The sequence below is a fragment of the Mus caroli genome, unplaced genomic scaffold (assembly GCF_978045245.1).
Source record: "Mus caroli unplaced genomic scaffold, Mus_caroli_1 scaffold_17, whole genome shotgun sequence".
NCBI lineage: Eukaryota > Metazoa > Chordata > Mammalia > Rodentia > Muridae > Mus > Mus caroli.
Window position 1 is genome coordinate 88,368,089 of NW_028227272.1, and position 60,948 is coordinate 88,429,036.

The following is a 60,948-nucleotide window of genomic DNA, read 5'->3' on the forward strand; positions in this document are numbered from 1 at the left end:
GCAGAGCAACCTAACATTCCCCACACGTCCAACTCACGATGCAGGGTACATAACAACTGTGCTAACTGGGCAATATCCGTAGGTCCTTTTTTCTGATTGATGACGAGCATATTTCACTTAGCATAATGTCTTGAATGCTCTTGCATGTTGTAGAATGTGTAATTAGTGTGTGTGTACACACATGTGCATGTGATGTGTGCATGTGTGACAGTGTGCCCAATGCCACTGTGTGTGTATAGGGGGAGGGACAATGTTCAGGAGTTAGTCCTCTAGCATGGAGTCGGGATTCACTCAGGTGACTAATCATGTATGTGGGAAGCGTCATTCCTGGATGAGCCATTGCGGCTTCTATTAAAAAAACAAACAAACAAACAAACAAAAACAAAAAAAACAGAATAATATTCTACTGAAGTGTCTGCACATTTGTGTGTCCATCCCTGGATGGCACTTGCCGTTTGTTCTGCTGTCTGCCCTCTGTTAGCTCTGGTAGATGCCACTTGTGAGCCTCTTCTGCAAACCTGCTTTCGTTTCCCTTGAGAATGTACCTACTACCTGTGAACATAGTCTCGCCAGGACTGGCTAGGTCATGTGATAACTGTTTTCAAGGAGCTGCCATAATGTTACTGTTGCGTTTCACAGTTGCATCTTTCTATCCCTTAAGTAACTTAAGTAACCATCTTTTCGTTTTCCTGCAGTTTCTGGGCCACCCCCATCACAGCACGTTTCTGCTGTTCTCCTTCCCTCCCCCTGAGGAGGCCGAGGTGTTCGACAGACTAAGCATCATCAGCGAAGAGTCTAAAGGCAGCAAGCAGAGTCCTGAAGACAGCTGTGCCTCAGAGCCCCCGTCTGATCCAGGGCCTCGGGAGCTGGGGTCCAAGGATGAAGCTCCCTCACCTCCACACGATGACCCCGCACTGCTCACATCGACCTCAGAAGCATGACCAGAGAGCCACCTGAAAAAACTCCAAATCTAGAACTTCCTGATGCTACACTGGTACACACAACCAAAGAGCCAGGTTTTAAACACTCTACTTGGGAATTTGCTGCCATATAAAGACTAATAATTTAGGGACTGAGGGTGTAGCTCAGTGACTAGAGCTCTTACTTAGCACACATGAAGTCCTAGCTTCGATCCCCAACACCATATAAACCAGGGATGGGGGTGCCTACCTATAAGCCCAGCACTTTGGAGGTAGAGGCAGGAGGATCAAGGTCATCTTGAACTATACAGGGAGTTCAAGGCCAAGCTGGACTAGAGACCCTGTCTAAGAGAGACTTTAATAATTATTTTTTATGGCCACTGAATGTAATTTGAGCCCTTTGTGCTCACTAAAACAAGGATCACATTTAACTTGTGACAAACAAAAATATTTTAAGTAGTGGGGGGGGGGACGTGGAAACACTATAAAATTATAAGAATGCCCATAGACCACCCGCATCTCAAAAGTGGTTGGCCCCGTGCTGGACAGACATGAACATTTTGGATTCCCAAGGAGCAAAGAGATTTCCTTCCTTACCTGTGTGTTTTGTATTAATATTAGTGTTCTGTAAATATTCTATATTTGTATGTTTGTGTTAGCCAACTTCCTGCTGTTGTAACGAAATTCCTGGCATAAACAATTTAAAAGGAAGAAAGGAAATTTAGGCGTTTGTTTTGTTTTTTATTTTTTAATGTAACATCACAGCTTTGGAGGTTTCTGTTCATGGTTTCTTCGCCCCTTTGTTGGGCTCTGCGCTGGCACGTCACACCATGATGGTGGCACATTACATCACAATGGGATGTGTACAGGATGCTGTTCACCTCATGACAGCCAGAAAAAGAAAGGTGGGGAGGGCCGTGGTCCCCGGAATCCTCTTTAAGGGCACTCTCCCAGTGACCTAGACCTGCCTTACCCCTGCTAGGCTCTACTTCTTAGGCTGCACTGCCTTCCAACAGCACACAGCTACAGCAAGCCACCATTGTCCATTTAGCATATGGGATTTGGGGACACTGAAGATCTAAGCCATACAAGAACTAACAATGCCACATTAGTATAACTGTTAAAATATGCACGAATGAGTCTCCACCTTGTCCCTGTTAGCACTCTCTGAAGCCAAGTTCCTAATCTTTCATGGTAGCTGTATCTGGGATACTTCCAATAGCAGAGAAGCCCTGGGCTTTGCCCAGCTCAGACATTTGCTAGCTGTGGCTTCTCAGTTTGACCTGTCTGTGGGCTTGAAAAGACATAAGGATTAAAGACACAAATGTAAAAAAGTGACTGCTCCAGAGGCAGCACAGACTAGTCACTCAATGGATGGCAGCAGTTAATAGCCAACTATATCATCCAATAGGTGTGACGACCTCCATGAATATACACCAACCAGAAATGTCTCCAAATCTGTGACAGATAGACCAATACAAGTAGACCCATCAAAGACCCCCTAAACAGGAAAAAACACTTTGAATTTGTTTAAGCCTGGGCTGGGGCTGGAGCACTTGCCTGGGATGAGCAAAGCCCTGACCACACTGCCACCCTACCATTAATCAGATGTCTACTTTTGGGCCTTGATCAAAAGCAGCTTGGGTAGGAAGAGTGTATTTAGTTACAGCTTAACAGCCCGTTGTTGGGGAAAGCCAGGGCAGGAACTCAGGGCAGGAACTGAAGCAGAGACCATGAAAGAGTGCTGTGTGTTGGCTTGCTCCTTCTGGCTCGCTCAGTTTGCTTTTTCACAGACACCAGCACCGTGCTTCCTGGGAAAGCTGAGCCGTTTTACATCAGTCATCAATGGAGAAAGTGTCCCATAGGCTTGTCCACAGGCCAATCGGATGGGGACATCTTCTCAATTCCTCAATTCTCTCAGATGACTCTAGCTTGCATCACGTTGACAGAAATCTAACCAACACACACACTACATTTTAAAAACCAAAAACAGAAAAGAAGAGCATGTTTTAAGAGCCAAACACTCTCTCAGGCCAACACACAGGGTTCCACTTGACTCTGCTAATCCGCCAGCGATTAGTCTGCCTCTTGCTCTCTCTTCTAAGAAGCCAAAGCTGTTCATCTAAAAACAACTACAAACAAAAAAACAAAACAAAACCAAAAAAACCCACAATATTCCTCTCAAAGTGAAGAAAAGATAATTTATTCTGGAGTTAAAAATATTAGTGACCAGGACTCAGGGCATAGAGTTCCCCTCAGAGATTATGTTCCAATGTTGGAGTGGTTTCATAAAGATTTTGATGGAGCAGAACAAAGGAAGTTATAAATCAAGGCATTTGGAAACAGACATGGGAACCTCAACTCCAGGCCTCAGATGCTGTCTGACAGCATTCATAGCCCTTCCACTGGTGGAGAATAAGGTTTGGTGAAGACAATGCCATCCAAAGATTTTTATCTGTCCATCAGGATGCTAGGTCTGACACATCTATGGACAAAGAATGGCTGCTGGGGGCTAAAATAGCCGAGAGAGATTGTAATTAAACTCGACCTGGAACTTTCCACAGTCAGTTGAAGTTTTACTCGGCCTTTGTAGGGAGCCTCCCTTCGGGAATTCCCATCCACTAGAGTTGGGATGGGGTTCACAGCCCTAAAGGCTGTGAAGATAACACTAGTTCCTGACACTTTCATCTTCAGAAAGGTCCACTGAGGAGCCAGGAGCAGCATCATTCCTGTAACTCCAGCACTCAGAGCCGGGGAAACGTGGCAACTTCAAGACCAGCCTGAGCTACTTAACAAGACTTTGTCTCATATAAATATATAAAATGAAATCCCCAGAAATGCGCAGTGAGCACAGTAGCCTGTGTCTGTAATCTCAGCGTTCAGAAGGAAAAACCGAAAGGAGCTGAGGTTCCAGGCTGGCCCGAGCTTCAGAGCAGGTATTCAAGGCCAGCCTTGAATTGTTAAGAAAGACATTGTTAAGAAAGAGGAAGAAAGGAGGGAGAAAAAAGGGCAGGAAGAAAAGAAGGAAATAAAGAAGGGAGGGAGGTGTTAGGATCAAAGTAAATCGCTAAAATGGCAGTGCTGGTGACACTGTCCTAAACAGAAACACATGACCTGATAAGGATTGCTATGGAGCAAACAGAAGCCTAAAGTCAGTGTTCCTCAGGAACCTTGCAAAATAAACTTGTGTTTGCCAGGAAAACCACTAATCTTTTAATCCTTCCCCGAAGGTCAACTACCTCCAGCAAGGACATCTAGACTCCACAGACCATCAAATAAAATCTCCCTGCTTTTTTCCACCACTTTGCTCCCCCTCCAGAGAGAAAGCCTTGGTAATTTGATCCCCATTAAACCTTTCTAAGTGGTTTCACTATGCCCTCCCTTACATTTGGTCTGAAACCCAGTAAGGACACTGCCCTCACCCAAAAAGCCCTGTCCCTCCCAAAACTGAACCAAACTGCCAATTTGACTCTACTGGGAATGGATCATTTGCCTACCCTGCTTTCTGATACCCGCCATGTTTTATTCCAAATTTGGAGTCTGCCTCCTCGGCTGCTCTTCTCCTCTACCTGCTGGTACATATGTCTGAACCGATCATGTTTCTGTGTCTATTTGGGTAAGTGTCCTCTTGGAGCTGCCCATTCTGTCCTTCTAGCTCACTAAAGTCTGCTCAATGCAAGTCACACCCGTGTACCAGGAAATTCCCTATGCCCTATACGCAGAAAAGGACACCTCTTCACTGTGATTCAGGCTCTCTCTTTGACAGGTATTACTTCCTTTGGGGGACACCCTTGGATGGGGATGGGGTCCTTGGCATTTACCCCTTAGAGTGTCACCTTCCCTGTGTCTCTTGGAATTCTCCTGGCAGGATTTCTATTTATGTCCCCTTCCCTAAGTCTCTCCCACCACGCCCTTGCTCTGGGCTCTTCCATTCAATATTCTCTGTGGAATTTCAATATTCCTTCAGTGGAGCTTGTTCTGCTGCTCGACCCCTTCCTCAGGCCTTCACTAATCTCTTTCCCTCTAGCACATAAGCCCCAAATTAACTTTTTTTTTTTTTTTTATGAGAGTTGCTTTGGTCATGGTGTCTCCTCACAGCAACAAAACATTGACTAAGACAGGCAAGAAGTCATGGCAGCGAGTAGCAGACAGGGTAACAGGAGCAGGAAGCTGAGGCCACCCATCCCGTCCTCAAGCACAGAGCAAAGAAAGTCAACTGGTAGTGCTACACGGTGTTTAATATCAGAGTCCAATCCCTTGCTACTTCTAACAACAATACCACCGAAAACTCCCAAAAGTGTGCCACACCTGGGGATCAAGTTTTCAAACACCCAAGACTATGAGGGACATTTCTCATTCAAACTACCACAGTAGATTATAGCATTTTGAGGGTTCAGGAAATCACTACACAAACCATACAAACACCGATTGTATGATTAAGCAAGAGTAGTTTATTGAATGCACACCCCAAGACTGATTGATCAGGACCACAAAAGGGGACTCTAGAGCCTAACTGTAGTACTAGTGTGTTCTTAGGGCAGGCTTTCAGAAGAAAAGGCAATATTCCATTTTGGCTAATGGAAACGAAGTATCATCAACTGATTGGTTCTAAGTGAGGTGAGAGGGGTGGTGGGCCGGAGGTGAACAGGAGAGCTTCGGAGCATTGAGATGACAGAGCATGAGCAACACAACCTTAGCATTATGACATTTTAGGAGACTTTTTTGGTGTCGGGAATAGACAATTACTTCTGGGAACTGGAGTCTGAGAATCTGAACTTAATCTCACCTTGTGAGCAAACCAGAGACGGAATGCAAACATGGCTACAGTTAGGTTAAGAGGAGCCGGCCTCAACAAAGTATGGCTACCAAAAGCTTAAACAGGTAGCAAAGCTCTAGCAAGGCATGCTGAGGGCAGAGGCAGAGACCTGACACAGATATGGTGGGAATAGCTGCAGGTGTGTAGATAGGACATTGAGAAACCCAGTCAGAAGGTCAGGAGCTGGGAAAGTTGCTTGTCACCTAACCTGACTTTGACCCCCCCCCCCCATACCCACGTGGTGGGAGGAGAGAACTGACTCCTGCAAGTGTTAAAGTATCTCATTCACCTGGCTTAACTGCCATCTCCAAGGCTCACTGCCTCCGTCTGCTAACCTAGGCCTCGTCCTGGAAGCTTCTAGCCTCTGTGCAGTCTCATATAATCTAGAATGTTTCCAGCCTCTGAAACTTACTGCTGAATAAGCTATAATTCAAGTGACTTAGGTCAAGTAGTAGAAGCCATGAAAGCAGACCCTTTGGTTGGTCCCTTAACCATCACAGTGTTAGAGCCCTTCTTCCTATGGGGTCCAGGTGAAGGTATTGTGCCCTTCATTGGTCCGGTGTGTTCAGTGACCTTGACTTCATTGGTCTGGTGTGTTCAGTGACCTTGACTTCTCCATATGGTTCAACTTGGAGCATGCCCATATGTCCCAAGTGACTAACCATTTATTAATCCAGTTGTGGTATGAATCTGGGAGAGCGGAACCTAAAAATGATACAGACTCAAGTCTCATTCGACAGCCAACTTTACTCAGGGTATCAGACAATTTATAGTCTGAGAGTTCATAAGAGCACCTGATCCAGGTGGTGGTGTCACAGGCCTTTAATCCCAGCACTTAAGAGGCTGAGGCAAGCAAATCTCTGTGAGTTCATGGCCATCCTGGACTGCAGAGCAAGTTCCAGGACAGCCAAGAGCCAAGGCTATACAGAGAAACCCTGTCTCGGTGAAGGGAAAGTCAGGGAAGGGAAAGAATGTTTTAAGTTGGTGTAAAGCTGGTGTCTTAGTTAGGGTTTTACTGCTGTGAACAGACACCATGACCAAGGCAAGTCTTATAAAAAACAACATTTAACTGGGGCTGGCTTACAGGCTCAGAAGTTCAGTCCATTATCATCAAGGTGAGAGCATGGCAGTATCCAGGCAGGCATGGTGCAGGCAGAGCTGAGAGTTCTACGTCTTCATTCAAAGGCTGCTAGTGGAAGACTGACTTCCAGGCAACTAGGGTGAGGATCTTATACCCACACCCACAGTGACACACCCATTCCAACCAGGCCACACCTTCAGATGGTGCCACTCCCTGGTCCAAGGATATACAAACCATCACAGCTGGGGACAGGGGGATCTGTTGAGCATTCCAAAGGATTTACCTAATGGTCACAAGGATGCTATACCACACACAGAGGAGAGCAAAGATAACTAAGGAGGGAGCAAAGATAACCCAAGGTAATTTGTCTCTGGACTTGCAACATCCCAACCTTCCCACATCATTTGAAGTTCTAATAAATCAGTCTTCATAGTCACAGCTTCTCTTCAGGTTCATAATTCCCCACATTGGCCAAACATCACATTTTGTGTATACGGAGGACAAATATTATTTCATTAAACATGTAATGTTCCATGTGGCCGGGAAGGCTCATTCCAAGGATCTCACATGCATGAGCTAGAGTAAGCGAACAACAGTTTTCAGGATCGAGGAATAGCTCGTCAATCTGACGGAGAAGAAACCATTGAGCCATTACCAAACTTCTTAACCATTATAAACCCAGGCTGACTGTTTTGTCCTCTGTGTACCCATTGACATTTACATGTGACATGTATTAGGAGGGTTGTATTTAGAATACAGAGAACCAAGAACAAGCCTGGCCTAATGAACTAAAGGTACCAAATAAAGGAAGCCGGCATCCCAGACAACCCACAATCCTCCAGCACACATCAGCTGATACTTGGAAAAGGTCCAGCAGGACCTACAATTTCTCACAGCCTTCCATGGGTCAGGCAGTACCATATTTCTGTTTAGTGTGAGCATCTGGAAGTGGTCTCTGCGTCCCGGAATCATTCAGGGGAGTTTAGTTATGTATACCTAGAAGAACAGAAACTGTGGGAACCAACGGCTTGGTAGGTAGATATTCTTCAGGTAACAATGACAATGTGCAAACTAATAAAGGTGTTCAGGCATTTGCAAGTAGCGTAAGCTTCTGGCAGGTACAAGGAGTCTTCCGTAGCAAACAGAAACAAGTTTTGCGGCATGACCTTGTCTAGACAGCTCTGAAAACCTTTCCTTTGGGCAGCTTCTGGAGAGAGTCTGAGCTCCCAGACAAGGGGCGGAGTCTTTAACAAGCAAGCAAACTCCGCTTACTAAGAAAGGCTTTGGCTCCCTCTGCTCCTGCATAGCTGTAAAGTTAGGCACAGGTTTTTTTTTTTTTTTTTTTTTTTTTTTTTTTTTTATCAAGCTAGCATAACACACTGTGCTGCACAGAGACATGAGAATAAAATACTCCTGTGTATTAGCTACCTATCACTATAGCTTGTTAATTAGGTCTGCTCATCCAATCAAAGGCCTCGGCTGAGCTGTGCAGGTGGGGTCTTTCTGTCCAATTGTCTGATGTGAAGTTCAGAAGTTAGGCCCCCTGGAGCTTTAAGCCTCTATGCATGCGGTGATGAATCAAGCCATACAATTCAGGATCGAGGATCCCAATAACAGACGGAGGAATAATTTGAGGAGATGCCCTGCCAAGGACACACACCAAGTGGTACAGTTTTAGTAATTGCTGTGGTAAGTGCACAGATTTCCCCATTTGGGGCCCAATGGGGAGTCACCTGGGTTTTTTATGAAGCAGGTATGTATCTTCTGCAGGGATCAGCTAGGTAACAAAAGTAGCAATTAGATTATGATTCTGCTATATAAAGACGTGCATATGTCCTGCAGAGTTTAGGACTCTGGCCAACACAAGAGGATTGGCAGTCTGTTTGGTTGGAGGTGTAAGACTGACAGTTACAAGGGGGGATTAGAAGACCCAATATCTAGATGTATAACAAGCAAGGTATAAGCAACAAGGGTAAGCAGATGACCCCTCCTGCAAACCAGCGTGTGCCCAAGAGAATTATCTGTGCCAAGCTTCTAATTCTGGAAGAGTGGTGGGTAGACCTACAAATAGCAACAAGGCCAATATTAGCAAAATTCTCAGTGGATCCAGGGGACATGGTGACCCCCATTTTCAAGATTCCCCCCATTGAATTAATTCCTCAGGCTAGCCCTTGGGTGTGGGGCTGAAGAACTCTTCAAGCTTATGCTTGCATGACCAGGTGCTTTGGGTGTGGCTAGGGCAAGGACTGTGAGCCATTCCATGCTGTCCCTGGAGCGTGACCCGGAGAGATTGTTTTGGGGGGACTCTAGCAGTCCTGGTCTTACTTCTCTGGCTGTGTTGCCTACTAGGTCCTGTGAAGTAAATCTACAGCCTTCAACAGCAGTGAAAGCTGTTAGGTCTTTAAGCAACTCAGGACAAAAGGCTAACTGTGATGCCTATTAGCATACCAAAGCATATGCTGGCCTCCAGACTTCCTCCAGGACGGGGACCAGTGGCTCCCCTCAGCTCTTCTCACCCTGCCCCTCTCTTAAAAGGAGAATGGAGTGGGAGGGGTTGTAGAAGGGAAAGAAAGTGTTAAAAAGTGATGTGATTCTATTTTAATTAAAACAAAACAAACGTTATTTTAAGGGGCTGGAGAGGTGGCTCAGTGGTTGAACCCTGGCTGCTCTAACAAAGGACTAACAAAGGACGGGGATTCAGTTCCCAGCATCCACATGTAGACTTACAACCATCTATAACTGCAAGTCCAGGGGATCTGTGGGCCTCTTCTGACCTCAGAGGGCACTAGGCACACACATAGTACACATACATACATGCAGGAAAAACATTCATATACATAAAACAAAACAGCTCAGCCCTGCAGGCTTCAGAGATAACAGAGAGACTCCAGCGAGAGTGTCATCCTGAGAGTCTGCCTGGATCTCCCCAGGAAGCACTTTCCCTAAGTGCTGAGAGCAGGCAACCTTCAGCTGCAACAGTCAGCATTCATCTTAAGTGCCCCAGCACTTACATACACAAAGACACAAAGGAAGGGGGGTTTCCTGTGAGGAAGAGAACAATCAGAGGCTCTTCTGTAGCCCCATGGAGAAGCATTGGCCGCGCTGACTCATGGCAGGATCCAAACTGTGACTTGAAACCGACTTCTAATCTGGTCCTGCCCTCAAACTGTGAATGTTCAGGATGGGACACGTCCTGAAGAACTCTTGTAGCCATCGGAGGCCAGCAAGGGCTTTACAGCCCTGGAGCTACACACTTGGGCGTCCACATACTGGACTTTTACCCACACATTTTATTTCCAGGTTGTCCTATGTCCCTCCCGTTCTCTAACCTCTTTGAGAGGTATTCCAATGTTGGTCTTCCAGAGAAGATCCCCAATGGCCCTAATCCCCCTGATGGCTCCCATAAGAAAGCCTGTGATGGCCTTCAGCAGAAGGTCACATCCAGGACAGGATCGGACATCTTCTAAAAGGTGTGGCCCACATTTAGGATGGGTCTCCCAACCTCAACTGATGCAGATTTAGGGTGGATCACCCCCTTAGCCATTCTAATCAAGAAAATGCCTCACAGGTGTCCCAGCTGCTTGGGTTTTAGTTGATTTCGGATGGAGTCAAGTTGATGATGAAGATCAGCCATGTCACCTCCTTATCGACACATAGGAGGGAGAGAATGATTTCATGCCTTTAAAGGCATTGTTGGAAGCAGCGGCTGGGTAGATGACAGGAAGCAGAGAAGTGTTGCTGCAGGTCTCAGATGCTACCTGGTGGCCTTCTTGACCTTACTTGGGATCTGTGGAAGCTAGGGCTCTGTTCATACTCTCCAAAGCATTCAGCGGTTAGTCAGAAGGCTTTGAGGCTCACCTCCGTCCTGCCCATCTCCCACCTCTTGGTAGGCGCATGCCGAAAACATATAATCACCATCCAGCTTAATCCAGTCTATCTCCCTGTAACAAAAATGCTCAAAGCTGGGTACTTCCCAGGGGAATGAAGTTTACTTAGCTTGACCTTCTGGTAGTTCAAGGTCATGACTCCTTCCTCTGGGCCCTGATAAGGCTAGCCAAAGGAAAAAAAAACTGTCTGGCAGACAGGCAGAAGAGAGATTTGGAGAAGGTCCCAGCCTGAGTTAAAACAACAATTAGTGTAATCTAATCTCCCAAAGCTAGACCCATCTCCACAAAACATTAATCAATTTGTTAGCAGAGTAGAGCCCTGTCTTAGTTAGGGTTTTTTCCGCTGTGAACAGACGCCATGACCAAGGCAACTCTTATAAGGACAACATCTAATTGGGGCTGGCTTACAGGTTCAGAGGTTCAGTCCATTATCATCAAGGCGGGAGCATGGAAGCACTCAGGCAGGCATGGTGCAGGAGGAGCTGAGAGTTCTACATCTTCATCTGAAGGCTGCTAACAGAATACTGGCTTCCAGGCAGCTAGGATGAGGGTCTTAAAGCCCACGCCCACAATGACACACCTACTCCAACAGGGCCACTCCAAATAGTGCCACTCCCTGGGCCAAGCATGTACAAACCATCACAAGTCCCAATGATCTAATTCACTTCCTTCTGATAGACTCCATTTCTCTAAGGTCCCCACTTTGGTGCCTTACTGGGGATCAAACTTCCAGCACAGCCCAGCCATAGCATCCTCCTGAGAATTCAGCTTTGGTGCCAACTCTTCCATGAAGAATCTGCTCGCTGCTCCAGTTCCATGGGGATAAGAGGATACTGTTATGGTCATTTGGCCTCCAGGATTCCAGTGATGCAAGCAGCAGAAATGCAGACTTTAGTTTCTTACAATATGATAGACCAGGTGACTCCCTGGGTGGCATGTAAAAAACACAAAGATGATGACATAATGTTTAAAGGAGATCACATGTGTATTTGTGTGCACCCAGGTTTCCTTGTGTGGGTGTGAGGGGATGCATGTGTGGGGGTGTGTACATGTGTATGAAGGACAAACATTAACCCAGGATGTCATTCTTTAGGTTCCATTCTCTCTCTCTCTCTCTCTCTCTCTCTCTCTCTCTCTCTCTCTCTCTCTCTCTCTCTGTGTGTGTGTGTGTGTGAGAGAGAGAGAGAGAGAGAGAGAGAGAGAGAGACTCACTAGCCTGGAGCTGGCAAGTAGACTAGGTTAGCCCCAGGCTCCTCCAATTGCTTCCTCCTGAATAAATGGGACTGAAAGCATGCCCCACCACGCCCAGCATGTTTGTGTAGGGTCTGGGGACTCTGGTGACTGATGCTGTCAAGTACTTTACCAGCTGAGCTAGGACCCCAGCCTGTCAAACAACCTTTAAAATGTTTCCTAGCAAGGTTAGAAATAAACAAACAACACCCTCAAGAGCCAACAAAACCCAGAGGTTGTCAATGACATCCCACCTCAAAGGCATTTCCAGTTTTAGCCTCTCATAAAAGCTCTAGATCACAAGTCACAAGGGATTGAGACCTCCTAGAAACTAGGAATGAATGAGTTCTAGCAAAATAAACTCCCCACCCGCCACTCTCAGTGATTCAAAGTGGCAGAATTAATTAATTTCATCACTGGGATGAAATCTCAAGTGTCCGAGGAGCCTCAGGTGGCTCTGAGGAGAACCTGCTCCCTGCCTCTTCTAAACCTTTTTATTCCTTGTCTTGTGGCCCACACCAATCCTCCCTTAGTCCACCTACCCCTCCTCTCCCTCCTTCCATATAACCCACTGCTTTTCTTCTAAGGACTCCATGACTGCTGAAGTCCCCTTCATAATCCAAGACAATCCCCCTATCCCAATATCCTTAGTCACATTTGCAAAGAGCATCCCACCCAACAGTCACAAGCATTAAGTACAAGGATCTGACGGTCCTTGGGATCAAGATCATTACATACCTGCCTAAACCACAAGGAAACCATTTTGGTTGGCTTTGGGGTTTGGCTTGGTTTCAGAGTGATGAAGCCAAGCTCGTCTTCCTGTGTTCTAACCTTACAGTAGTCCTTGTGGTGGTTCCAAACTCCAAACCACCCCGATCTAAGTTGTCATCCAAAACCTCAGGGCAACCCTTATGGGTCACAAAACCCGAAAAGGATCTATCACTAACAAGAGACAGCAGGAGCAATGGCCAGCTACTAAACCAGATCCAGCAAAGGACTAGAGGTGAGCATAGATTCTCCAAGAACAGGTGAGAAGGGCATTTGGTTTGTTCCCACAGAAGAAGCTCGGGCAGAATGAGGGGAGCCCAGGAGATGAATCACTCAGAGACCCTTATTGTCCAGAGTTTTACAGCAATGGCTTGTTTCTCACTCATGGTCCAGGTAGCTGGGGGGTAACTGTCAGGCCACGCAACCTCATTCCAAGATGCAGGCTGAAGGACAGGCCAACAGGGAAGAGGAACCAGTTCCCACAGAAGTTGGCTACTTCAGCTCACAGCACATCCTGTGTGTCTATATCCATTCCTGGCAGGAAACGGCTAAGTCCAGTGTGAAGGGAATTCGGAAGTATATTCCTTCTCGGGCAAGAGATCTGAGGCGTCCAGCAGCAGATGGGGAATGGGTGGGTTTTTTTTTTATTGTGTTGTGTGTGTGTGTGCATGTGTATGTGCACCTGGTATGTGTGAGCACAGATGTGCCATGGTGTGAGTATGAAAGTCAGAGGTAACTTCGGGTGCCTGTCCTCACCTGCCACCTTGGTTAAGATGGTGGGTTGGTTTTTAAGATTTTCTTTTAAAAAAAGAAATCTATTATCATAATCATACTTATAATTATTATTTATTGTCTTATTGTGTAACGTGTGATTGTGTTCAGCAATGCTTTTGCTGATTGTGCCTGAGGGAGTGTCGGAACACATGTGTGAGGGCCAGATGACAACTTTACCAAAGTCTGTTGTCTGATTCCACCATGGCATCTGAGCACTGAGTTGAAGTGGTCAGGCTTGTAGAACATCACATTTACCCACTGAGCCATCATTGCCCTGGCCCAAAGTCTCTCCTTTATTCATCAAGCATGGGTCAGCAGGTTAGCTGACCCATGAGCTTCTGGGCTTCCTCTGCCTCCCATCCCATCTGGGGCCACTGGAATTATAGCTGTGCTCTACTGTACCATTCTTTGCATCGGCCCTGGAAGTTTTGAAATCAGGTCTTCATATTGGGTATCAAGCGTGTTACCCATTGAGCCACACCCCCAGCACAGGAATGTACAATTCTGTATAGAAAAGAGATAGAGCAATCCCTATCATCTGCAGCAGGCTAAGAAATGACTGCCTGGATCTTTGGGTGATGAGAATACATTCAGAAATGAAAAGTCTAAAAGTTGAAGTCTAGACAGTCAGACATCGACTTCATTACCAGAAACAAAGAGAATTGAGAACCCAGCAGAAAGAGGAGGACGTCAGTCAAGGTTTCCCAGAGAACAGACATTTGTTCCAGGGAACTGGCTCACGTGTTTGTGAGAGTCAGCAAGACCCAAATCTCCAGGACAGACCTCTGTAGCCGGACTTCTGGCAACTTTATGGATTCTTATTTCCTCCAGCTTTCTCCTTGCTTCTCCCTTCCAGCCTCTCAACACTAGGTAGGAGAGAAAGAAGGCTGGAGGGGAAGGGGGACATCAGTTATGTTAGACTACTTCCTGTTGATTAGTGGCACCAAGTTCCTTGGGGCAAATTTGATCTTTTAGTCAGCATATCTCCAACCAGCAACCAGAATCCAGCAGACAGAATCCAGCGGACAGCAGACAGCAGACAGCAGACAGCAGACAGCAGACAGCAGACAGAATCCAGCAGATAGCAGACAGCAGACAACAGACAGAATCCAGCAGACAGACAGCAGACAACAGACAGAATCCAGCAGACAGACAGCAGACAGCAGTCAGCAGTCAGTAGTCAGTAGTCAGCAGTCTCAGCAGACAGCAGACAGAATCCAGCAGACAGCAGACAGCAGCAGGAAGAGCAGCAGCAGCACCCACACCCCTCTCAGGATCAGGACCCTTGCATTTACATACTCTCTCATTAGTCCCCAGAATTCCAAATGTCATACACTTGCAAAAAAAACTATCTGCAACTGGCAAAATGCCCCTGCCAGAGCACGAGGTAAATCATAGTCTGCTGCTGTGAACAACCGGAAGCAGCCCCATATCCCATACCTGGGACAAAAACATATTTCCATTACATTTCTTTGTTTTAAAAGAAACCAAAATTCTCACTACAGAGCACCAGGCTGACAGCCCAGGAAAGACCTTGTCTCCTTTCAAGTTCAAAGGCAGTTCAGGGTAGGAAGACCTCAGTTTGTTTGTTTGTCTGTGTGTTTGTTTGTCTGTTGTTTTCTTCTCAGACCACCTCCAGGGGATCGGTGGAGGCCTACCACATTCCAGAGAGCAAACTACTGCTCGGCTGCAGATCTCCTGACCTGACTCTCACCTAAAAAATACTTTCACAGTGTACGAGACTAGCATTTCATAAACTGTATCTTTGCAGAAATACAGTTATCCTAAAATTGTATCTTAAGAATGTTGTCTAACTAAATAGCTTTAGAGTAGAATATTTAGAATATTCTAGGCAAAAGTGTGTTGTCTGTATGCAGAGCATCTTGCTACTAAGACTAATGATTTTCCAGAGCAGGGAGGAGAAGAACAGAAAGACAGTTGCAATGCAAGACAAGGAAGGAGAGAGGAGCTCTGTCTTGTGGCTAGCCAGAGTCGGAGAAGAGTAGACAAACTATCCAGCAAAGGCAAAGCGCCAGTGTCTAAATGGCCAATAGATACAAGTTAGAAATCTCAAACCCCAATCTGTTCAAGATGCAAAAAATGGAGAGATCAGGTGAGAGTGAACCTGCTGGATACGGAGAACAGAGATGGCAGACTTTCTTGAAGGGAAACACTACCTTACAGAGAGGCCAGGAGGGGTGGAATTCCTCCTGAATGCATTCAAACCCAGTCCACCTGGCCTTGTTTACACTACTGCGTATTTATTTTTTTCAGGAAAATTACTGCAAAAATGCCAGGAAAAGAAATACAATGAAGACTCAGACAAACAAAAGTGAGAGGCTTTGATTTCAAAGGACCTTTATTAAAGATCTTTGGCGTTATTTTAGGAAGAAGGAAACTGACCTCAGAGGGGAGGGGTGCTATTTTCGAATACAGGAAAAGCCTGGGAAGTACACTGGCCAATCAAAACAAATATTGGTTCATTATATCAAATAGCAACAGTTCAAACAAGCCCTCTATAGTACAGCATTGGAGCGGGGTCCTCTTGATTCCCATGAATTAAGAATATGAAACTGTTTGCAAACCACTAAGAGAACAAATTTTACATTATATCAACATTAAGTCTTATCTATAGAATAATACCTATGTTAGTTAAGTTAGTCATTTCATAATGCATACACATTTCAAATTTTTATGTTTTACCCATCAAATAGAGACAGCTTTGCAACTAAAGATAAAATCCACGCATGGTGGCCCATACTTTGCCCCACCCAGGAGACAGTTGGGAAACTGAGAGGAGCTAAGGTCAACCTGGGCTACATAGTGAACTTGAGGCCAGCCTGGGCTACATGACACCTGTCTAAAAAATACAGTTTTTTTTTTTTTTTTAACTTTGAACAACTGTAGTTATTTAAAGTAACTAAAATGAAAGAAAAGAACTTTTTGCTTATTATATCATTTCATTTTTCTTTCATTTTTGGAAATATAATATAATCACATCATTTTGCCCTTCCCTTTCATCTCTCTAGACCTCCCTGTATTCCTCATCTTGCACTCCTTCGAGTTCATGGTCTCTCCTTTTTTAAAAATGTTGTTACATATATATATGTATATGTGTGTGTGTATACATACATACATGTGTATGTGTGTGTGTGTGTGTGTGTGTATGTATATATTCCTAAATGTGACCTGCTCAGTCTGTATGATTGCATTTGTATGTATATTTTCGGGGCTGGCCCCTTGGTCCTGGATAACAAATTGCTGTGCACTTTCCTGGGAGGACTCCCACTGTCAGCAGCCCTAAGTTGTCTGAAGCTCTTTGTCTGGGGTTGAGGCCTCGTGAGCTTTCAGAAGGGAAAACTTTAAATCCAAGGATCTCTGCCTTCTTGTTGCTTGGGAGGAAAAGAGTACACGTGACCTCTCTGAAACACTCAGGAGTTGACTATGTTAAAATTTCTAGAGCACTCTCGTTACCAGAGAAGTGTTTCTCCATGGGAGTTGGTTTTATCCCCCAGGGGACCTGAGGAAATACCTGGAAACACAGTTGACTGTCTCAGCTGGCTAGGTTACCAGTGGCACCTAGTGGGAGAGCTGGCCAAGCTTAGAACCCAAAGGTATGCAAGCAGTCCCCCACACTCACAAGTTACCAGGTCTAAGATGGCCACAGTGGACAGGTTAAACCCCTGTTGGAAAGGTGAAAGTGAACTAAAAAGAACTATTCAGTGACAAGACCACTCCAACAAGAGAGAAAAAGACTTTTTTTTATATATATATTTTTATTACATATTTTCCTCAATTACATTTCCAATGCTATCCCAAAAGTCCCCCATAGCGCCCCCCACTTCCCTACCCACCCATTCCCACTCTTTTGGCCCTGGCATTCCCCTATATTGGGGCATATAAAGTTTGCAAGTCCAGTGGGCCTCTCTTTCCATTGATGGCCGACTAGGTCATCTTTCGATACATATGCAGCTAGAGACAAGAGCTCCGGGGTTTTGGTTAGTACATCATGTTGTTCCAACAATGGGGTTGCAGATCCCTTTAGCTCCTTGGGTACTTTCTCTAGCTTCTCCATTGGGAGCCCTGTGATACATCCAATAGCTGACTGTGAACATCCACTCCTGTGTTTGCTAGGCCCCGGCATCGTCTCACGACTTTTTTCTTTAAAAGGTGGGGCAAAAGAAAAACACAAATAATGTAAATAAATCCCAAAGCAAAAAAACTACGTGAGCCAACAAGTGTCCGAATGGTCATGTTTGCTTGTTTAATCAAATCAAAGAGTGACTTCTGGGGCTAGAACGTGGTTCATCAGTCAAGAACACCCGTGGCTCTCGAAGCGGACTTGGGCGGGCTCACTTCCCAGCAATCACGTGGCAGCTTACAACTGCCTGTAACTCCAGCTCCAGGGAGCTGAGGCCCTCTTCTGACATCTTTGGCCACCAGGCATGCATGTGGGGCACACTCAGGCATTCATTCAGGCAAATGTTTATAAAATAAGAACAAATAGACCCTTTAAAAGTTTGCTCAGGCCTTGCAAACTGGTGCTGCTATTTGGTCTCAGCAATCTCTTTGTCTTGGTATTTTTCTCATGGGTAACATTTTCTGTCCAGGCTTACAGAGAGGGTGGCATTCGTTAGGTGTCACATTCTTGGTGCCAAAGTAGGGGACACTGCCTATGCAGCTCCCAACCATCTGAGAAGCTGTCTGTATTTGCTGATAGGGTATCGTGAGAGCCTCCCCTGTGGAGCCTGCAGGGGCCTCACAGGGAGAGATCCATGAGTTCAAAGGTGAGTTCTAAGGTCTGGGGAATTAAGATAACAGCTGTCTTCCTCGTAGATGTGCTTGGAACCTTGTTTTCTTTCTCATGCCTTTTAAGGTCGTCTCACCACGTAACACAGGTTGGCTTGAAGTCATGGTTTTCCTGCCTGAGACTTCTAAGAGCTAGATAAAAAGGCATGCATCGCCAGGCATGGTGGTTGGTGCACACCTTTAATTCCAGCACTCGGGAGGCAGAGGCAGGCGGATTTCTGAGTTCGAGGCCAGCCTGGTCTACAAAGTGAGTTCCAAGACAGCCAGGACTATACAGAGAAACCCTGTCTCGAAACAAACAAACAAACAAACAAACAAAAAGGCATGCATCATCATATCCTGATTGAACATGTTTTTTTTTTTTTTAATGTGATATTGATGAAAAAGCACTACCTATTAAAAGCTCGTTATTTGCCAGGTCCTCTATTCTTCTACAGGGATCTCCCACATAGAATAACAAGCAGCCAAGGAGCCCTTGGAGCCGCATGGTGTGGGTGGTGTGATGCCGGTTGAGGCTCTGCCTGTGCTGAGAGGATGTGGGCAAAGCTGCTAACTTCACAGCCAGGGAGCGGAGGCAGGAAGAACCCCCAAAGGCAAGGCAAAAGAATTTCTGAGTATTCAAGGTGTCAGGGCCAAGGTCAACTTCAGCAGGGTGTCCTCTGGGCCACCAAGATGTCCTGGCAGAATGTGTCCTCCTGTTTACAGAAGGCCCAAGACACAAGCTCTCTCCCTCTCCTCCCCATCCCTGGCCTCCTTTGCTGGCTCTAGCCTGCAACCCTGGGTTGCCTGGGTTGCCCGCAGGCTCACTGTGCTTCCTCACAGGGCCCCCTGCTCCAGTGGCTGGATTAACTTCAAAGCACCCCGTTTTTCTGTCACTATGGACGTCAGCCTTGCAGCCATGGGGGTGGAGGGGGATGGAAATGCCCTAGTCAGTTTTCCATGCACAGTTCCCCCAACAAGCCACAAATAAAACCATTGGCAGCATGGGCAGAGTTTTACGGGACAGCGATGCTGGCACTCTCGGTCCCAGGAATGTGCCTGTCCCCTTTGATACTGGCTTTAAGATAAACCAGGTGCAATCTCATTTGGATGAAGTCTGTCTTAGCCACTTTTACTTAATGCTGCCCCCCATTGCAACTCAAAATTGATCCTGCTGATCCTGCTGGCACCCAGGACCACGCTCTTGTCAGCAAACCTCACCCCCCACATACACACCCCAAAATAAATTGCAGCGGAAACAACCCTAGCTAGCTGGCTCCTTCATTCATTCCACGGCTCCTCTGGCTAAACCCAGTAGGCTTGGACAAGTGTTTTCTGGGAAACGGTTACTTCTGTTTTTAATTCTCAGCTAGCTGGATTCACTCGGTACTCAGACCTGTTCAGGAAATCAGAAGTTAACTCTGTTTCTTTTTAGAGGCCTTTGATCACCTTGGAGCGGTGTCTTTTCTGCCCCACCAGTGTTCCTGGGGAGCAGCTCTCTATGTCACTGCTACTCCTCCCTGTGTGGTAGCACCTGGCATGACTCATTCTACAGAGTTAGTACTCAGAATGAGGACTGAATTAATGTATCTTTTTAAAATTGTAACCGAAGTTTTCTTGGCACAACAAGTGAACATGTGGAGTAGAGTCTTTGATACATGCAGATAAAACAAAAACACACACACAAAAAAACAAACAAAACAAAACAAGGCACACACACACACACACACACACACACACACACACACACAAACTATAGTTAACCAAAGCACACATGCAAGAGAAAAACAAAACTAGTAAAAACTGTGAGACCCCGACTTAGAACATTTCTCCCTGGAAGGTAAAGCCCCTGGATGTTCCCCAAGCTTGTTTTACCTGATCTTTAAAAATACAGCTAGAAAAAAAGCTCTTTGTTCTCTATAGCCAGCAAAAAGCCTTTTTGTTTCTATACTGTACAACCAGAGATGCCTGCCTTCCTGTGCCGAGGACACGGAGATAAAAATTCAGAAAGAAGTCACTTCCCACTCCTGTCTTGTAAATTTCACCAAGGACACCCGGAAGAGAAGAACTCTTCCCAACTCCTCCCAACTCTCCTCCCAACTCCTCAGCTAGCTGTTAAAAGCTCCCTACTGTCACCCCTGGGGTCGAACTCAGCTAGCTGATAATAAAATAATAAAATCTCTTGCAGTTTGCATCAGGTGTGGTTTTCTCTCGAGATGTTGGGGTGTTGGCCAGCTCCTCCCAGGACTTGAGCAGAGGCCCAGCATCGGGGATCTTACAAAACTATTCCAGATAAAACAAATGTAGCTACCCAGGTTATCTTGATGTGAAGGTCTTGGTGTTGCTGTAGCTCTACGGTGCTAATGTTGAAATCCAGTCCTGGTATACTGAGAGGTAGTTGTTACCTGTGACGAAGCCACAAGGATGGAGTCCTATGGCTGGGACCAGTCTCTCTATAACAGGGACTAACCATCCAAAGACAAACAGGAGGCACCATCTATGAGACTAGGTCCTCATCTGACATCCAATCTGCTTGCACCTCAATCTTGGACACCCCCATCCTTGCAGAACTAAGATCAATAAATTACTACTACTATTACTGCTGCTACATCATTTCTTCTTCTTCTTCTTCTTCTTCTTCTTCTTCTTCTTCTTCTTCTTCTTCTTCTTCTCCTCCTCCTCCTCCTCCTTCTTCTCCTCCTCCTCCTCCTTCTCCTCCTCCTCCTCCTTCTTCTCCTTCTTCCTCTTCTTCTTCTCTTCTTCTCTTTCCTCCTCCTCCTCCTCCTCCTCCTCCTCCTTCTTCTTCTTCTTCTTCTTCTCTTTCTTCTCCTCCTCCCCCTCTTCCTCCTTTCACCCCTTCTCCCCCCCACCTTTCTCCTCCTCTTTCTCCTTCTTCTTGAGACAGGTTTCTTCGTGTAGCCCTGGCTGTCCTGGAACTTGCTCTGTAGATCAGGCTGGTCTTGAGCTCTGTACCACCGCCACAGGCTGATCGCTAACTTCCTAAAGCTGAGTCAAAACTGGTTTTCAGTTTCAGCTGTGTATAGCAAGTCACCCAGAATTTTACATCATCTGTGTAAAATATCTTAATACTTTTTAGATTGCTAAAATATAGCCTTTGTTTTAGTCAGCAGATTTGTTTTAAAATCTGAGGTAAAAGGGTGAGGTGGGAGGCTGGAGGTTCACAGCTATTCTCAACTGCACAGGTCTAAGCTTCTCAAGACCAGACTTAAGGAGTTACTTATAAACTTCAGGAGTCAAGCGTCTTCCACCTTAAGGATTTACTGAGTACCCGAGTTTGATTTGTGCTCAGTTTTCAGAGTTCTTATAAAGACTGTATGCTGAGGCTGAGGTCTTCACCGGGAGATAGTGTGTGAGACTCAGAGGCCCAGCAGAGACATTTGTTGCCACTTCATCCCCTCCTCCCCCCACCATGAAAGGCAAGGAAGAAGGAAAGCTACGAGAAGGGTAGATGAATGGTCACAGAATATTGTGTTTTTAAAAATCAGCCACACTTTTCTTCTACTAGATCTAAGAACTCCTAGCTGGAAAAAGGTTATTTAAAATGACAAACTGCTTTTTCTAAACCAAATGAGGGGACTTTCACTGTTTACTGGTTCCTGCCTTAAACCAGCTTCAGCCTAGAAGCCGATCACAATGTCACAGCCTCCTGGCCTTGCATGTGACAGGAATCACCGTCTCCAGGAAGCTGCTCAAAAAACCAAGGTGGTAATACCATGAACACAGGAAGCTGTAAACCCTGAAGGTACATGGCTTACCAACCTCACACCTGCCCAGGCATCCTGTGACAAACACAGTCTCACTGCTTGAAAGAAAAAAAAAAATCACCATTTTATTGGGGAATTATTCGAAGCCATGTGACTCAGCTGGGCAAGGTTCCTAATCTAGCGAGTATGCTTTTCATCCACTTCTACCATCCCACTGCAGAGCTTTCTCACCCCAGAAGAAGCCCCTAGCCATCAGCAACCATTTTATACACCCCACCCAGCCCTCTCAACAGTGATTTTGCTCCTTGTGGAATGTTCACGAAAGTAGAGTGAAGGAGGATTTACCCTTCAGATATTGCATTTTGACTCTTTGTACCTTAATGTGTCTTAAACGATTCATGTGTCTTTACCACTGTGCATTTTCCCCCTCATTACGGGTGGCTGTGAGCCACCGTGTGGTTGCTGGGATTTGAACTCAGGACCTTCGGAAGGGTAGTCAGTGCTCTTACCCGCTGAGCCATCTCGCCAGCCCCTCATATATGAGTCCTAAAATGTGAACTTAAAAAGAGCAGGTCTTGGAGTAGAGAAGCCTGGAAACAGGCTAAAGGAGGGGCCACCTTCAAGAAGGCAGCAGATTAACAACCCGCAACCCCCAGAAAGCCTTGGCGTAAGGAAGAGCCTCATACCCCAAGCAGGTCCAAGGGAACTGCATGTAGCAATCTTTATACAAACTCATCAGCCCCACCCACCCCGCTGCTATACACACTATCCTTCAGACAGGGTTCTACTTTAGTCTTAAAGGGGTGGGGGTGGGGGCCTGGTGAGATGGCTCAGCAGGTAAGAGCACTGACTGTTCTTCTGAAAGTCCTGAGTTCAAATCCCACCAACCACATGCTACTAGGGAAAAAAAATGGAGAGAGCACAGTCTAGATGCATAGTGGTCCATGCATCTATCTGCAAGTTTCCAAACATCTCCAGGATGTCAGTATCCTTAGCATTGGCCTCTCCGTGGGGCAGGCAGAAGTCAGCCAAGGGATCGCCCGGTGCCTCCTGAAGAACAGAGATCCAACCGTCGATCATCTTAACAACGACAGGAGGAATGAGTTCCCCCAGCGCCAGCATGCAGCACACAGAGATCCGGTTCATTTGGCCCAAACCATCACTTCAGAAGTAACGGAATAGTCTCCCAGCTGCTTCTTGTGAGTTATAAGCGAATGTAACCCATCGCCCAGGAAACAGAGAGAAGGTTTTTTGTTGTTTGTTTTTTGTTTTGTTTTTTACTTTTTTAACCATTCAGTTACTCAGAACGTGAATGAAACTTCTGTGGTTCTTTTGAAAAAAAAAAATGAAAGCTATTCACAGATGGTAGCTATTCACCATTTAAATACGGATAATTAAGCGGTTCCCTCAGTAAGCTGACCCAGGGGGCCCAGGTCACGAATGGGTGTGTGTTTCAGGAAGGCATCTTCAAGACTTCCTCTTATTTTCAACCTGAAGAACCCCTGACTGGTGCTGGGCACTGGGCAGGGATTGTGAGACTCTACTAGTACCTGCTGAATGGGACTGTGTCTGTGTGCTCCTGAGTGGATCTGTGCCTGTGCCTGTGCCTGTGCCTGTTCCTGTGCCTGTGCCTGTCTCTGTGCTCCCAAATGGACCCATGTGCTCTGTGTGCTCCTGAATGGACCTGTGTCTGTCTGTGTAATCCCCTGAATGGATTTGAAATAAAGTTGGCTCTTCCGTGGTGAGGTGGGGGGAATCCCAGGAAGTGAGGTCAGCAAGGTATGTGGACAGAGTCCCTCGCTTATCATCCCCAGCAGAAAAGGGAGTACAACATGCCATACCCAGCTCCATTCCAACTCCACTGACAGAGGAACTAAGTTGGAGAGTGACAGGGAGGTGGCGGGGTCCCTGCAATACACAAAACCCCGCGCAGCACAAGTAAGAGGGCAGGCCACCTAGGCTCACCCAACCCATGTGGTCTCCTACTCGGATCACTCAGCATCAAGCCAAATTTCTCCCAAGGACAAGGTAGACTGAAGACATTGCCAACCCCGAATGCTCTCCATTCTCACCTGAGGCCCCTATGACCCTCACAGGCCTCACCCTTGGGAGAGCTGCCCAGAGTCTGAAGTCAAACCACCACAGAGTTGAAATCCACACTGTATACTTTATCCACTGGGATCTAAGCCACCATCGCCTGGTACCATCTTCTAACCAGATTATTGCTAGAATGTATTCTTCCCTAGGGGCTGGCATCCATAGTAGGTCTGGCATCCATAGTAGGTCTCTTTTCTGGAGACTGCACAGTTATTCTGCTATGTTGTATAGATGACCACTAGAGTACCCCAATACTAGATGCTCAGAGCTCAAGTCTGGTAGGAAGAAGAAAACCTCAGGCTCTACCAGTATGGCCTCCTAAGCTTCAGCAGATGTGCACAGAGGGGAAGCTGACACTAACATGCCTGACATGCCCATGTGTATCTGTGGCCAGGCCCACAAGGCAGAAGTCACGGCCTCCCACCCAAAGGAACCATCACACACCTGACCCAACCGCAGTGTCCACCACACTTGAATGAGTGAGTACCCTTCCCTCCTCTTTGGAGAGCTCACTGAATAGCCATCCTTGCTACACACCTTTACCTAGTCCAACAGTCAGCAGGTCCCAGCTCAGCACCCTTCATGAGCCTACGTAGCCATGCAGTCCCCAACACCCAGGCACACCCAAGCCCAGACCAACCTTAAATCAGATAACATCCCTACCCACCATGGAGCCTGCTGTACAGCCAGTAGCTGAGGGTAACCACAGCACCTGTGCTAAACCATCAGCCAAACACACAGCGAAGCCATGCAACACCACCACAACAGAGTCTGCTCAGAACCGAAGCTGAGCCCTGCCATGTTCTGTGTGGACCAGAGACTAATCAGGCAGCCATGCTTTCCATTTGACAATGAGCCAATGTGAAAGATTAAATACCCAGAGCTAGGTGTAATGTCACAATCACTTAATCCCAGCATTTGGGAGACAGAGGAGAGTGGGTCTCTGTGAGTTCAAGGCCAGCCTGGGTCTACACAAAGCAAGCCAGGGTTGCATGGTGAGACCCTGCCACAAGGAAAGAATTAAATTGAATTAAAAATAAGTAAGTAAACAGGAAGCAAGAGAAAGCAAAACACGCAGCAGAGACCAACTGGGAAGACAGTCAGTCGGGGTTCCCAGGAGAGTCCTGGCGGAACAGACTTCCATCTGAATGGGCTCCCAGGTAGAAACCGAATAACTGTGGGAGACAGGTGGTGGTGCACGCCTTTAATCCCAGCACTCAGGAGGCAGAGGTAGGAGGACCTCTGAGTTCAGGCCAGCCTGGTCTACAGAGTGAATTCTAGGACAGTCAGGGCTATACAGGGAAACCCTGTCTTTAAAAAAACCAAACAGCGGGTCAGCAGTGTCATCATACATGGGGGCTTACAAGATGTCCATCAGAAACCACGCAGAGAAGCTCTGCTAACAGCCAGCCTCAGCACCTGATAGAGAGCGGCTCAGGCAGGGCGAGGTGTCTCTCCAGGCGAGGCTTCTGAGGAAAAGAGCAACGAGTGTTGAGGGCTGCTCCTTCTAATATAACTGGAACCATCTTATATCCAGACTCCATGTCACTCCCAAGGTGAAATTAAGTTCATAGTTGTTGCTTTAGCTGACACTGAAGAATATTACTAATAAGCCAAAAAGTGATGGTTGAATCACTTGTACCCTGTTATCTCGATGTTCTGATATTCCCCTGTTCACCATAACCTAAGGACCAATCAGCTTAAAGGTTGGCTGATAACACTTTGTCTAGTTAGACAAACATGTACCATTTCACTGCTTGCCTTTGAACCTTTGAGCGTGGTTTTCCTATAAAAGGCCTGCCCTGAGGACAGACAGGTGCCACACTCAGGTTTTCCTTCTTGTGGACCTGAACGTCCAGTATTATGGTGTGCGCTCAATAAGCTATTCTTGCTTAGCTGAGATGGGTGTATGTCTGGTTTGTGTGGCAATTCCCAGATCCTAATACTAGCAACAAACAGAGATAGTGTTACCTCTACAGGGCACTGCAACACTCAGCAAAGCCTGGCTGGGGAAGTTGAGGCAGTCAGCTGGAGTTCTCGATTGAGCTTTCTCTTCATGGCTGAACATCTGGCGTCTGCTTCTCACTGCAGGCATTTTGTATCAGGAATAGTAACCTCTACTGGAAATCACTTGCCTTCTAGCAGTTCTCAAAGGCACGGGGACTTGAAGGACACTTTGAGACAGACCTGATTTGGTCTGAAATGGGGGGCAGCTCACTACCAAATCCAACTTCTCAGTGAGCTCAAATAGCGCGTGGCAATTTACCAATGTAACATAAATTCCACGCTGCTGGTGTGCCCTGCCCTAGGAGCCATATACCCAAATTTGGGATGTGTGTGTGTGTGTGTGATTCATATGACTATGTGGGTATGTGAACCCATGCGCCTACAGGAGGCCAGAACAGGCTGCTTTTATGTCAACTTGACACAAGCTAGAGTCATCAGAAAGAAAGGAGCCTCAGTTGAGAAAATTCCTTCATAAGATCTAGCTGTAACACATTTTCTTAATTAATAATTGATGGAGGCCCCAGCCTATTGTGGGCTTGTGGTCCTGGGTTCTATCACAAAGCATGCAGAGCAAACCAGAGGAAGCAAGCTAGTAAATAGCGCCCCTCTGTGGCCTCTGCATCAGCCTCCGTCTCCAAGTTTCTGCCCTGTGTGAGTTCCTGTTCTGACTTCTTTCAGTGATGAACAGCAATGTGGAAGTGTAAGCTGAATAAACCCCTTGCTCCCTAGTTTGCTTTTTGGTCATGGTGTTTCCTTGCAGGAATGGAAACCCTGACTAAGATAATGAGTGTCCTCCTCTTTCACCTTACTGTTTTGAGTCAGTCTTTTCCTGAAGCTGGCTATTACAGCTGTAACAGCGGAGCTGGCTGGGTCAGGAAGCTCTTGGGATCCGCCTGTATCTGCTCCCCAGTGCTGGCATTGCAGGCATACACAGCTATGCCTAGCCTTCCAAATGGGTTCTGATTCAAACTCAGGCCCTCGTGCTGGGGAGAGCCACTGGCCACTCAGGGTCACTTAAGAATGAGCCTAATCTCTTCAGGAAAACCCCCTCAGTGACTTGGACATCTCAGTAGGCCCCACTCCTTAAAGGTCCCGCACCAAACCACACCCAAGCCATGAGAGCAGAGGCTCTGGCATCCTACAGGAATCCGAACCTTGCAGCTCTTGACAGAACTACACTGTATTTGCCATATGCTTCAATACATCGAGTGGTTTTCTTTTTTCTAAGAAGAAGGAGACGGTTGTTTCTGCTTGAAATAAGTTAATATGTTACCACTAGGTAAAGAAGTTGCCCCTGTGACAAACATTGGCTAAGTCACCTAATTAGGAAGAAAATTCTAAATATCCTACCATTACTAGTGAGAAACATACTTATTTTATGTATATAAGTGGTTTGCCTTCATGTGTATATGTGTATTGTGTGTGTGTCTGGTGCCCTTAGAGGTCAGAAGAGGGCACTGGATTCCCAGCAACTGGAGTTACAGATGGTGTTGTGAGCTACCATGTTGGTTCTGGGACCTGAACTGCAGCCCCAGCTCATGAAAAAGTCTGACGCTCTACAAGATATAATGACATAAAAACCGTGTGAGCCACATCAGAACGTAAGAAAGTTACTGTGGCTTTAAGAGTTACTGTTGCATGGGCTAGGGAGCTAGCTCAGTCTGTAAAGGGCTTGTAAAGTCATGTACAGGCCTAAGGGTCTCAGCTCAATCCCTACAATCCAGGTGAGGTAACACATGTTTCACAGCTCTGGGGAAGTGGAGACGGACAGATTTCTCTGGCTTGTTAGATGGTCACAAGCCCTAGGCCATTGAGAGACTCTGTCTCAGAAAATGAGGTAGACATTGCCTCTTGAAGAGCAGCACTTGAGGCTGTTTTCTGGCCTCCAAACACACATGCAGATGTGCAAGTGTATTCACTCACACATGTGCACCCATGTGAGTGCACACATACATGTGCACACACATGCACACACGATGTGTGTTGCATTCATATGACTATGTGGGTATGTGTACCCATGCACCCAAGGGTGATGGTGATAAAAAAAAGATCAAAATTCTTTAAACCAATGTTTCTCAAACTCATTACCATCAGAAATGTATTATAAATGCTCTGGTTGGCTCCATCTCAGACCTACTGGCTTAAATACCCCGGGTCTGTGTTTTAACGAGGATCAATGATTCTGGGGCACAATAAATTTGGAGAACCACTGCCTTGATGAATGCAGAAGTCACTGAGCACAAATGTACATTCTGACTCTTTAGAGCTACTGTGACTCTTTTTTTAGTATAAAAGTGCCCTGTCGTGGGAGATAAGCAGATATGAGACCCTTAGCAGAAGCTGTGTAAGGGCAGCTGGAATCTGTGTGCCTCCCACCTGCCCTTCCGGGTTTGTGGTCCAACAGCCTTAGAGAGACCTGCCACAGCCTGAGTCTTTCGGTGCTACCCAAATTCTGAGCAGAAGAGGAAGTGTGTGCCTCCTCACTAGGTTCTGTTCTTGACCTTTTAAAAGGGCAGAGTGGAACTTTTCTGTGAGGTGGTGAGGACAAGGGTGTCACTTTTAGACCATACTTCCATTTATTTCGATCTGCCTCTCCTGCTTCCAGAAGAGCTCCTGAGGTGAGGGTTGGATGCAGGGTTTTCCCCAGGAGAAAGGATGGTAACAGCTTAGAGAGGAAGCGGCACAAGAAGGAAGTCCCCCAGCAAGCCTGCTCTTGAATCTGATAACTCAGAATCCTGTGGGAAACATTGAGGAGATAGTGCAGAGCGTGTGACTCAGTCACTCTGGCCCAGGGTGAGAGCCAGAGTGCTTCTCTCTCTCTTTCATTAGTCACTGCTTACAAGAAGGCCTAAGGTCACACAAGTTCTAAGAACTTGTGGCCTGCACCTGGTGAAAGTTATTATAAACTACGGCCAGATGCACAGGGATTGTAATGGTATCAAAGGAGTCATGGAGAGCAATCCAGTCACGCTGGCGTATTCAAGGACAAATAACAGTGTCTAGCCTAGGATGTCAGATTGCCAAATGATGACTTAAACCCTGCTTGGCAAAGAGTTTATTTCGATTTCTTCCTGAAGCGGCAAAGAACTTCTGCAAATGTTATTAAAGTGCCGTGTGCCTGAGAGCAGCCAGAGGGTGGACCGTTTCCTGTAGAGGTCACCATTGGTTAGTCCTTGATGTAAAAACATCAGCAGATATAGTGGGAGCCTGATTTGTTGGTGTCATTTCTACCTGCTGCTACTGTTTGTTCTTTGACTTGGAAGCCTTACCCAAGGGGACTCGATCTAGAATGCTGGCTTCCAAGAGCTTTCCCAAGATGATTTTGAGCAGATGTTTTCAATGCCTGGGTAGATGGTGTCTTGCTATGTCTGTCTGTATGTATGAATGAATGAATGAATGAATGAATGAATGAATGATCTATCTATCTATCTATCTTCCTCTCTCCCTCCCTCTCACTATTCATTCTTTTACTTTGGCTTTTCTAACGAACTCATTGTCCGAAAACCAAACACATGACTACCATACATCATTCGCAGGACCATACAAAGCACGAGGGAATACTGCTATTGACTGGACTGTATTCATTCCAAGTTTGTATACTGAACCTTAATCCTCCACATGACCAAACTTGGAGACAGTGTCAGTGAAAGGTGATTGCGCTTACGTAGGGTGGTCAAGGTGGTCCCCTTGGAAGCAGAGACACTAGAGAGCTTATTCTCTCCACCGTGTGAGGGAGATCAGCGGGAGGGAGATCAGCAGGAAGGCAGCCACCTGAGAGCCAGGAAAAAAAGCCTCACAGGGAACCGTGTGATCTATTGCCTTGATCTTGGAATAAGAATTATAAAAAAATAAATTCCTGCTGTCCCATGGTGTTTTGTCATAGCAACAACTGGAGGGTACAGAAGCCATGCCCACTTGGCCTAGCATCTCAAACTCTCAAGTATATCTTGCAAGATGCAGTCCAGTTAGGAAACTTTGATTTGAGGGCTAAGTTGCTTGAGGTACATCTCCAGGGTATTTCAATACTTTTGGTAAACTCTATGAAGACATCTCATTTAGAAAAATTTAAGGCGGCCACTCAAGTCCAGGTAGAGTAGCTCAGAAAAGATCACCACAGACCCACATACAGGATCAAGCCTAAACTCCCTCCTGAACTTGGGCAGAAGGATGCTTCCTCTGTCTGCTCTGTGGTGCCTGGGACAGCAGTTCTTTTCCCTGAGACTGGAAATGACACAAACAGAGCAGCAAGCCAGCATCTCTGACTAGCAAGCCAGCATCTCTGACTAGCAAGCCAGCATCTCTGACTAGCTGTGCTTCGGGGTCACACAGGAGACCTGTATGTTGGAACCCCCACGGAGTGCAAACCAGTGGCCACCAACATGCATTGGAAATAAATAGTAGGAATTTTATTTGTTAAATGCCTTTTGAAAAATGCTATAAAATGTCTACTTAAAGGATCTGTTCCAAATATCATTTTTGCATGAGTTAAGACATGTCAAAGATAATGGACTAGCATGCATATTTAAACTATAAAAATGCATATATTGGAAATACATTTTCAAATACAATATCAAAGCTCCTCCCCTGTTGGATCTATCTAATTAAAAATATATAAAAGTCATTTCTCTCAGCTCTGAGGTGGTGGGAAGAGGAAAGCAAGATAAGGAGGCCTAAAACCTAAAGGATTATTTATTTTTAAAAATCTGTCAAAAGAATGGCAGTGCCAGAAGCTACTACTCTCCTGTTTATCTCTGTGCCCTCTGCCTCTGCCCTCTGCCTCTGCCCTCTGCCTCTGCCCTCTGCCTCTGCCCTCTGCCCTCTGCTTCTTCCCTCTGTCCTCTGCCCTCTGTCCTTTGCCCTCCTCTATAAGACATAGTATTTTTACTCTTAGGCCCAAAAGAAGTCTATATAATATTTATTCTTCTTGAAAATTTGAACTAAATCTATCTGGGAAGTGGTGGTACATGCCCTTAAGGTACATGCCCTTAATCTCTGCACCTGGGAGGCAGAGGCAGGTGGATCTGTGGTTTCAAAGCCACCCTGACCTACAGAGAGTTCCAGGTCAGCCAGAGCTACACAGCCAGGCAGGCTTATGTAACTTAACTACACCCTAAAACAAACCTCAAATAAAAACTAAAGAGAACAAGGATGTGAGATGCCGTGGTCAATCTGAGAAGTGAAATTTCTATCAGTAAAAACAGAAGTATAGACTTCTGCTGGTGGCCATGACAGAATAAATCAGACCTGGCTCGTTCTCCTGCTAATCTGCTTTAGAATGACAAGGAGGGAGGAAACTCGATTTCAGAGACAAGTGGGATAGTGATTCCAGAGAGAAGAGAATAACGTATCAGGGCTCCACAACCACTCACGCTGAGTCCAGAGAGTGTCTAGCCTCGGCCTGGGAAAGAAGAAAAACTCAGGGTTGGGTTGGGGTTGAGGGAGAGTTGAGCAAGCTGGAAGGCCGGGGGTGGGGGGGCCTGGACAAGCAGGGCACAGCCCAGAACAGCATAGAGCTACACTGAGAAAGCTCTGGAGAGCTATAAGGAGCCTTCAGAAATAATCCAGCTTCATATGAGTCTAGGACAGAGGGATTGGTCCCGAGGGTCCATACAGGACCGAGGGAGCCGTCTTGAGGGTCCATACAGGCTGAACCAGGGCACAGAGATCCGTCCTGAGAGTCCATGCAGGACTGAGGGATCGGTCCCGAGGGTCCATACAGGCTGAGCCCGGGCACAAGACTTGGAACTAACTGGAGTTTCCCCACCAGCACGGCAGTTAGCGTTACATGGAACTCTTCTCTAGTTCTACCCAACAAATGTGAATCTTGAAGTGACTGAGCCATTTTCATGTAACTCCACGACACCCTAAGACAACCCCCGAGCCTGTTTATAGTGATACAGAAATCCCAGTATCAACACATTTTACAGTGCTTGGGATTCAGTCGGTAATCAGCAGGCATTCCAAGAATCGGGAACTGCAACACGTGACAAGGAGAAGTCAGCAGCCTGGGACACTGAAATAATTGTACCACCCTGGGGAGGCGGCTTAGTGGGCAGACCTCTTGCTATGCAAAAGTGAAGGCCAGGATTCAAATCCCCAGTACTTATATAAATGCTGGGCAGGTACCGCGGCCTCCTGGAGTCCCAGCACTTGGGAGAGAAAGTCGTAAGCTCACTGGCTAGGCCAGCCAGCATTGGAGAGCACCAGGTTAAGGATGAGATCCTGCCACAACGAATGGAGACTGACGGAAGAAGGCACCTGTCATCCATTCACTTTGGGTCTACACACATACAGTAGAGCCGTAACATGCACTTACACGCACACACTGAAGCAGGTGTACACACATGCACGAATAGGACACACACGAAAAATAAATAAGTTATTAAATATATTTCACATGCTCAAGAAGACAGGGCAAAAAAATTAAAGCCGGGCATGGTGGTGCACACCTTTAACTCCAACACTCAGGAGGCAGAGGCAGGTGGATCTTATGAATTTGAGGCTAGCCTGGCTTACAGATCGAGTTCAAGGACAACAGGGTTACACAGAGAAACCATGTCTCAGAGAAAACAAAACAACAACAAAATATATTAAAATGTGACAGAGAAACCAAAAAGATTAAATCGAAATTCTAAACATGGAAATTACAGTAACTACAACATGTGAACCACTGTGTGGTTGCTGAGAATTGAACTCAGGACCTCTGGAAAATCAGCCAGCGCTCTTAACCGCTGAGCCATCCCTCCAGCCCTGGAAAGTACAGTATCTACAATATATAAGATGAAGACATTGATCCGGTCAGGATCTCTCAGGAGGTTCTGCAGAAGAAAACTGCAGTGATCTTGAGGATGTAGAACTTCCAAAAACAGAAAACAGAGAAGGAAGGTTGAGGCACAAGTGGGGAGAACCCATAAGCTTCCAGACAGGGAGAGCATGAGGGGTTGGAACCCAATGAGGAGAGGATGCCAAAACCACAGTAAAAGAAATGGCCCGGCACTCTGGGTAAACGCGGCTGGCGGTAAACTACCGGCGTCTTTCTGCTGAGGGCAGTCATGTTTCCTCATGTATTACCTCAGCGAGCAGGGTGATCACGTCTAAACGCTGAAGCAGAAATTTGACCCTATGGGACAACAGACTTGCTCAGCCCATCCTGCTCGGTTCTCCCCAGATGACAAATATTCAAAACACCGAATCACCATCAAGGAACGCTTCAAGGTGCTCGTGACCTAGCAACCGCGTCCTGTCCTCTGAGGGCTCGTTAATCTTCTATGCTGCTCATGCCTTAGCCAATTATATCAGCAACCAAACGCGTCAATCTGTAAGCCTTGAAGCCTTCCCATGCTGTTTGGAATCCTATCTCACTCACCATGTGAATGAGTCTATACTGATGATGGGCCTTGCCTGTAAAAAGGAACAATATCTTTCTTTCTTTCTTTCTTTCTTTCTTTCTTTCTTTCTTTCTTTCTTTTCATGCCAGGTTATTAAAGATACAATGAATTGAAAGTTAAAAAAAGAAAAGAAAAGAAAAGAAAAGGCCCATAGTTTCCTATGGGAAACGGTAAACCCACAGATCCAAGCTCAAGGAGCCATGGGCACAAAATTAATACAAGATAATTTGCTATACTACTTCAACTAGAAAGGGTCTGCTGGGTACCAGCCAGAGGTGTCCATGCAATAATCAGGGCAGCCAGCCAGATTGAAGCAGCTGCCAAGCCTCCGTTCACTTTCTGTGACAATACAGGCAGGAGGCAAAGGGAGGCAGCCTCTTGGCGTTCCTTTCTCTCCCACAGATCAGCTCAGCAGAAGTCAGGGTGCCGCAGGGAAAACCACGGGTCGGCAGCACGTGCTGGGAGACAGGGGGGTGGGGGGTGGGGTGGGGAGTGTGCACTAAATGTAAATTTAAAAATAAAAATAAAGCTTTGAGACAATATTATAAAGAATTTAGTGGATTTAAACACTAGAAGTTGGCTAGTAATCTTGCCCAGATCAAAGCAAGCAAATGGTGGGAACAGAAAGGCTGAGTTAAGGGGCTAAGGAATAAATGGGACATTGAAAAAATAAAGATAGTGAGTCTGGAGGGATGGCTCAGTGGTTACTCCTGCAGAGGCGCTCCCAAAACCCACAGCAGCCACAAACATCTGTGACTCCAGTTTCAGGGGATGTGACACACTCCTCTGACCTTCTTGGGTACCAGGTGCATATGTGGTACCCAGATGTACATGCAAACAAAACATTTATACACATAAAATAAATCTTTTTAAAAAAATAAATTTTGTTTTGGACAATGGTAGCTCATTTGCTTATGACAGATAGAAAGGATGGCCTCTGGAAGGACTGGAGAAGATGTTTCCCTTTTAGTTGGGAAGCTGGAGAAGGCTGACTGGTCTGTGAGAAGGAACAAAATGGAGAGGACATGATGGGAGTAGGGTGAGGGGGCACACTCAGCACTGGGAAACCACCCTGCAGAGGAAGGAGTCTGCCCACTAGAAGATAGAAGTATGAGCAGTTTGGTGTTAAGGAACTGAGACCTAATCGGCGCATTGCTTACATCTTTCAAGAAAGTAGAAGCTGGGTGGGGAACACCTGTTGAAAATGAGAAAAGTGAGGCTGGAGAGATGGCTCAGGGATTAAGAGCACTGACTGCTCTTCCAGAGGTCCTGAGTTCAATTTCCCGCAACCACATGGTGGTTCAGTCATCTGTAATGGAATCTGATGCCCTCTTCTGATGTGTCTGAAGACAGAGACAACATACTCATATACAAAAATAAATAAGAAAATCTTTAAAATGAAAAGAAGATGAGAGAGGTGCTGGGGAGAGGTTAGATGTGAGCGCAGGCCCTAAACTGCAGCCCACCTGAGGCTATGGACTGACTTTTTTTTTTCCACAGGCATTCGATATCCTTCAGGTTTTGTACAGAAGAACCAGCTCTCACCTGGGCCCTTCTAAGCAGAAAAATGATAGCCATCATCTCTTCCTTATACACAACTACTTAACAAACCTCAACCAACAACAACCAACCAACAACCCATTGACCTTCTTGGGGGCCTAGCATTTATATTCCCTCTGAAAAGTCCCCAGAAGGCCAAAGGTCAAACAATCGCAGAAACTATCTGCAGCTGGCAAAATCACGCTCCTGCTAGCACACGAGACAAACTGTGGTTACTTGCTGAGGACAGTCTGAAGCAGCCCCATATCCTGTACCCAGGATTAAGAAGAAAACATTCTTATAATTTTCCTGTGTTTTTTCAAATAAACCAAATTTCCAAAATTATCACTGCACATATCCCTTTTTGTCAAAGTAACCGAATATTTCTGCTTCCCCACTACTATCCTTGGCTGTCGCTCACATAGACTGCCTGCTGGGATGAGGGAAGAGCACCATGGGAAAATGAACTCAAAACTTCACATAGATCCATCTGCTCAGGTGACTCTCATCTTGCTTCCAGCCAGGATGCACACAGGCTATAATTCCTGTTGAAATAACGGGTTCACTTGAGCCAGACAGCAGTGGTGCACACCTTTAATCCCAGCACTTGGGAAGCAGAGACAGGTGGATTTCTGAGTTCAAAGCCAGCCTGATCTACAGAGTAAGTTCCAGGAAACCAGGACTACACAGAGAAACCCTGTCTCGGGGGGGGGGGGTGTCACTTGGGTGCAATGAAATCTGATTTGCATCGTTAGGTAAGAGATATATTAATATCTGACGTATGGCCTAGCACCTGCATGTCCACTCAGTCTCAAGTGTCAGCAGGTTTCAAGCCATCCTGTGTGACACCCCCACAGGAAGGGAAGTCCTCCGGGAACAATTGTGCCACCAGCTCTCTGCCGTTTCCCTTTAGAGTCTGTTACAGTGTCTACCCACAACTTGGGTAGACTGCTGTTCAAAAGTTTGTTATTTGTAGCTAATCTAATGCTCATGCAATAGACAACATTTCTGCAAATGAACTGAAACTTAAACATGATACTGTTAACAGCAGAACTGACACTTCTGCTGTTTATATAAACACAGGAAATGTCAAAACAGTAAAAATCTGATCAAACCATCGAGCTGTTAAAAACAAAACAAAACAAAAAGTTACCATAAAGACGACCTTTTTTTCATTGACCTGACCTTTTTCCCATTGTCCTCCTGGTTTACATATTAGTTAATCACGGTAGGAAGCCATCGTAGTAGGATGGCATCTCCCTTAAAAAGAAACATCTACAACTGTTTCAGACGTTGAGTTACTATTCATTCATATGGTTCTTTACAAAATTTCACAACTGTTGACAACATATAGAAGTTGCTTCATAAATTCTTAAAAGGATAAAAAAAAAACTGTGGTTTTCCTTGCTGCACTATGTTGGTGAATTAAAACATATTCCTTACTCAGCAGTTACTAGACTATTATTAGACGGTATTAAGAAATATGGCTCGAGACTAGAAAGGGTCACACTTTCCAGTAAGCACCTTCCTGTTCTTCGGCCACATGCCGGGGAGAGCAGCTGTTTCTAGGGTGTCCTTTTCAGAAGTAAAACACAGTAGTCACAGAGCCACGTATTCAGCAGTGACTAGTAAACTAAGGCTGTAGCACCCAGATCCTGGTTTCTAAATCATTCTAACAAAAAGAAAGACGTGTTCTGGAAAGTGGCTAATTTCCAGGCTGGGCAGGGACAGTATAAACGTACAAGAAACTACCAGTGGCTTTCAGAAAGCGTGCAAGGCTTGGACAGATGCAGTCATAAGAGCTCTGCCTGCCCCTGGAGAAAGTGGAAACAGCCAACATGTTCATAAATTCTCCAGATTAAATGTGTCACACACTTTGAGCTCATTCTTCTCAAAATAAAAATGCAACCTTTTTCAACTAGTCTTTCTCTGAATTGAAAAACTTTTACACAATATATTTTTGTTATGTCCCCCCCAACAGTTCCTCCCTAACTGTCCTTTTTCTCTCCTTAACAAACAAAACACACAAATCCAGAAATCAAAATATACAAGCAAAAAGAAAACAAAAAACAAAACAAAACAAAAACCCAGTAAGATTTAAAACAAACAAACAAACAAACGGAAGACAAAAAGTCACAAAAATACCACTGTGTCCTGGGCATGAGGCCTACTTAGCTAAAGTGTGGCTAATACACCCAGTGAGACTCCATTGGAAAAAACTACAATTTTTTTCTTTACCAACAGGTATCAGTTGCAGGTAGCTTCTTGGTTAGGGGTTATTGTCTGTCAGGCCTCAAACCCAGGACAAACAGCTGAGATGCTATGAATAGATCAAAGCAGACTCTAGCCATCAGGACCTCCCAGCACCCCTCAGTCCCTACATGGTACAGTGTACTCGTGACTGGCATTCCTGTCCCCTACGCTAAACTTCTCCAGCCCAGGGCCTGGGCTGAGCTGCCCTTCCCCCAGCTGGCCCTCCTTATATAACCCAGTCACTCTGGCTACACTGGCCTCTTGCCCTCTTGGCTGCTGCTCCTGGGTCCCCTGTGTCTCTCCCCTCCTGGCTCTCCTCACATGACTGCTTCAGTTTGCCCCTCTGTCCACTCTGGATTCTTCCAGATGTCTCTGACTCTGGCTATGTCTCCATTGTCTAGAATAAGAACCTTGCCGGGCGTGGTGGCACACGCCTTTAATCCCAGCACTTGGGAGGCAGAAGCAGGTGGATTTCTGAGTTCGAGGCCAGCCTGGTCTACAAAGTGAGTGCCAGGACAGCCAGGGCTACACAGAGAAACCCTGTCTCGAAAAATCCAAAAAAAAAAAAAAAAAAAAAAGAACCTCAAACCCCCCCCCCCCCCAGCAGTGGTGGTGCACGCCTTTAATCCCAACACTTGGGAGGCAGAGGCAGGCACATTTCTGAGTTTGAGGTCAGCCTGGTCTACAGAGTGAGTTCTAGGACAGCCAGGGCTACACAGAGAAACCCTGTCTTGAAAAACAGAAGAAGTAAAGAAGAAGAAGAAGAGAAGAAGGAGGAGGAGGAGGAGAAAGAAAGAAGAAGAAAGAAGGAGGAGGGGATGGGGAAAGGGAAGAAGAAGAAGAAGAAGAAGAAGAAGAAGAAGAAGAAGAAGAAGAAGAAGAAGAAGAAGAAGAAGAAGAAGAAGAAGAAGAAAGAAGAAGGAAGAAGGAAGAAGAGGGGGAGGAGGAGAAGGAGAAAAGAAGAAGAAGAAGAAGAAGAAGAAGAAGAAGAAGAAGAAGAAGAAGAAGAAGAAGAAGAAGAAGAAGAAGAAGAAGAAGAAGAAGAAAGAAGAAGGAAGAAGAGGAGGTGGAGGAGGAGGAGGAGGAGGAGGAGGAGGAGAAGAAGAAGAAGAAGAAGAAGAAAAAGAAGAAGAAGAAGAAGAAGAAGAAGAAGAAGAAGAAGAAGAAGAAGAAGAAGAAGAAGAAGAAGAAGAAGAAGAAGAAGCAGCAGCAGCAGCAGCTGGACCCCTTCTTTTTTTTCTTTATTTATTGTCCACATCCTGCTCTCAGTGTCAGGATACCCCGTGGCTGACAGTGTGCAGGCCTTGTGTGTGCTGCCACAGTCTCTGAGTTCACGTGTCTATCAGTCCTGCTCTATCTGGAAAACACCACCTCCTTCAGTCCTCTGTCACCTCTGACGCTTGCATCTTTCTGCCTCCTTCTTGGCCTAGACTCTTGTGCCTTGAGGGGAGGGGTTTGGTGGAGACATCACATTTAGGACCTTAAGCTCTAAAGTCTCACTCTCTTCATATTGTTTAGCTATAGATCCCTGTGTCAGTTGTTCTAACTCAGAGGTTCTCAACCTTCCTGATGCTGTGACCCTTAAATACAGCTCTTCATGTTGTGGTGACCCCCAACCATAAAACTGTCATTGCTACTCCGTAACTGCAATTTTGCTACACTTATAAATTGTAATGTAAATACCTCTTTTCAGATGGTCTTAGGTAACCTTTGAAAAAGGATCTCCAGCCAAAAGTTGAGAAACACTGTTCCAACGAGTTTGCAAGAACTCTTGGACACTGAGAAATAGAAACTTTAACAACCTTCACTGGTAGGGTTCTTCACAATGACTTAGTAGCCATGACCAAAAACTGTTGGATCCACAGATTTTCTTAGGGTTATTATTGCAGCTATGACAACTGTTGTTAAAACAAGACAAAGAGGCTCAAACCCAAGCTCCTTGAATGACAAAAACGAAAGAATCAACCCCCAAGACTGTTTGACTCATGAAATGAACAAGTCCTAACAGCCAGAGTTCCTAAATCACTGTCCACTTAGAAATACATTATTTTATGGTAGTCAGAGTATACCCCAAGACCATGATAATGAAATAGGTATGACTACTTTATAATTGAGAGAAAGAGAGAGAGAGAGAGAGAGAGAGAGAGAGAGAGAGAGAGATTCTCTGGCAGCCCAGGCTGGCTCTCCACTCCCAATATAATGGGGGCACCCTGCTAACTACCTGCTGAGATTACAAACATGTGTTCCCATGCCCGATTCAATTATTTCATTTTTGCTGCCACGGGGTATTGAACCCAGGATCCCATGCATGCTTGTCCAGAAGCTGCCGATGTCCTCATCCATCATCTTTAAATTTTATTTCCATTGCGTAGTCTTGAGGTATGTAAGGAAATAACCTTCTCAAACGCAGGCTCGAATTCTTTACGAATAGGCGTCAGGGAACCATAATCTCAGACCACGCCAGCCCCTAGGATGTCACCTCTCCGCACAATGGAAACCACCTGCCTCTCTGATACCACCGAGGGTGCCCGGCCCCCGTGAGTTCCCACACTAGGTTCCAAGAGAGCCCTTGAGGAACCAGCCATAGCTCACACACACACAAAACCAAGAAACGAAAGCGCTCAGTGCAGGAACTCTGCGCAGGCGCTCTAGCAGCAAACTGAGTTCACCTCCGCTGTTGGGACAATTAACGGTGGGCTTCCGGAAGTGGGGTTGGTCATGACCTGTCAGGAAACGGAAATTAAGAGGACAGCGACTGCATCCTACAGGGCCTTTGCAGAGGGGGTGGAGCTTTCGTCGAGGGGTGGGACCTGAGCAGAGGGCGGGACGGGGGCGGAGCAAAGAGATGGGGCGTTCCCGAAGGGCAGAGCCCGGGCTGGAGGGTGTTGCTAGGAGGGCTGCGATGGGCCAAGGATATTTTTTTGGCGCGCCACTTGAAGTGACAGAAGACGTAAGAGGTAGGGCTGCCGTAGGCGCGGCGTCCCTGGTGCTGCTGGCCCGGGCGCCTCGGGTTCTGCCCGTAGTCTTAGGTGAGCAAAGGCCGGGCAATGGGGAGTAATTGCTGGGTGCAGGTAGCTGGAGTCCAGCGCGCTCACCCCGACGCCCGCCCAACGGCTCTGCTCCAGCCTGGGATGCTGACCCGGGCCTGAGCCTGGGGCGGCTGGTGGGTGGGAGACCAGAGAGCAGCAGAAATGTGCTTTCCAGCCCTAGTGCGGTTTGCCCCGGGTTAACGGAGGAGTGAGATGAGAGGATCACTCCTAACAGTCGCAGCAGGCTAACAAAACAATAATAAACCAGGAAACCACTGGGCTAATTACATCGGGAGAATGACGACTGCTCTAAGGTTGAGAGACAAGAGAGATCTCTTCATAGTGATGGAAAAAAAAACAAACAAACCAAACAACAACAATAAAACCAAAAAAGACATCCCAGCCAGGACTCCTGGAGATAAGTTCCAACTCCTCTCAGGGAGGTAAGTGATGCCCCAGGTCTCACCCTGAAGATGGCACACGGTACTGGAATTCATGCTAGCGGCCTGACACAGCCCAGGGTGGTTGCTTTGGAACCTTTGTTCTTGGAAAGCTTTATGTTCGGCTCACATTTGGTTCACTGTGAAAAGAGTTTTACGCCTATTTTCGTGTAAAATTAACAATTGAGCAGGGTGTACATTGAGAAATTCATTTTCAGGAGCTACAGAGACGGCTCACTGGTGCTGCTGGTCTTTCAGAGGACTGCTGTTGGCGTCGCGGCTAACTCTAGGGCAGTGTTTCCCAGCCTTCCTAATGCTGCAGCCCCTTAATACAGTCCCTCGTGCTGCGGTGAGGCTCAACCATAGAATTATTTTGCTGCTACTTCATAATTGTAATTTTGCTACTGTTATGAATCATAACAGGCAGCCCCTGTGAAAGGGATGGAGACCCACACAGGCTGAGAACCAGTGCTCTACAGCCTCTTAATTCCATCTCCAGGGAAATCTGATCATCTGACCTCTGCACCTATATATACTTACACACACACACACACACACACATGCATAATTAAAAACAAAAATGACTCAAAATGTGGTGGCACCCACCTGCAATCCAACACTGAGGTAACTGAGGAAAGAGGCTCAGGAGCTCCATACCCTGTGCTGGGTGATGAGAGCTTGTCTCCTGGAACTACATTAAAAGATGCTGAAGTGGATGGCCAGGTGGTGCGTCTGATAGGATCTTGATTACACCAGTCATTGAGTGTATGAACTCATTTAACTTTCAGCCAGTTAACGATTACACCAGTCATTAAGTGTGTAAACTCATTTAACTTTCAGCCAGTTAACAGTTATGCCAGTCATTAAAAGTGTAAACTAGTTAAACTTTTAGCTCTCTGTTCCGCTACTATCTCCATTTTCCAGGAGTGGAAGCTGCAGCACTGAAAGACGAAGTCGCCTACTCACACTGTACAGCCCGTTTTTGGCTTAGCAGAAGAATGTCCTTCCTTCAGAGTCAGTCCAGAGGAGGGCTGTTGGTGTTGTTTTGTGCCCTAGTGTTTGTGCCTGCATGTTTTCCTGTGCAGCTGTAGACATTGCTTTGCACCCAGATGTGGAGGTCAGAGGTCAGAGGTCAGGCGTCTTCCTCCATTGTTCTACATCTTATTTATTTTGAGACAGAGTCCCTAACTGAACCCGGAGCTGATTAATTCAGCTGAATTGGTTGTCCAGAACGCCAGGTATCCTCCTGTCTCCATCTCCTCCGCCTGGGGCTTGTGGGTACATGACTACGCCTGGCTAAGGAAGTTACTCCTCATACTTCTGTAGCAAGCACTTTACTGACTGAGCCATTTTCCCAGACTTGCTTGTGTTGATTTTTAAAATCTTGTGTCGCTCTAGGTTGCCACCCAAACTCTTGATAACTCTGTGGATTTCTTTCATCTCCTCCTAATTCCCTTAACAAGGCTGGGAAAGTCATCTTATGGTTTTGGTTTTTGGTTTTGGTTTGTTTTTTTAACAGATACAGACTGCCCTTTTCCATGGGTGGTGATATAGGTTCTGGCCTCATTTCCTTTGTCTCTATCTTAGTGTCTTTGCCAATTATATATATAGTCTATTTTTCTTCAAAGACTTGTCTCCAATTTTCATCTTTTCATTTTTTTAAAATCATCTTAGTATCTGCATTCTTATTTGTAAACTTTTTCTAATTTTCCTTCGCAGATTTGTCTCCACTTTTCATGTTTTCCTCTTTCTTGTATCTCTAGCATCTTAGTAATGATAGACCTAGTGGGGAAACCCCCACCCAATTCCCGATTCAGCGTGCACCCAAAAAAATCACGAAGGACCATCTCTTGATGTAAATACATGAGGACATTTAATTACGGAGCTCCGGACCGACATGCATCCCACACAGGAGATAACAGATGTCGGCCACGAGGCTCGAAAGCTAGGGGTTTTTATGGGGTAAGGGGCTTAGGGGTATGGAATTCAGCATATCGACACACTATTGACTTATTCAAACATTAACAGAAAGATTACAGGGCATCAGGACTTTGTTCCTGTGGGCTGGGAGCTTATCTTTGTTCACATAGCAACCAGTTGATGTATGACTTTACCCTGCGTCAAGGGGCAGTAGACAGAGGAGAGATTCCGGCCAGGTAGTGTTGACCCAGACAAGATAGCCCTGCTTGTACAATCAAGCTGTTCTTAGGAATGTCTTAACAACAGCCCTGTCTGTTCTGCTTTGTTCTTGGCCCCAGGCCGGGGGCTCATAGACAACTCTTTTACATGAATCACAAGATACAAAATCTCATTTTCTTTCAGTATCATTGTATCTACAGCATCTTAGTATCATTGTATCTACAGCACCTTAGTATCATTGTATCTACAGCATCTTAGTATCATTGTATCTACAGCACCTTAGTATCATTGTATCTACAGCACCTTAGTATCATTGTATCTACAGCACCTTAGTATCATTGTATCTACAGCATCTTAGTATCTTCCTCATTTTTTTCCCTTTGAGACAGGGTTTCTCTGTGTATCCCTGGCTGTCCTGGAACTCACTCTGTAGACCAGGCTGGCCTCAAACTCAGAAATTCGCCTGCCTCTGCCTCCCAAGTGCTGGGATTAAAGGCATACGCCACCACGCCCAGCTCGTCCTCATTTTGATGTAGAAAATCTGTCTCCAGTTTTCATTTTTTTCTCCTTTTCTTGTCTCTCTAAAGCCGTTTTCTTTAGGAAGGCATAAGAAGCCATCTTGGCTATCAGGATTAAAATAAGGATTACCAAAGTGATTGTAATCATAAGGTAATGTGTCAGTTCCAATTAGGTCTTTAACTCTCCGCACTTTGTTTCTTTCCTTAAACCCTGGTGTTATACAGGATCCGAAAGTTCTGTGTCACTGTGCCCCCAACTTTACACGGATTATTTCCTTAAATTTATTTAATTCTCTAAGGACTTTATTTTACCAATTTAAACTATTTGTTTTTTCTATGATTATTGATACCCAGTTACTCTCTCTTATACTGTTTTTAAATTCAATATTGTACCAGTTCAGAAGTTTTAGGCATTTTAGTCCCACTGCAGCTCTGGGGAAACCTGCAGGCTCCTCAAGCCAGCACTTGTCTATGGTGGCTAACTCCATCCCCATAGCTCTGTCTAACAGGCTGATGGGCTTGTGGTTCCACCCACTTTGGGTCTGTCCCTTTCTGTGAGTGGTTGTAGGCTTTTTTTTCCTGAATGGACCCAAGTTGGGCTGTCTAGCTCTCTCAAGTGTACTTTTTGGCCTTCCTCTGGAACCATATCACCATTTAGAGAAGCCACAGCTACTGTGCCTGCGGGCTGTAGTGCAAGAGAGACCGAGAGGCAGCTCTAGCACCCACCAGCTGCCTTAGCTCACAGGCCTCCTCTTGGTCTCTCTTAGTGTTTTTAGCTTCTCACCCAACTAGGAAACTGCTCTGGGAAGTGCTTCTTTCCTGCCTTTCACCTGGGATTTATTTCCTCAGGCTCTAAGCTTGGATTCCAAGAGCCCCTCGTTGGGCACCATTTTTAACCATGGGCTTATCCACATGCTCCCAAGGTCCTGAAATAACTTAACTGAATTTTTTAAGAATAAATGCCTAGGCTAAAAGCTCTGGCTTGTTTCTGATAGCTTATAACTCAGATAACCATTTGTTTTATTCTAAGTCCTGTCATGTGGCTAGTTTCCTCTCCTCAGGTTCATGCAACCTTAACCATGAACACTCAGGGTGAATCTCTTCCCATGCCTGACTCTACCCCAGAATTCTCTCTCCCTTCTGGAACTCCAACCTCCTCTTCCCTGCCTAACCTAATAAGTCAACAGCTTTTTTATTGGCAGGCGATGCTTCCATACCATACACAAGAGATTCTCTGTACAGTTATATGAGTGTTTATAACCACAGAACAAATAAGTCCCAGTATATTCTGTAAATATGGGGAATGGAGGAGGGGCTTACATAGACATGTTAAAGGAGTAAGGGGATCCAACTACCAAATGAAATGGCAACTTCTTTCATTCTTGGAAGACTGTCTGAATCAGAGCTCTACTGTCTACCTACTAGTCCTGGAAGTGTTAGGTCAGAATCAAACGACCAGCAATGGCACTTGTTTCTGAAGGCTCTGGAGCAGCCTTTGTCCCAAGCCTCCTTGTGCCTGAGATGCAGATGGGCCTGAGTTCTCACTCCTACTGGAGTAAGAAGCTGTCTAACTATGGTCCTCGCTTGAAGTGTCCTATCGTGATTCCTAGCTTCTTTGGAAGTGTCTAACTCACACTTTAAGGCTACGAGATACAAGGCATTATATATTAATAAAGGCTCAATACAGCAATTATAAACCTCATGTTTAAAGTCAAAGACTGTGCCATTTGGATTATATGTTATTGTGCCTATTTTTCCCATTAAAAGTTAAAATAACCATATACATACCTATGTAGCAAAAAAAAAAAAATGTTTTGGCTAAAGCAGGGTTCTATCTTCAGTTCCAGACATCCATAAGGGCCTTAGATTACAATTCCCACCCATCAGACTGCTGTAGATGCTGCGCCGTCTGCATGTCTTCAGCCCTGCCATCTATATTAGTATTTCATAAAATATCTGTACATCTCATAAATAACCATTTTGCTGCTCATTGGCATCATAGGTGGAGAAGACCTGAAACCTCCTGAGAATGGAGACGCCTGTGTCACAGATAACAGGTTTACCCTAAAGTGGAGCAGCCACAGGCTGCTCCCTTTTAGTGGGCAATGAGACTCTTCAACAGAATACCAAGCAGAGGTGTCTGACTGGCTTGTTCCGTCATCATAATTCTCTCTAACTATGGGAAGCATTTGGTGGTCTCTGTTATAGGAAACCTTATGTCTACTTCACACAATGCTTGTAACTTTGTTCCAATAAGAGACTGAGCTAACGTGTGTTATGGCTCCACAAGCACTTACCACTGAGCCTGACAGATGACAGAGATTCCCAGAAACCACATGGAAAAAAGAACCAACTCCAGCAAGTTGTTCCCTGACCTCTCTGCCCATGCACCTTGGACATACTTGTGCACACATGATCACAAAATACTTGTAATAAAACATGTTTTAAAGATGACAGCCATTCCTAGCCATCTCTGCCTGGATAGTCCATACTCATTAAATGTACAGTAGCATCTGAGCCCAAGCCTGTAGCCTGTGGAAAGAACCCAGAATGGTCCATCCTAGGCCCCAAGCCTTCCTTACTAAGTCATCCTATTATTTCCACTATGTACGTATTTTCATTTTAGACACTGTTGGTCTACATCAGTATTGTAGACCCTGCATTTCCACAGACTCGAGGTTTCTGTCAGTGCCTCTTTCTCAGTACTGACCTCCTACTTCCCATCTTCCAGGAGGATAGGCAGAGAGCCTCAGAAGGCAGGCTCACAGGAGGGGCAGCCCTCCATCTCCTGCTTAGTGTTGGGGCTTCGTCTGGTCCCCTGTGTAGGATGGAGTCAGCAGGGAAGGAAGGGTTGTGAGCACTTTCCAAGTCAGGACCCAGAGCTGCACCCACTGGTTACTAAACAGAGATAGTGATCTCATAGCTTCCTGAGTGTGTCTGCACACACACCGTTTTACCTCTAGTGAGTTTTCTGTGTGCAGGTTTCAGTTTTGATACCACTTGGTTTTTGCCGTAGGTTGGGATTTTTTTCACCCACCAGCTGGCTTAGGTGGAGTGAGGATATTGAGGAAACCCGCAAGTTACCCTGTAATAAAGAGCAGACAGCCAGAGTCTCACACAAATACCTTATCCCAGATTCTCATTTGATAACCACCCTGGTCTGAGCATCCCATGTGCCCCGTTGCTCTGCTGGTTTAGGAGGCGGTCCCCTTGCAGAGATGCCCGTGATTGACAGGCCACAATTGATGCCGTGTTGTGTAGATGTGAGCAGATCTGCTTGCCTTGATTCGATCCTCTGCTGCTCTCTGCATCTGTTTTTCCTCATTTGCTAAAGGAGGCAATAGATGTGACAAAAAGTAAATGAGCACCCAAATCAAGATAGCTCTGAAAGTGAACGGAAACTTAATTTTAAATGAGCTGGACAAGTTTCAGCTGGGCCTTGCCCAGGGACCCTGGGCCCCATGATGCAGAACTTTACTCACAGGTTTTGAGTGATTGTTTACAAACTGCGGGAGAGGCAGCTCTGGAGTTAAGATTCCCAGCACCAAGACTGGATGGCTTACAACCATCTGTAACTCCAGCACCAGAAGGACCAAGGCCTTTGGCTTCTACTGACATCGGTACTCATCCGTGCCATCCCTCACACACATATACTGATAGAAATAAATCTTTTTAAAGGTAAAAACTAACGTGCTCAAGAAATCGATGCGGTGATCAACTCAAGTGTAGTGGTGTTAGAGCATGCAGGCGTGTTGCTTACAATATTTATCTCACGGACAGTCAGCACTAGGGATAAATAAAATAAATAAGCTATTAAAATCACAGTGCATCTAGAACATGCCCTGTTTAAAGCCTCAGTATCACCGGTTTCTAAAAGTAATTATTTGCTGGGCAGAATGGCTCACACCCATAAATCCCAGCACTCAGGAGGCTGAGATTGGAGAAGAGCAACTTCTGTACCAGCCTAGATGATCTGGTGTGCGCCAGTCCACTCTGGAAGACAGAGACAGGCACTATCTCAAGATAAACGAACCAGAAAGACTGTGCTATGTGATATAATGTGAGAGAGTCACTCTTTATTTAACAGGTGTTGGAAGCTTTTTATACCACACACTCCTCTGAGTATCCAAATGCCTCAGCAAGCAGGGATAGTAAATTACCTAGCCAGGCCACGTAGGGCCAGAGTTCAAATTGTATAAAGTAGTTTTGGATTTGAGTTTTGTTTTTTGTTTGTTTGTTTGACCTGCGCTGCCGTCTCACCAGCAAAACGCACGCAGGCCACTCGGATCCTTCTGCAGTAAAGCTTTAATACATCTCGAGAGATAGATGATCAGCTTCAGGAGAGGAGACCCAGAGAGCAGAAAACCCTTCCCTTTTATAGGCTGCGAAGAATGGTTGGAGACGTGCACCACCCGGATTGGCTGCTCACTATCAGTCAGTTAACGCCACGAGAGAGGCAGGGCTCAGGTAATGGAAAGATACCCTGACGCCTGCGCACACTTTACTAAGAGCAACGGATGTCAGCGCCATCTTGTAACGGCGACTGTGAGGGCGGCTCCTCACATTTGTTGGTTTTGGTTTTGGTTTTTCAGGACGGATTTTCCTCTGTGTAGTCCTGGCTGTCCTGGAACTCACTCTGTAGTCCAGGTTGGCCTCGAACCCATGTAGATCTACCTTCGTCTGCCTCCTGAGTTTTGGGACTAAAGATGTGCACCACCATGTCAGGCTTGGTAAAGTATTTTTAAGAAAATATAAAACAAGCTCCCTTGAGTGCGATATCCATTTATTGACAGAAGCAGTACACCTGCAGGACCATGAAAGGAGCCGGATGATGACTGAGCATGGGTCGAGCCTTGTGTTACTCATTCATGCAGTCTGTCATTTGTGGTACTGAACTCAGGGTACCACACCTCCTGGGCCTGCACGGGTCACTGGCAACATCCTCTTGTCTGATCCACATTTTGTTCACTATAATGTCTTACTGTGTAGCGAAAATGATCTCCATCTCATTGGGGTAGCAGGCAGTGGCCTCACAGGCTCAATCCTCTGGGCTCCTCCTCCCAGTGCTGGAATTTCCCAGCAGCCTCCATTCCCAGAGATGCTCCCTTGTTAAAGACTAATAACATCAACCGTGTAAGCTTCTCCTGTGGATCAATGTCACCGGAATGTATCTGTGTATGCTGACATATCACGAGTTTGTTTCTAGTGGTGGAACAGAACTTAGGAGACAGGAGGGGTAAGCGGCTGTGGAAGGGCAGAGGACACCCAAACAACAGCACTGAGGTCTGTCTTAGGATAGGCAGCCTGTTCATAGAGGCCAGAAGGGGATTGTTGGTCCAACTCCCGATTGTTCAATAAGGAAATTAAAGCCCAGAAATACAGGTTCATTTCCCAAAAGTCACACAGTTATCATGGCTCAAGGCAGCCGAATCTGCTTCTGTCATATGGATCATTTATTTCTCTTTCCTTGGAATGCTAACGTAACCATTCGTAATATTGAAGCAAAAAACTCTATTAAAAATTAATAGCTAAGTTGGGGGAATAATGGCACACACCTCTAATCCCAGCACTCAGGAAGCAGAGGCAGTTGGATCTAGCAGGCTAATCTCGTGAATTTGAGGCAAGCCTGTTTTACACAGTGAGTTCCAGGACAGCCTAGGTTATATAGAAGTTAATTTTTTATAGCATCCTAAGTGCTTTTTATTTGTCTGTAATGCCTAATGTAGTTATTAGCAGAATGGCTGGCATCCAAAGCACATCTCTGCAGATGAAATGTCAATGAACACAGCCTGAAGCACTCATCATTGCCAGCCTGGTAATTAAGGTCAGGGTGGGAGCTGGGCTTGCTCATAGTGTCAGCACAGTAACTGTCTTTCCAGAAGGGAAAAGCCCCATTTGTAGTTGTCTCAGGGTTTTACTGCTGTGAACAGACACCAAAGCAACTCTTATAAGGATGATGTTTAACTGAGGCTAGTTTACAGGTTCAGAGGTTCAGTCCATTATCATCAAGGCAGAAACGTGGTGCCTCCAGGCAGGCATGGTGCAGGAGGAGCTGAGAGTTCTACATCTTCATCTGAAGGCTACTAGCAGAATACTGACTTTCAGGCAGCTAGGATGAGAGTCTTAAGCTTATGCCCACAGTGACACACACAGTCCAAGGCCACACCTCCAAATAGTGCCTCTCTCTGGGCCAACCATATTCAAACCACTACACTAGTGCTAGACAGCTTTTGTGACAGAAATGTTCCCATTATGGCCACTTTGAAGCTAGCAGCTTGAGGTCTTTGACCTTGGACCTGGGGTGAATGCATGTGCGTCATGCGGTTAGGTAGTTATTGTAGCATGTGATGGCTGAACGGAGCTGCAAGAGCAGATAAGACTGGAGAGATGGCTGCATAGGAAAGAGCACTGGGGGCTTTTACAGAGGACTCAGGTTCAAGGACCCACACAGCGGGTCACAGCTCCCAGTAACTCCTGTTTCAGGGTGTCTGATGTCCTCTTCTGACCTCCACAGAGACCAGGCAAGCATGTGCAGAACAGACATATATGCAGACAACACATTCCTACAATAAAAATAGATATACATTTTTAAAAGAACAAATAAGCTATAACTGGAACAAGGTGAGTTTTGTATATTCATTACATTTGTACTTTTTAAAAATATGCATGTGCCTGTTTTGCCTGCACATATGTGTGTGCAGCACATGCATGACTGTTTCCCACAGAAGCCAGAAGAGGGCATCAGCTTCCTGCAGCTAGAGTCAGGCAGCTGTGATGGCCATGTGAGCAATGGGAACTGAACCGAGGTCCTCTGCGGGAGAGGCAAGTGCTCTTAACCACTGAGCCTTCTTTTCAGTCCCATGACCCAGATCTTTAATATAATTTTATTTATTTTTATTTTATTTGGGGGTTTTGCTTTTGTTTTGTTTTTTGTTTTGTTGTTTTTGAGACAGGGTTTCTCTGTATACCCCTGACTGTCCTGGAACTCAATCTGTTGACCAGGCTGGCCTTGAACTCACAGAGATCCTCCTAAGTTCTAGGATTAAATGAGTCTGCCACCACTGCCTAACTACTTACGAATTTTTTATAATCAATCTTTTGGTGACGGTTGGCTTTAAAGCCATCCTGTGGTTTGGGGAGAGGCCTCACTGGGTAAAGCACTTTCTACACAAGTGTGAGGTGTGGAAGGAGGCTTCCCCTGTCAAATAAAGCTGACTGACCTGCAGCTGAGGTGGGAAATAGAAGGTGAGAGACCCAGCAGGAAGCAGCATTCTGACACACAACCATGTGGGGAGTATTCACCAGGGAACATGGAGAATAGAAGCCTGGGAGCAGAACAGAGATAACCAGCCATGGGGCAGAACTTAGAATAAGGGGGTGACTAATATACACACCTCAGTTGTTATTCTGGGAGCTTGGGGACAGGAGGAAAAACTCCCACTTTTATAATGAAGGCCTGAGCTGAGATCTCCAGAACCTAGGTAAAACCCTAGATGTGGGAACCATCCTTAACCCCCAACATTTGACAGGCAGAGATGGGTATTGGGGCAAGCTGGCTAGCTAGACTGGTCAAATCTGCAAGCTGCAAGCTGGGTAAGATTCTGTGTCTCAGTCACATGGAGAGAAATCAAGGAAGACCCCCTGTTCTCTATTTCATGTCTTCATACCACTCATGTGCGCCTGCACACACAGTCACACACGCACTTTCACACACACACACACACACAGTGAAGAACAGCTTGCCACTTCATGGGAATTCCCCGCACACTCTGGAGCACCCGTGGCCCTCCTTTGTTGGGGTTCTGTGTCTCTTCCATTGTACCAGGAGTTCCCTAAGTGGGGAAACTGCCCCCAGGTCCACAGTGCTTACTACAGTGTCTGAGGTATTATGGAGCCTCAGTACATAGTGAATTAATACATGATTGGACTGGATTTTTTTCAAAGTGGCTATTCAAAAAGTAGTTCTGGAAGCCGTTCAGATAAATGGAGACAAATACCAACCTGTGCAAATGTCCAGACTACACACTGTGTCTTTTCTCAAGATACTGTCTACACAGGAACGTTCTTTCTCCGTGAACAAGCCTCAGAGGGAAATCACACATCCTTTTGGTCTGAAGAGAAGTTTATTGATTCTCAAAAACACAGTAAGCCGAGTTTTCTTTGAGACAGTCTGACACTGTAGCCCAGGCTGGCCTGGAACTCACGGTGTAGCCCAAGCTAGCTTCGAACTTATGGCAGTCCTCCTGCCTGAGCTCCTGAAAGATGGGATTATGAGTGTGGTTTATGCATGTTTTAAGTCAACTTTTTACATGAGACTGTGATTCCTCAATTTGATATACATTTTTAAAAATATGTACTCACACAATAATAATAAAGATAGCTTTGTAGGGGTGGGTCTGACGCTAAGGTTCTGTTCCCCAATTGGTTCTTGAAGGTTCAATAAAGATGCCAGGGGTTAATTGCTGGGCAGGGAGGAAAGAGGCGGGGAACCCGCAGGAGGCTAAAATAAGCAGGAAGAGAAAGGAAATTCTTGTGATGCTTCAGAGGGAGAACAGTGCGCAGCCATGTGAGATCTCTGGTGGGGATGTGAGTCATATGAGATCACAGCCACAGGCTGAGTCCCCCAGTGGGAGGTTAGAAACTTAACTAACCGCAGGGCAGTTTGGGGTTGCTGAACAAAGAGAGGGTAACTGAGCAACTGAAGTTGAGCGCAGCCTTTGGGTGCTGAGCTAAGAGTATTGGAAGGGGCACACTAGCTGCGTGAGATTAGAATTGCACAGCAATTGAGCCAATAAAGCAGGTTGGAAAATGAGCTTGTGTGTGTGTGTGTGTGTGTGTGTGTGTGTGTTTCATCTGCAGAACAGAGGGAATCTGGGCAGGGCTAGTAGCACGGTCCACCCAGAGCTTAAAGCAGGGTAGCAAAAACTACATGCACCATGTTTTAATAAGTTGTGATAGCTATTCTTGGTTGTCAACTTGACTACATCTGGAATTAACTAAAACCGAAGGGTCTGGGTCTACCCAGTGACCTGTGAGGGATTTTCCTTGATTGAATTATTTGAAGTGGGAAGACCTACTGCAAATCCCAATCTTTGAAGTGGGAGATCCACCTTACATCTGGGCCACACCTTCTGGTGGCAGCCTACAGGAGGACATGGAAGGAGGAAGCTTACTCGTTGCCTGCCAGCTTTTGCTGACAAATACATTCCTTCACTGGTGGTAGAGCCATTTCTTCAGGATCTGATGTATACTGAAGACCAGCTCAGGCATTCTTGGACTAGCTGCTGGGAGACAGGCATTGTCACGCTAGCTGGGCCACAGCCTCTAGATCACTCTAATAAATCATATACATACATACATACATATCTATATATACTTATATAGATAGCCATTCTATCAATTCTATTCATCAGAGAACCCTGACTGATACAGATGTCTGTTTCTACATTATGTCTGTATAAATATTTTTCAAATACCAATTCTCAGGTTATTGTCAAATGACCCCAACTAGGGATTCATTGTGTGTCTATATCAGTTGTCTAGATGATCCCACGAGCAAGTATTGTTGACTAATTTATCAAGTTATTTTTGGGGAAAACACTTTAAATACTGAAGCTAGAAAAACCCTACACAGTGTAAGTTTGTGCCTCAAGCTTATACCTGTGGAGGGGAGAGAAAGCTTGGCTTTGAGATTGAAGCTTTTGACTTTGACGGTTCTGTGTAGTATGAAGAGTGCCTGCAATTTTGTGTTTCGCATGTTAAGAGTTATGTGGCACTTGCCTCTGGCTCCAAACTGCTTATGTTTTTTTTTTCATTTTTTTAAAAAAAAATAAAGTTGTTTTAGTCAGGGTTTCTATTCCTGCACAAACATCATGACCAAGAAGCAAGTTGGGGAGGAAAGGGTTTATTCGGCTTACATTTTCCACATTGCTGTTCATCACCAAAGGAAGTCAGGACTGGAACTCAAGCAGGTCAGGGAGCAGGAGCTGATGCAGAGGCCATGGAGGGATGTTCCTTACTGGCTTGCTTCCCCTGGCTTGCTCAGCTTTCTTTCTTTCTCTTTCTTTTCTTTCTTTCTTTCTTTCTTTCTTTCTTTCTTTCTTTCTTTCTTTCTTTCTTCCCTTTCTTCCCTTTCTTCCCTTTCTTCCCTTTCTTCCCTTTCTTCCCTTTCTTCCCTTTCTTCCCTTTCTTTCCTTTCTTTCCTTTTTTTCCTTTCTTTCCTTTCTTTCCTTTCTTTCCTCCTTCCTTCCTTCCTTCCTTCCTTCCTTCCTTCTTTTTCTTTTTTGTATAGAATAGTTTATTCGGGGCATGGGGAGGGGAGTTAAGAGGGTAGTAGAGACAGAGAAAGGCAGAGAGAGTAGAGGAGTGAAGGACAGCCAGGAGTACATGGAGAGAGGGGGAAGGGGAGGGGACTGAGCAGGAACAAGAAGGAGAAAGAAGAACAAGAGCCTCAGCTTGCTTTCTTATAGAACCAAGACTACCAGCCCAGGGATGGCACCACCCACAATGGGCCCTACTCCCTTGATCACTAATAGAGAAAATGCCTTACAGCTGGATCTCATGGAGGCATTTCCTCAAGGGAGGCTCCTTTCTCTGTGATAACTCCAGCTTGTGTCAAGTTGACACACAAAACCAGCCAGTACATGTATTATTATGTGTGCTGCATGTGCGTGGAGATCAGAGGAAAGATTGTGGGGATCGGTTCTGTCTTTCCACCTTGTGCATTCCAGGGGTTTAACTCAGGTCTTTTGCCCTTGGTGAGGTGCTTTGCTCTGAGCCGTCTTGCCAGTCCCCATCCCCCTAACCCCCTCACCCTGAAATAGATTCCTGACCTAGTTAGCTTGAATCATCAACTTGACACAACCTAGAGTCATCTGAAAGAAAGCCTGGCTGGAGGAATAGATTGGCTTGGCCTTTGGGCATGTCTGTGGGGGACTGTCCTTATTGTTTATCGATGTAGGAGGGCAAAGTCCTCAGTAGATGATGTCATTTCATGGACAGGTGGCCCTGGCTGTGTAAGAAAGCTAGCTTGGAGTACATGGCTGAGAGCAAAGCCAGCAAGCGGCGTTCTTCCAGGGTTCCTGCTTCAAGTTCCTGTACTGACTTCCCTTTAGGACTGGAGTGTGAGCCAAATAAATGCTTTCCTCCTCTAAGTAACTTTTGTTCAGAGTATTATATTGCAGCAACAGAATGGAACTGGAACGATTCCTGAGGCTATTGTGGCTTGATTAGAACCCTTGTAAACATGATTTCCAAGCAGTCATCTAAGCAAGGGTTTTTCTGCACAAGTGACATTTGGCCCAGGTAATTCCTATAGTAAAGCTGTCCTTATTTCATAGGATAGCTAACATCATTTGACTTTTGTTGTGGGTTGCCCTGGCGCTGTTTGTTTTCTGATATTAATTCTGCTTCCTCAAGAGGGGCTGTGCCAAAGAGGAGTGGAGTCCATCATGTACTTAAGTGATTTCATGTGAACCTTCTCCCCATTCTAACTGGTCAAATAAAGGCTGGAGCCTATGATGGGGCAATGGAAGGGAAAGGTGGGGCTGGAGGTTTTAGAGATGAAGGAAAGGTAAGGGACAACGGAGAAGGAAGGAGAAGAAAAGGAGGAAGGAAGATGGAGCAGAACCACATGGCCTGGGGAAGCCACAAGTAGCAAGGGATCTCAGAGATGAGGAATAGATTGGTGTAGTGGTGGATCTGCCCAATCTAGGCGTGCAGCTTAGAAATAGAATAACTGAGTGGTGTGGCTCAGTTAGTAGTAGTAGTAGTGGTGGTGGTGGTTGGAAATTTACTGCAGCGGGCTCCATAGCAGGTGTCTATGGTGCTCCCTTGCTGTAGTGTCTCCAGACACTGTCACATGACCTCAGGTGGCAGCGTTGTGATGTAATTCCACCAGAGGAATGCAACCTTTTTTTTTTTTCCTGAAGTGCCTTGTGAGAATTCAGTCGATCATTCTGCAAATATCTACTCTCAAAGACACAGGTGAGATAGATAGTCAGGGGTTTCTGTCACTCTGGCCTGGGCACCTGCTGTGGAGTGTGGGGAGTGGGTGTGGCTGCAGTCCCAAAGGCGCCAGGGACTGCAGCTAAGTCTTATGACTTGCACCTGACTTCCTCATACATCTAGCCACAAACATTGTGAGAGCTGCGCAGGTGTACCAGGTTACTGGCGAAGCCATTTTGGTGGAGATATGCCCCTGCTGCCCTGATTAGCTGAAGCTGCGTACCTGGTGAGGTGATGTGGCCTGCTGTGAGTGGATGGGAACTGATAGTATATAAGAGTGAGAGACCCAGGGCTTGGAGTCTTTCGCCTACACAGTCAATGCTCTCCCAAAAAACGTGTGCAGAAGGATCCTATTGTGGTGTCTTTCTTGCTGGCGAGTCAGGCGTCCCACAAATGGTGCCGAAACCCAGGAAAAGTAACATCTTCAGGCATGAGCGAAGACCCCCTGTTACAGGGAGGATTCAGAACTGCATCACAGGGAAGGAGCGGTTAATGAAGTGTTCCCGCAACACAGACTGTTGAGAAGGATTCAACTGTGTGGATTCAGAACTCTTCAGCTGGGGAACAGTGGTACTGGTAAGTAAAAAGAAATTAATGTGAGTCTCTGAGAGGTATGCTTTCTTACGCAGTAGGTCCGGTAATTGTTGCTTGCCTTGATAAGGGTAGCAACTTTTGCAGGAGCACCAGGGAAGCATATCAGAAACAGAGAGAAATGAAAAAGAAGGCATGCGCAGAAATATAAGTAAAATAAGAAATATAAGAAGAGAAAAATGAAAATAAGCTATTTCAGAGCTCTCCTAGGGACAGAAGGAAAACGGGAGACGTCCTGTTTCCTCTCTGGCAGTAACGATAAGGTTCCCGGTTTTGGGACAAGTTAAGGTTCACGGTTTTGGAACAAATTAAGATTCATGGTTTTGGGACAAGTTAAGGAACTATGATAACCTCAGTGTAGTGATCAATAGATCCTCGCTGTGTAGTTATGCTTTTTTCTCCCATTGATCCTTTGTGGGTAGGTCTGATAATTTTGGTCTTGTTTGTTCTGATATATGGACTCTGTTACTGTTTGAAACTGTGTGTAGCGGCAGTCAAGACAGGTCAGAAAATCCTTACAGAGCAACAAGAAAGTATATCAGAAGAGAAGGGCGAAAAAGGAAAAAGAAAGGAGACACAGTGTTATCAGGTGGTCAGAAAGGACAAAAGAGCCAAGGCGGAGGAGGAAGGCTAATTAGCTTCCTTGCCCCCTCCCTATAAGGTCTTGTAGAACTCCAGAGAGTCAATGAGGCGCTGAATCAGGTAAGAGAGGAGCGCTCTCAATTGGTTTGGGAGAGAGGGTCTGTTTGTGTTTCCTCAGGATCATCGACAACAGCTGCAGGTCCCGGAGTGGCTGACCAGAGCAATTCAAAACAAGCAGAGCTATGAGGACGTGGATGAGAATGCTCCTGTGGCTGAGAATGCTCCAGCTAGTGAGAACTGAAGAGCTACATTGGGGCTGTGTTCCTGAAACCCATGTCATTGACGCATTCAAGTGTTTCCTCAATTCTTTACATCTAATGCTTTGCTACAATTGCCTTTTTTCTATGCTGCTTCAGCTAAAGGGATTGTTGTATTTTCAGATGATTCAAAATATTTCACAGATGAGTGATTGTGTTCAGCTGTATCTACTAAAGTTAATGTTACCTGGATTCCAGGGGTGTGGCCTGCCAGTATATTCAAGGGCAATGGCACTATACCCTCCCAACCTAGATGGGCCCCCCTTTCCTTTTTGTAGGAGTGTTCCTGATTCCCTTCCACCTTGGGCAGTGCCCCTTATATGTATGGTTGTTATGTGGGGTGAATTGTAGTTGCACTGATCTTCCCCCTTAAGCCAGGTGGCGGGAGGGGCCTGGGGTAATGCAAATTTTATTGGAATGGTTCTAATGTGTTTGAAACTTCTGTATTTCAATTTGCTGGAGGAAGGAATGTTTCTTTTCTGGCTACGGCTGTTTGTATGTGATCTCCTTTTGTGTTTATTGTTTATAAGAATAATGTTAATTGTAGTGATATTCGTTATATCATTTGGTTGTTGTGACTAGGATGCCTTGCTTTGTACCTTTGCCTTTTCAAGTTACTTTGTTTACAAACTGTCTATCCCTTGCTTCAGGGCTGATGAGCAGGGATGGGAGCCCTGGGATGTATGCTTGTAATAGTGTGTGTGTTGTGTGTTTGGCACACGTGTTAGGTGCAGCATGTGCAGGCCTGCACTTTTGCCATGGTAGCATAGGCTTTTGCTGCAGTGGAGGTGGGACAATCTCCTCAGATTCGGTTTGCCGCTCTAAAAGAAATTATGCTGCGTTATGCCGTGGGGTGCGAGGCTAAGCACTGCACAGAGGATAGCTTGCTGTTGGCATCCTGTGGAAGGCATGTCTGATTGCATGAAGGTTCAGTGTCCTAGTTCCCTTCCCCCAGGAAAAAACGACACGGGAGCTGGCCAAGACCTCTCTGGGTGATGAGCCCAAGGGATGGTTTTGTGTAAGGCCCCTATGCTTGCACACTGGGGATCAGACCTCTACCTTCACCCATGAGGCTTGCTTGCAGCAATCAAGATCTGGCCATAGATTAATCAACATCTTGGCCTTTTGATGCACCTGCTGCAAGCAAAACACAATCTCCCCAAGTGTGGCTTGGCATGATGGAGTAGTCAGTGATAAGACTCCCTGGGCATGTCACCAACCTAAGACAGGGATCAAACCTATACTGTTTGTCTCCCAAGGACGGGTAAGGGGCATGGCTGCGGGGGGCTATCTACAGACATTCTCTCTGCCAAAAAAGAAAAAAGGGAAATGTGGGGAGCGGGTGTGGCGGCAGTCCCAAAGGCGCCAGGGACTGCAGCTAAGTCTTATGACTTGCACCTGACTTCCTCATACATCTAGCCACAAACATCGTGAGAGCTGCGCAGGTGTACCAGGTTACTGGCGAAGCCATTTTGGTGGAGATATGCCCCTGCTGCCCTGATTAGCTGAAGCTGCGTACCTGGTGAGGTGAGTGGCCTGCTGTGAGTGGATGGGAACTGAATAGTATATAAGAGTGAGAGACCCAGGGCTCGGGGTCTTTCGCCTACACAGTCAATGCTCTCCCAATAAATGTGTGCAGAAGGATCCTATTGTGGTGTCTTTCTTGCTGGCGAGTCAGGCGTCCCACGGTGGAGGACAGAGTTAGCAGGCAGCACCACCCAGGCAGGCCTCCATGGCACTATGCTGGCGAGTTCAGCCTTTCTGTTGGTTCCAGGTACAACCTCTGCTGTGACATGACTGATCCAGGAGTCACCAGGCACACCTCATAGAGCCAGATTGGGGGTTGGGGGGGGGGGGGGGACAGAGGAAGCTGACTTGTCACTGGAATAGAGTGCCAGATTCCTTGGGAAGTTCCAGAGGGGGCTCATGTGTGCTAGAGGCAGGAGGGAGGACTCTTGCAATCAACACTGCAGGGAAAGATAAAGGTGGTCTTTTTTTTTAAGATTTATTTATTTACATGAATGCACTGTAGCTGTACAGATGGTTGTGAGCCATCATGTGGTTGCTGGGAATTGAACTCAGGACCTCTGCTCATTCCAGCCCTGCTCACTCTGGCCCAAAGACTTTATTATTATATGTAAGTACACACCAGAAGAGGGCGTCAGATCTCATTACGGATGGTTGTGAGCCATCATGTGGTTGGTGGGATTTGAACTCAGGACCTTCGGAAGAGAAGTCAGTGCTCTTAACTGCTGAGCCATCTCTCCGGCCCAGATAGACAATCTTAAAGCCAAATTAAAAGTCTGTATTATGGGCTGGTGAGATGGCTCAGTGGGTAAGAGTACCCGACTGCTCTAGTCCATTTAGGGAATGTCTTACTGTTCTGTTGCTGTGAAGCGACCATGACTATGGCAACTCTTATAAAAGAAAGCATTTCATTGGGGCCTGCTGACAGTTTCAGAGGCTCAGTCCATTACGATGGGAAGCACAGCAGCATGCACAAGTACCGAGAGTTCTACGTCCAAATCCAGTCAACAGAGGGAGGGACGGACAGAGACAGAGATAGGGTGTGGCTTGGGCTTTTGAAACCCCAAGGCCTACCTATTCCCCAGTGACACACTTCCTCTAGCAGGGCTACACCAGCTAATCCTTTCAAATAGTGATACTCCCTGGTAATCAAGCATTCAAATACTTGAGAGTATGGGGGGGGGGGGTGTCATCCTCACTGAAACCACCACAGGGGCTTCCCCAGATCCTGGAACCACACAGACTGGGCCTTTGATTGGTTGAGTCTTGGTTCCTGTTTTGGGCAGGTGTTAGGGCCCACAAGCTGGGTTCTAAGGTCAGAAGGGTGGGTCTAGCTTCCACTGTACTAAGTAAGGTCTCAGGGCCTGTTACAGCGACTCTAGGGAGAATTAGTTTTTAGGAGACAAAGATCCTTGGGTATCATGTTTTTTTGTAAGGTTTTTTTTTGACAAACCTCTAGCCAGTCTGACAAAAGGAGAAGAAAAGAATTAAAATCAGAGATGAAAGAGTACCATTACCCAGAGTCCAGCAAATTACAGAGCCTTACTAGAATATACTCTATAACCTTATAAAGTTCTGGAAGACAAAAATAGAAGAATTTCTTTTTTTCTTTTTTGATTTTTTTCGAGACAGGGTTTCTCTGTGTAGCCGTGGCTGTCCTGGAACTCACTCTGTAGACCAGGCTGGCCACGAACTCAGAAATCCACCTGCCTCTGCCTCCCAAGTGCTGGGATTAAAGACATCCGCCACCACCGCCCGGCTAGAAGAATTTCTAAATGCATAACATCTACCAAAATTACAGCCAGAAGCTCTCAATAATTTAAACATTTAATCCATCACAAGCCAGGAGACAGAAGCATCCTTGGAGCCTCTGGCAGACCCACGCCTTTAACGCAGTCAGATCTCTGTGAGCTTGATCCCAGCCTTGTCTGCTCAGCAAGGTCCAGGATGGCCGGGCAGGGCTGCATAGTGAAACCCTGCCTCCAAAATTAAAACTCTCATGGGGTGGCTGTGGCACATGCCTTTGATCCCAGGTAGGAGTACGAGGGCAGCCTGGTCTACAGATCAAGTCTCAGATTAGCCTGGGCTACACAGAGAAACCCTGTCTCAGGGGGGGAGGGGAGGGGAGGTGGAGGAAGAGGAGAGGAGAAAGAGAAGAGGAGAGAAGGGGAGGGGAGGGGAGGTGAGAAAGGGGAGAGGAAGGGGAGAGAGGGGAGAGAGGGGAGAGAGAGGAAGAGAGAAAAGTCAGTCAAGTCTTTACTCAAAAGTCCAGAACCAGACTGACACTAGAATTCGATCAAACGTCCAAGAAAAATCTTGCAGTAATTCTTCTTAGCTTGTTCCACAAAATACAATGTGAAATTACACTTTCAAACACATTCCAGGAAGTCAGTATTATCCTAATAACAGAACCAGCTCATGACACAACAGAGAAAGAAAACTACAGACCGAAAATTGTGTGGATCAATAGAGACGCAAAAAGTTCTTGACAAAATACTTTGCAAACCACCCTCAGGAGCATCTCGA

The 60,948-nt window shown here is 46.0% G+C and overlaps 1 protein-coding gene, 1 long non-coding RNA gene and 1 pseudogene across 3 annotated transcripts in view; all 3 read left to right on the forward strand.

Annotated features, from left to right (window-relative positions):
* Il10rb (interleukin 10 receptor subunit beta) overlaps positions 1-1,640 on the forward strand; it is a 19,077-nt gene extending 17,437 nt beyond the window's left edge. The window contains exon 7 of the mRNA XM_021185053.3: positions 696-1,640. Within this exon, the coding sequence (XP_021040712.1) occupies positions 696-941 (246 nt within the window). The 3' untranslated portion in view covers positions 942-1,640. The remainder of the gene's footprint in view (positions 1-695) is intronic.
* A 31,515-nt stretch (positions 1,641-33,155) lies between these two features.
* LOC147000681 (H/ACA ribonucleoprotein complex subunit 3 pseudogene) lies at positions 33,156-33,344 on the forward strand (annotated as a pseudogene).
* Positions 33,345-40,140: 6,796 nt separating this feature from the next.
* On the forward strand, positions 40,141-58,416 carry LOC147000682 (uncharacterized). Of its 2 annotated transcripts, XR_015045685.1 has the most exons (5): positions 40,141-40,230; positions 40,571-40,745; positions 45,402-51,543; positions 55,330-55,384; positions 55,529-58,416. It is a non-coding gene; the product is annotated as an uncharacterized LOC147000682 (long non-coding RNA). The 2 variants fall into 2 exon arrangements; XR_015045684.1 differs by having other exon boundaries at positions 55,330-58,416.
* Positions 58,417-60,948: the final 2,532 nt, after the last annotated feature.